At 45.3% G+C, this 72,089-nt stretch overlaps 2 protein-coding genes across 2 annotated transcripts; both read left to right on the top strand.

Annotated features, from left to right (window-relative positions):
- Positions 1-29,970: 29,970 nt before the first annotated feature.
- On the top strand, positions 29,971-42,542 carry TCHHL1 (trichohyalin like 1; the record flags this gene model as incomplete). The annotated part of the gene is given in 6 exon segments (XM_080647823.1): positions 29,971-30,108; positions 30,547-32,597; positions 32,599-32,610; positions 32,612-32,693; positions 32,697-32,811; positions 42,376-42,542. Coding segments are annotated over 6 exon segments (2,565 nt in total).
- A 13,504-nt stretch (positions 42,543-56,046) lies between these two features.
- Positions 56,047-61,750, top strand: S100A11 (S100 calcium binding protein A11). Its single transcript, XM_080648471.1, has 3 exons — positions 56,047-56,138; positions 59,883-60,035; positions 61,011-61,750. Exons 1-3 carry the CDS (start codon positions 56,136-56,138, stop codon positions 61,161-61,163), a joined length of 309 nt encoding a protein of 102 aa, XP_080504597.1. The 5' UTR covers positions 56,047-56,135; the 3' UTR covers positions 61,164-61,750.
- Positions 61,751-72,089: the final 10,339 nt, after the last annotated feature.

Below are 72,089 nucleotides of genomic sequence, written 5' to 3'. Positions count from 1 at the left end.
GAGTCTTGCAAAGGCCCCTGGGCGGTTCCACACACAGGAATCTGTCCAGACCTCGATTCTCTCCTCACGGATCTGTTCCCTGGATTCTGCATTTAGATACTAAGAGAAGAACATGGGGAGCCTTTAAAAAAAAAATCCTCCTCTTGTCCAGCCATTATGGCTCAGTGGTTGAGCATCGACCCACGCACCAAGAGGTCACTGATTCGATTCCTGGTCAGGGCATGTGCCCAGGTGCAGGCTTGATCCCCAGCAGGGGATGTGCAAGAGGCAGCCATCAATGTTGATGTTTCTCTCTCATCTATGTTTCTATCTCTTCCTCTCCCTTCTCTCTCTAAAATCTAAAAAAAAAAAAACAACAAACCCTCTCTTTTCTAAAAATCCTCTTCTTGCTTTTTTTCCTATAAGCTGAAAGCACTTTACAATTTATGATCTCATTTTTCTCCCACCCCCAGGAGGAAGGGAGGAAGCAGGAGTCATTATCCTAATTTCAGAGATAGACACCAGGACTCAGAGATTTTAAGTGACTCACCTAAGGTCAGAGAGAATACCAGTGTCTGAGCTGGGCCCACAGCAGGAACTGTCCTCCTCCCCTCCTCCTCCCCCCCCCCCCCCCGCCCCAGTTCCCAATTTACCACATGGCCAGCCAGATCTATTTAAAAATTAACGATTCCTAAAGAAGACACATTTTTACCCCCTGACACTACTATGTATAAAAAAGATCCCAGTGCACAGTTCTAGGAGAAAAGTTGGTGGGGCTAGCACAAGGCCATTCTAATTATGTTAAAAAATTCTTGGCATAAATGATTTCAAGACATTGTTCATAATATAACCTACTGGATCTGCGCTCCTAAGACCTCTATAGTAATTTATGTCCCAATACATAGCCTGTAATCAAAACTTACCTATTATAGTACAGTTGGCATAATTGAACAGGGGGGAAAAAAGTGCAGGTCAGAAGATATCTGGCTCATTTCCTGGCCTTGGGTACAAGTTCATGCCTAGTAAGTTTGTGCAGTAAAGATATTTCACCCCAAATTTGTTTCCCATAACTCCACAGGGCAAATGAAGCCCATGAGGAGCCACAGGAAGAAGGAAGGGGACTGTGTGCTGCCTGTCTGAATGGGGCATGTTGAGAATCTCTGAGCTCGAATTTCCTCAGGGCTATTCCATGGAATGACACTGTCAGAAGATAGCAATAGAGAAAATAGAGTTGGTGGTCAACAAGTTTCAGACATGATTTACACTTGAGTCCTCCCTTGGGAACTCACAAAACACATGAGGCTTTGAGACATCCCGCTGTGCAAGAAAAATAAAAAATTAATAAATAACATTTCAGTTTGCTTAACCCCGAATTCCCAAAATGAGTTAACATTAGAGCCCGAAGTACCTGAATGCCTAGGAAAACCCCATGAAACTAATGCTTTAACTAGAAACCCTCTGGAGGAGAAGAGGATGTCATAATGCCACCTCCAAACGAAAGAGAGTGATCTTAAGCTTCACACATGCTGTGCAATCAGCATGGTGAGACCCACTCACCACTTGGATCCTTCTCTAAATGCCTGGAACTTGGAATCACTCACTCAAGAACAAGTTCTTCTAGAGAGCAGAGGAAAAGATGGCACATAAAAAAGGGAGAGCCAAAGAAGAACAATGTTGGAGGTATCACATTTCTTGATTTTAAACTATATTATAAAACTATAGTAATCAAAACAGTAGAGTACTGGCACAAAAACAGACACATAGATCAATAGAACAGAATAGAGACCCCAGAAGTAAACCCACACTTATATTATTATATCATATCAATTAATCTATGACAAAGGAGGCAAGAATATACAATGGGCGAAAAGATAGTCTCTTTAATAAATGGTGTTGAGAAAACTGGATAGCTACATGCAAAAAATTGAATATGAATTACTTTCTTTTCCCAAAACTGTATATACACACTTTGAATAATTATAAAAGCAGTATTTATTAAAATACATTTCATTTTCAAAATTGAGCTAACAGCTCTTAAAGTATGTACATATATTTTGGGACACCCTGTAGACTTCAATATAAGACCAGAAACCATAAAACTCCTAAGAGAAAAAAATAGGTAGGAAACTGTTTAACATCCATCTAAGAAATATTTTTTTGGTTACGTCTCCCCAGGCAAGGACAACAAAAGCCAAAATAATGTGATCATTTTAAACTAAAAAGCTTTTGCACAGCGAAGGCAATCATCAACCAAATGAAAAGGCAACCCACTGAATGAGAGAAGATACAAATGATACATCAATAGGGGTTAATATCCAAAATACATAAATAACTATGTTGTACACCTCAAACTCATATAATGTTGTAATGCCAACTGTACTTTAATATTTTTTAATGTTAATTTAAAAGAAAGGGCGAGAACCGCAGAAGGGAAATAGGTCTGACTCGGTTCTTCTACATTTGATTTATCAAATCCCGATGAATCAAAAACAAAATTCTCACTGAATGACAAATTTCAAACAACATGTCCTACTACCTTCCAGGCCCCCAACATACTATTTCATTAGCTCTAAGTTTCCACGGCTCTCACATAAACAGATCAGCCTAAAGGAGAAGACCACATCTGGCCAATCCAGCAAGTCAGAACTCCAGCTCAGCCGCTGGGTGACCTCTGGCAGAAACCTTAAATTCACTGTGGCCCTGTTTCCATATCTTGAAAGCAGAGGTGGCAGCCCTTTCATCAGGCTAGGCAGGATGGGGAAAAGAAGATCATAAAATCCTTTGCAATACATTCATTGTCTTGTAAAAGCTTAATGATTATAATCAAGCTGTGGCTAGAAGTCTGCTAGGTCTGCACATGACCTTCAGCAGTCACTGCACTGGTATCTGATAACAGGATGCTCTCAGCCCCAGTGTTTCCATGAGCTGCACAAACTGGTCTTGGCCAAGTCTGCTTTCTTCAGACAAAATTGTCAGGGGAAAAACATGACTGAAGTCAAGTCATCTTGATCTAATCATCATCGTGTCTCATTGGAGACAAGATCCTCCCAGCCTCCTAACAAAGACCATGAACTTCTGTATACTTGTGGCAGGCTGAGGGGACCACCTTCATGAAATGGACACCTGCTTCAGAGGGCCACCCACTATACAGCATGTCTTTGTTCTAACCACATCAAAGGGGGCAAAGGCATTACTTGAACTATGATGGGGGAGAGGGGTAAGGGAAGATCTTTTAACTTCCCATATCTAAGTATTATAAGTCCACAGAGACAGCAGACTTAAAGGAGTAGTGTTGGATGGATGGACTGGAGTTTGGGTTTTAAAGTCAGATGTATCTGGATTCAGATAGCAGTTCTTCCATTTGCCAACTTCTTTGACCTTAAGTAAATCATTTTGTTACTAGAGAGCCCAAGTTGGAGGGAGCTCTCCCCTCCTTGGCTCTGAGAAAGAATTCACATTAGTGACAGAAAGCAGTGTTGAAGCAAAGCAAGCAAATTTATTAAGGAAGCAAAGCCAGTGGATTTATTAAGAATACACTTGGCATAAAAATAAAGTACAAGTGGGCACCTCATCTAGTCTGAGTGCCCCACCTGGTGGGTGGGGGTTCAAAGGTTTTATCCTTTCTGCCCCTATAGGTTTCAAAGTTCGCCTGCTGAATACCTTAGGCAACAGACTAGATTTCAAGGTGATTTCATCTTGGCAACCCCAAGACTGCTGACGTCTTTGTTCAGTAGGTGAGATAAACCCCCCTTTCCACCTCCTCTTCCCCTCCTCTTGCCCTAGCAGTTATCCATCCTACCTAACAATTTAATATCTCAAAGTCCCAGTTTTCCCATCTACAAAATGGGAATGATCATGCTTACCAAAATTGGTTAAGAATTAAATGAGATGACAGTTACTTGTCATTTCTGGCTTAGGTGATGATGATGATGATGATGATGATGATGATGATGGTGGTGGTGGTAATGATGGTGATGATAATGATGATTACAAAAAAACAATAGATTCCTCACCACATGCCATATAGGCCAAAACTCTCTCTACTAAACTGGACAGAGGTAATCTCTTCTCCATCTTTGCATTCTCAGTACCTGGGCCAGTGCTCAGTAAGCTTGATTAGACTAAATTGATTATATGATGCTGAGTGCAGAGGATTAGGCTGAAAAGTGTCAGATGCTTGGATTAGAAAGATGAGGCCTCCTTCATAAGCCATTGTTTAAATATGGACAAAACTAGACCAGTTAGCCTCATCTAGACTGGTGCCTAAGCAGTTTTCCTCACTGACACAAATTCTGCTTATTCAAGTCCTCATTTGAATAATAATAGCAGAGGAAGCTCAGACTGGTTCAGGTGATACTCTTGGAATTGCTTTTAAGATATAGATATGAATCCAGCCCTTTGGCAAAAATAATTTCTTCTTCCCAACCTTTGTGTTTAATCTCCAAAAGAAAGCACTGACCAGGCCAGTGTAGATAGAACTTGCATACTAGTTTTAATATCATTACTCTTGTCTTTCTCATCCTCACTCCCATCCCTTGCATACTGACCACCATTCTAGCCATCTATTCTACTACCCATTCCATACTCCCAGTAAGATTTTAAAGAAATAAAATTGTTCCCTCTCTTCTGTCTTATGGTTCATTGTGACTTCTCTCACGTGTTCCTTTTCTATCCCTTCTCTTCCTCCTAATCTCCCATCAGAAAGTGGCTTCTTTTTCTGAACTCCAATAGGGCTACTTTCTGACCAGGTCTTGTATATATGACACATAAATGCAATTCATTCATTCTTTCGACCAACAAATGTTTCCTGAATGCCTGCTCTATGATAGACTCTGGAAATTCAGCAGCAAACAAAACAGATATGGAACCTGCTTTCATAGAACCTACATCTTATTGTACTCAATTCCTTCCTAAATGAATAAATGGGTGGTTAAACCCAACATCTCTTCTGTATGGTCAACCTTTGAAAGAACCAAGGAGATACAGTCCTTTATCAAAGAGTGATAGAATCTCCACTATCATCTGACTGGTTAACAACTATCTCTTTCTCAAAATATAGTTTGTCCATTCTACTCTCCAGCTTTCTTCACACTGTCTGCAATGCCTCCCTACTCCACTGGGCCTGCCTATAATCCAACTCATCCTATCCAGAACGAGACCCATATCCTCCCAGAAGCCCTCCCAAACTACTTTGGCCAGCAGTGGTACCTTCCTTCTTCAACCTGTAGAGTGCTTGTGAATTATAATCAAACTCCACAATTATATCAGACCCTTGAATTCCTGAGATGGTATCTTTTCCAATGCTCTAGTCCAGTGGTCGGCAAACTGTGGCTCGCGAACCACATGCAGCTCGCGAGCCACAGTTTGCTGCTCTGTTGACTAATGAGTTTGCCGACCACTGACCTAGACTCTCGATTCCAATAATTACAGGCTGTTGTTGTTCCTTGTGGTTAAGCCCCTATCCCACTGGTCAGCAAACTCATTAGTCAACAGAGCGGCAAACCGCGGCTCACAAGCCGCAGTTTGCCGACCACTGCTCTAGTCCCTTTCACTTAGTGCAGTGCCTTCCATTTAACAGGTTTTTAGCAAAAGTTTTAGCTGAGTAGCAAAGCACTTTGAACATTCATGGGACAGGTGAGGGTACATAAATCACTATTCTAAGGCAAGTATTCAAAGACTTTCAGAAAGTTCTGCACCTTGAAAAGCATAACAGAAAGGACCCCCAAATCTAATCTTGAAATACAGGGCAGGGCAAAATGATGTTGAGGATGCGGAACACGGTTTATTCTTACATTATTATTATTTATTAATGATTGTATTATTTTCTATCTGTGTGCCTACTTTTGCCCGGCCTGTATATGGGCAAATAAAGAAGGGATTACATTAATACCAGAAAAAACTGACTTTTTGCCCCATAAGAAGTTATAATTGCTCCCCATTTGTAGCATCCTATAGAAAATGTGCTTCACTCCCAAGGCCCAATTTGTGCTGCTGAAAGCCCTTGCTCGTGTAACTAGGGAAATGCTTTCCCATGATGTGGTTCTAGATGAGCCTTTAATGGTGTGCCCTCTGCCCAAATCTGACAGCAAGCCAGCAGAGAGCCCAGCGCTTAGGACAGACACCCAGAGAAGCTGGGTTCACAGCACTCTTCACCTGCAGATAAGGAAAAGCCTCAAAAACATGTATCTGAAAAATTCCAATCACACATCTGACAGAACAGCTAAAAGGCTAAGACAAATGTCTATTGTGCAACCTCGTTAGTGAGTTTTAAGGTTTAAAAGTTTTAAGGGTTATTTAACTTCATCACACTTAAGAAGTACCCTGCCAGACACAACATAAAGGAGGTAATATGCATTCTTGTCTTCTAGAAGTATTGATCCCTAGAAATTCTCCTGTTTCTGCTCTTTTACAACCTAGAATGAAAATTTTAATTCCTGATGATACTTTGATAGTTATCTTCTATGTGTTTCATCTCCTTTCTCTTGGAATTAAACTTTTATTTTCAGAGTTTAATGTGTTCAATTTTGAATAGGTAACTCATTCACATGGTTCAAATATCAAAAAGTATAATAAAGTATACAGTAAAAAGGCACTTCCCCATCCCTCTCCCTGCAGGTAACCACTGTTAGTTTTTTTGTGTGTTATTAGAAAAATATCATAGCCCAGGCGCATGGCCCAGTAGTTGAGTGTCAACCTATGAACCAGGAGGTCATGGTTCGATTCCTGGTCAGGGCTTTATTTTTAGAATTAAATCTTTCTTATCACAATATCTTCCACTCCAAATCATCAGTGCCTTCTGGTAAGAGATTCAGAGCTTTGCACCATGCCTGGTGTAGAATGGGGGATTCAATAAATGCTTGTGAACCAGAAGAGAATACTGTGGAAAGAAGAGAGAAATGCACAGCCTGTCTTCTGCTTCTCCACTAATACTATGAACTGGGTCAGATCCTCCTTGAGGCAAAAGGGACAGGGACTTTGACTGGCCTCCCAAAGTCCCTTCAATCCTATCCTATTTCAAGTGGTTTTGAGGATGGGATGGGAAAGGGAAATTTTTTTAAAGTAGAAGAGAATCAGGGGCCTCTTTCCCCCTCCCCATGTGGAAGTTAGTGCTTATTTCTCAATAAATTTCCACTTTTTGCTATAAAAAAAAAAAAAGTAGAAGAGAATCAGAAATGAAGACAGGAAGATGACTGAAAGAACTGTGTAGAAGAGTGGGGGGTGCAGACTCCAGAGAAGCATGCACCTGTCTGGGAGGGAGGGGTCAGAATGAAAGCCACAGAAATTTCTAGACATTGACACTCACACCCTTGTTCCACTCCCATACTTACTTCAGGGTGGGATTCGGGGTGCTGAAACACTCAAGATTAGGATTCAATAACTGTACCATGACGCAGGTGATGATTGAACCTCTGGGCCTGGAGGAAACAACCCCAGCCAGACTGGCACATGCCTGCTTGTGCTGAAAGTGCTCTTTCCACATTTGGGAGGCCGTGACCTTTACCCACACAACCTAAAGCATCTACTGAGTGCAGAGCCTTCGCTTCCAACCTCCTTTATGTTATGCCTTGTTACCAGAAGCAAAACCTCTCTCACAAAGTTTTTGTTGTTGTTGTTCTTTAGATACAAATCCTCATCTCATCCCGAAGAGTGACTTACCATTTGACTAGAACCAGATCTAAATCCAAGAAAAGAGAAAATGTCACACAGCACCTCTACCCTTGAAAAGCTATGGCCCTTCTTCCATATGGCAGCTGTCAACCTTTTTATCTGAGACACCAAAAAGGAAAAAAAAAAATCTCCACAGCCCAATCAAAAATGCCTGCTTCCTTCATTCAGAGTATTCACCAAAATACAAAAAATTAAGGTGTTTTTTTTTTCCCCATTCAGTGTGTCTTTTGACAAATCCCAAAGCTCTGTGAAACTGAGGAGCTGCTGGTTAGGAGAAAGATACAGTTACAGAACAGAGAAAACAGAGCACTTGAAATCTATGGCCACCTCAATGGCAGAGAGCCAGAAGCTCTCTGCACTCTGGGTAACAGCTGGAGTGGGGAGAAGGTGGAAGTGCCCTCCGGTGCTCACCCGTGCTCAGTCACCCTGTATGACATGATGTAAGATGGAAAAGCATCTGCTGACTCTCAGAGGTAATAATTACCTCCAGGGTGGGGGTATAATTAAAGTAAGGGTAATTTACCTTAAAGAAGATAAAAATTAAGAATTATTAATGATCATAATAATTAGCCCTTTTATATCTAAGAGTCACAAAGTGCTTTACAAGCTATAATTATCACAGGTCCCCTCTGAGGAAGGGATTCATATCTTACAGCTCCTCACTTAACAGAGGGGTGAAGTGATGGGCATGGGGGAGGTAGAGAGGGGTGGAGTAATGCTTCCTCTGTCATCTGTCCTGTAAGTAGCAAAACTAGAAAGAGGCCCCAGAAGGGCTGACTCCCATGATGGTGTGTGCCCTCATCCTCAGGCCATCACCCAAATCACAGAACTCCATCCCAGATCAAGCGACTCATCCCATTCAAACTTGGCCATTTAAACTGCTGCAGTGCAATAAAATTACATCAGATCAGCAAGGCTTTTACTAAACACCTGGTAGAAATAAAAGATACAGCATTGCCTCCAAGGAACTTAAAACCTAATCAAGAAGACAAAGCAAGCACCCATTAAATTAGAGGAAAATATGGAAATTACACATTAACTAGTGCTGGGTTGTATGATGCTGACTATGCATGCTGTGGAAAGAAAATTTTTTAATTGGAAGATTGTTATATGGAAAGGTCAAGGAAGGGTTGGGAGGGCAGATGGAATTTGCATGAGACCTCAAAGAAAATACAGTAGATTTTGGACGGGCAGAGGTAGTGTTCCAGGGCACGGGTCAATGAATAAGAAATAATAGGAAAACTTGAAAGGTTTAACACATAATTTTAAAGAAAAGGTCTTCATTGGAGAGGTATTTAGAGAGCTCACCAAAGCATCTTACTTTTTATAAAGCCATCTTAAAGTCATCCCACTTGGACATTTTCCCAGAGTTCCATGTCATGGCCCGTAGTGGGCTCTGGAAAAGCCCATTAGGCTGAGAACAACACTAGCACCCTTCTCTGCTTTATCTAAATTTTTACAATAAGGTCAAGACAGGGTTTGATCCTGGTCAAATACCTCAGAATGTCAAATCCATTATCTACTTTTTCCGGATTCTGACCGGAGAAAATGGGAAAAGAGCCTTTGAATGAGTTGAAGACCAGGAAAACCTAATACTTCGTTAGTTCTATTTGTTAACCCAGCAGAGCTCCACACCCAAAGATTTCAAGCACGGATGAGGCTTCAGAAATGAATGATACAAATTTTATTTTCTCTTTTCAATTCTGCTGTAATAAAGAGCTCACATCTCAACGCCAAGTATCAGTACAATCCTGTAGCTATGCTCTGAATCCCCTGGCACTGATCCTTGGCAAAGAAGGCTATTCTTACGGAGTGGAACAGGAGTACCTAGGTCGTTCCTGGGACAGTCAGGAACATTCTCTGACCTTCCGGTGCCTCAGTCTCCAGTCCTATAAAAGAAAGATAATGAGGCTTTTTGTCTACAAAGGAGATTAAGATGCTCAGATTATACAAACACCATTCTTTTTTGATGAGCCACAATGAGTGGACACTGCCTCATTTCAGGGATTCTCAGTTGGTCTTTCCGAAAAACGGACTGAACCAGTGTCAGTACTTGATTATTTTCTACATTCTCTGGTTTGGGATGGGCAGAGGTGGTGTCCCGGGGCATGACATTTTAAATATCACTTAAAATGATATTTTTAAATAATGATACTGTGTTAAATAAAAGGACATTATGTAGCAACAAGGGCCACTTCATTAGAAGAATATCAAACCTGATTTTAGAATTTTAGCATTTGAATCTACTTACAATCTTTCTGATGATAGACCAAGAGCAGTAAGGAAGACAGGCTAATTCTCTTAGGTTAGTGCAGGTTTTTTAGTATTTTTCCTTGTGGTATCCTGACTTTAAACGAGAGTGGATAAGAGAGCCATCACTGGATTTAAGATCTAGCTTCATTCAGAGTGGGAAAGGAGTTTTTTGTTACGGTGAATGCAATTTCGGCCATTTTCTTAAGGCTGTTTGGAAGCATTCTCCTTTTGGGTTTGCGTCTATATTTGATTTGCTTGCTCAAACATGATTTTGGGATGATTAATATTTTCCCTCTGTTCTCATAGAAGCTAATGAATGTCCGGTCCTCTTTGGACTGCTTTGACTATAGTAAGGTAATGGAATCACACAAATGCATCCCACCACCTGGGCTAAGGTTCCTCACAGACTACACACAGGTGGATAAAAAGAGAACCAGACATAGGCAGGGTTTGTCCAGAGAATTCCTTGAAGGACATTCATAAAAAAGGCTCATATGCACCCTGGCTGGTGGTGTTCAGTGGTTAGAGTGATGGCCCATGCACCAAAGGATGGCAGGTTTGACTCCTAGCCCCAGGGCACAGGTGGGAGGCAACCAGTTGATGTATCTCTCTCACATTGATGTTTCTCTGAGGATTTTTTTTTTAAGGCACATATCCTCTGTGAGAGACAGAGGTTTCATGGTGATTTGTGGTTGTAGTGCTCATGATAGTTCTATCCTAGAATTCAAAGATGAAAAGAATTGAATAAAACCCTAAATAGAAGCGGGGGAGAGAAATCTTTACTCTTCACTAAGGAGCTGCTACATCAAGTTTGCTAACTGATCCCAAGAAAAGTGACAGTTCTAGGAAAAAGCCTAGATCACAGGAGTGAACCAGGCTAACAGTTGCCTTCCCATCACCTATCATTTCTGCTTTCCTCTCCCCCCACCTCTGGGAGGGCAGCAAACAAGGAGTCAAATAGAATTCAATTCCATCATCATTTGGACCAATCTGCACATAAAGGAAGAGTCATCAAGATTTAGGCTCCAAATTACATTCCATTGAAGGACCCTTCATAGTCTCCTCAAAATGTCTATGTCTCTGTTGGACAAAGGAAGAGACCAAAATGCCAAAAGCCACTGAATCGTTTAATAGTCTCCATAAACGTATTTTGAACCAAAGTTCCATATGGTCTGAAATGTAAGGGTGGGAGTCACTGACAACCAGGGATAAAATCCAGTTCCTTACAATAAAACAGCACTGGGGTTTGCAAATGATCTCCAGGGTTGAGAAAGCCCCAGCAGATATAATGGGCTAGAGGGACAGATTACCTTAATGCACTTCCAGGAGAAGCAGAGTCAAGTGTTTCGGTGTCGTCATCATTAGTGACTTGAGCTGAGCAGGATGATTATATCTTTTTTAAAAAACAGATTACACCAGCTCTTTTTCTCCAGGAGCATCGATATGTTAATGAGAAAAGAGCAAACGTCATTTAGATGTAACAGCCCTAAGAAAGAAATTTGACAGATTTCAAATTCTCTTATAAATAATTTAATGAAACATTTTTAAACTAACACCCAAAATTATTTACTAAGGAATCACACAAATGCATCCCACCACCTGGGCTAAGGTTCCTCACAGATTTTAACAAAAAAGACAATCCCCAACCTATAGGAAAATCATTATAAGACCCAAGAATACAAGTGCAATTTTTCCCTATTTGCATTTTAGAGAACAAACTAAAATCAATTCCTTATAACTTTTCATTGTCCTAGAATTGTTTCAGACAGGGCTATACGCAGCTCCCCATGGATTGTCACATCCCAGGGAGAAATTAACTAGTTCTCATTAGTTTATGTCAAAGTTTCTGTTTGACCCCAGCCTATATGTTAGATTTTTTATATAGTAAATGGCTTAGAAGTTACTACCTTGAAATAAAATCATAATTAATTAAGATTCTGAACATCAATTTTTGTTTTATTGTTTTATTTCATTTTAACAATTTAAAAAATTAGAGATTCTGTCAAATATTCTATCCTTTCATGTTAGGTGGGGCCAGTACCCTGTCAGGAGGCAAGGTCTGTGAACCTCATGCCAAATAGGTACTTGAGCAAATAGTGAGATAAACAAACCATTTGTGCAGACAGAGGTGGAGCTGGGCTTGGTTAGGAATGAATCAGCCCATCCCACAGAGTGGGTGTCTCCTTTCCAAGTAGGTCTCCAGGGCACAATTAGAACCCCTATAAAAGACCCAGCTACCAGCTGCCCAGTACACTTGCCAGTGGTGTCAGCGAGCACTCGACTTCTCCCTCTGGTGAAGTGGGTAAGTCCCATTCAACGGGATCATGTTCTTCTGTATGTTCTTCATTGTCCAGGTGTTGTAGATGTTGGTAGGAGGGGGGTCTGTTGTGTCAGAAGACATCAGTATCTTACAGAGATGTCTAACTCCATGCCATCTTCTTATGGTTGGAGCCATTACCCAAATAGAGACATGGTCAAGGCTCTGAACTCTATGTTTGCATGTCAGGGGTTGGATGATAGTTATGTGTGACTCTGATGGGGTTCATCTTTCTAAAAACTGCTATCGCCAAAGTTTACCAACCCTTGGTTCTCTTTTTATATTGGTTCTACCCAAAATGGGCCATGTCCATGTAATTATGGTATCTGCAGTATTTCAAGTTGAGTAGTAACCAAAGAAGCCAGCTAGATGAACCACTATTCTCACCCAGTCAGTGAAACTTCCCGTGTATTCTTTTTAACATGGATCTGCTCTGGCTAAGCTCCATTTTTTATAATGCCAAGATTCAAATGGTTTATTTGGGTTTAACAAAAGCTAACAATAAAACCAATGTTATTCACATTTGTCCAGGTTCAATTTAACTCATTGACCCTGGTAGCCCGTCAGGAAGTACCTCTCAGAAGCTCTCAATAATTGAAAATCTGTGATATATCTTAGTTAAGGCAGATAAAATGTACTCTTTGTTTTCTGCATTGGTTTATCTGAATATTGCAATGCCACCTTTGACTACAGAGAAGTAGTGCTTAATCTTAGAACTGCTGACTTATGAATTATATTCCTAGATCTCTTATGGGCTATAATGTTGGGAAATAATGCACATTCCCTTTTTTATGTTCTAGTTGCCACTAAATGTTTTGCTCCACACCTAGGTGTATGTGGCTTCTGTTCACTTTTAAGATACTTTCAGATCTTCCTTCACCTTTTGGCTTTCACCTCCTCTCTTTGTTCAGTTTTAGAGGCTATGAGTAGCAACATATCAAATTTAAATTTCTACATTATACTCTACACTGTCAGATCTGAAATATATTAGGGAGGAGAAAGAGAGAAGAGGAAAAGAGATGGATAATTCAGCTTGTGTGAACAATCTGAAAGCTGACTACAGGATAGTCTGCAGATCATTCCCAGGCTTGAAGTTTCTCAGGATCTCTCTTCCCTTTTCTATGGGCTGTACAATATTGAAAAATAAAATGCTTTGAAAGTCCAGGTTGAAAATTACTACTATTGTAAAGTCAAATTATTTAAGGATCTGCCCAAAACAGTGGGGATAAAACCTCCCAAAGATCAGAAACAGAGTTTGATTCTGGATCCTATTTTATTGTTTTAGGTTTACTTGAACTTAAGAAAAGAAAAAAAATGTCTCCACTTCTGAGAAGTATCTTCGATATTACTGAAGTTTTCAATCAATATGCCTCACATGATTGTGATGGGGCAGCACTGTGCAAGAAAGACCTGAAGAACCTCCTTGAAAGGGAATTTGGAGCTATTCTTCGGGTAAGACATATGAAGAAAAGGACATTTCTCTATTCATTTGGGTTATGAAATTCCTTCTCAGGAGCAACCAGAGAAAGGAATGGTGACTTTATATTCAGTTTACACCATGATAGCTCTACACTACATTCCCATTCATTTTTGAGCCTGAAGATATTTGTCATTATAGTCTGAGTACTAAAGAAGTTACTAGCCATTGTTTCATGTACTTGATGGCAATGGCGATGTGAATGAACTGGTGGTCATGGGAGGTTATCACCAAAGATGTCAGATCAAACTAGACTTGGGAGGAATTTAAAAATTACTTGCAAATTTCAATGATTAAATTCATATTGTTCACCAATAAAATGGTGTTACCGTAAATGTTTTGTTCTCTTTTCAAACATAGAATAAAAGTCAAGTCAAAGGAACTAGCTATTTCAGACAGAAATGGCTGTTGCACATCTTCATAAAGTCCCATTGTATTTCTCTGTTGAGGATGAGTTCATTCTTATTCACCCAGCTAAAGAGAACTTGTGTTCTTTTAATCAGCATTAAGTTACAAGATGCAAACACTTCCAACAAATGTATGCTATAAAATGAGGTATTCACATTTTACACGAGGACAACAAAACTCCACCATACACACTGGGATTTTTCTAATTGCTCCTATGTCTTTTGAGTGTCTGCATATCGTAAAATGTATATTGTGTGAGAAAGTTTACTAGCTGTAAATGGTACATTTTTTAAAAAACTTCTGTTTTCATCTTTTTTTCACAGCGACCACATGATCCTGAAACGGTAGACTTGATCCTGGAACTTCTGGACCGCGACTGTAACGGGCTGGTAGATTTCAATGAGTACCTCCTGCTCATTTTCAAAGTGGCTCAAGCTTGTTTCTACGCTCTGGCCGAGGCCTCCGGGCTAGAGGAGGAAGCCAAGGGTGAGGGAAAGGAGGCCCCGTTACTAGATCGCAGGCAAGAAGACCAAAGGAGGTTTGATCCCCGCGACAGAGAGTTGGAAGAAGAGCGCAGGCAGAAGAGGCAGGAACAAGAGAGGGAGCTCCCTGAGGAAGAGGAGCAGAGGGAGAAGCTAGAGAGACGCGAGCAGCGGCTGCAAAGGCGAGAGCGGGAAGCGCGCCGCCAGGAGGAAGAGGAGCTGCAGGAGCGCAAGGGGCGGGCACCTGAGGAGTTTCCCGACCAAGAAGAGCAAAGGCGAGAAAGGCGGGAGCAGCGAGAGCAAGAGCGAGAGCGCCGGCGCCTTGAGGAGAAACTGCGCGAGCTCCAGGAAGAGGAGCAGCTACCCCGGCGGGAACGGCAGGAGCTGAGGAGGGAGCGCCTGGAGGAGGACGAAGAGGAGGAGGAGGAGGAAGAGGTGGAAGAGCAGCTGCAGAGGCTTAGGCGCGGGCGCCAGGAGCCCTTGGAGCAGGAGCTGAGGCGGGAGCAAGAAGAGAGGCGAGAGCAGGAGCTGAGGCGCGAGCAGGAGCTGAGACGGGAGCAGGAACCACGCTGGGAACAGAAGCTGAGGCGGGAGCAGGAAGAGAGGCGCCAGCAGGAGCTGAGGCGCGAGCAGGAACCGCGCTTGGAACAGAAGCTGAGGCGGGAGCAGGAAGAGAGCCGAGAGCAGGAGCTGAGGCGGGAGCAGGAGCTGGAGCGGGAGCAGGAACCGCTCTTGGAGCAGCTCAGGCGCGAGCAGGAGCTGAGGCGCGAGCAGGAACCGCGCTGGGAACAGAAGCTGAGACGGGAGCAGGAAGAGAGGCGCGAGCAGGAGCTGAGGCGCGAGCGGGAACCCCGCTTGGAACAGAAGCTGAGGCGGGAGCAGGAAGATAGGCGCGAGCAGGAGCTAAGGCGAGAGCAACTGCTGAGGCGAGAGCGGGAGCAGGAGCTGAGCCGCGAGCAGGAACCGCGCTTGGAAAAGAAGCTGAGGCGGGAGCAGGAAGAGAGGCGCGAGCAGGAGCTGAGGCGCGAGCGGGAACGCCGCTTGGAAAAGAAGCTGAGGCGGGAGCAAGAAGAAGAGAGGCGGGAGCAGGAAGAGAGGCGGGAGCAGCTGCTGAGGCGCGAGCGGGAACCCCGCTTGGAAAAGAAGCTGAGGCGGGAGCAAGAAGAAGAGAGGCGGGAGCAAGAAGAGAGGCGGGAGCAGCTGCTGAGGCGCGAGCGGGAACCGCGCTTGGAACAGAAGCTGAGGCGGGAGCAAGAAGAGAGGCGGGAGCAAGAAGAGAGGCGGGAGCAGCTGCTGAGGCGCGAGCGGGAACCGCGCTTGGAAAAGAAGCTGAGGCAAGAGCAAGAAGAAGAGAGGCGGGAGCAAGAAGAGAGGCGGGAGCAGCTGCTGAGGCGCGAGCGGGAACCGCACTTGGAACAGAAGCTGAGGCAAGAGCAAGAAGAAGAGAGGCGGGAGCAAGAAGAGAGGCGGGAGCAGCTGCTGAGGCGCGAGCGGGAACCGCGCTTGGAAAAGAAGCTGAGGCGGGAGCAAGAAGAAGAGAGGCGGGAGCAAGAAGAGAGGCGGGAGCAGCTGCTGAGGCGCGAGCGGGAACCGCGCTTGGAACAGAAGCTGAGGCGGGAGCAAGAAGAGAGGCGGGAGCAAGAAGAGAGGCGGGAGCAGCTGCTGAGGCGCGAGCGGGAACCGCGCTTGGAACAGAAGCTGAGGCGGGAGCAGGAGCCGCTCTTGGAGCAGCTGAGGCGCGAGCAGGAGGAGCGGCGAGAGCAGCAGCGGAGGCGGGAGCAGGAGCTGGCTGAGGAGGAGGAACTGCAAGAAGAGGCCCGCGAGCTGGGCGAGAGCCGCGCCCTGCGGTGGCAGCGGCAGCTGGAAAGCGAGGCCGAAGCCCGACAGAGCAAGGTCTACTCGAGGCCCCGCAGGCAGGGGCCACTGAGGCGCCGCCAGGAGCAGGAGGAAGAGGAGGAGAGGCGGCTGCAGGAGCGCGAGCAGCGGCTGCGGGAACTGGAGGAGGACTCCCAGCCCCTCCGACAGAAACGTGAGAGGCGGCTACGCCAGGAGGAGGAGGAGGAGCAGCGCCTACAGGGATTGGAGAGGAGGCAGGAGCGGCAATTCCGCGAGCAGGAGGAGCAGCTCCGGGAGGAAGAGCGGCGCCAGGAGGAGCTGCTCCGCGACCAAAAATGGAGGTGGCAACTAGAGGAGGAAGGCCAGAGACGCCGCCACACACTGTACTCCAAACCTGCTCTGCGTGAGCAGCTGCAGCGCGAGGAGGAGCAGTTGCAACGGGAAAAGAGGCGCCAGGAACGGGAGAGACAGTACCAGGAGGAGGAGGAGCTGCAGCGCGAGGAAGAGCAGCTGCAGCGGGAGAAAGAGCAGCTGCTGAGGGAGGAAAGAGAGGAGAAAAGACGCCTTCAGGAAGAAGACAGAAAGCTCCGTGAGGAGGAACAGCAGCTGCGCCGCCAGGAGCGCGACAGAAAGCTCCGTGAGGAGGAACAGCAGCTGCGCCGCCAGGAGCGCGACAGAAAGCTCCGTGAGGAGGAACAGCAGCTGCGCCGCCAGGAGCGCGACAGAAAGCTCCGTGAGGAGGAACAGCTCCTCCAGGAACGGGAAGAACAGCAGCTGCGCCGCCAGGAGCGCGACAGAAAGCTCCGTGAGGAAGAACAGCTCCTCCAGGAACGGGAAGAACAGCAGCTGCGCCGCCAAGAGCTCGAGCAAGAGCTTCGCCAGGAGGAACAGCAGCTGCGCCGCCAGGAGCGCGACAGAAAACTCCGTGAGGAAGAACAGCTCCTCCAGGAACGGGAAGAACAGCAGCTGCGCCGCCAGGAGCGCGACAGAAAGCTCCGTGAGGAAGAACAGCTCCTCCAGGAACGGGAAGAACAGCAGCTGCGCCGCCAAGAGCTCGAGCAAGAGCTTCGCCAGGAGGAACAGCAGCTGCGCCGCCAGGAGCGCGACAGAAAGTTCCGTGAGGAAGAACAACTCCTCCAGGAACGGGAAGAACAGCAGCTGCGCCGCCAAGAGCGCGACAGAAAGCTCCGCGAGGAGGAACAGCAGCTGCGCCGCCAGGAGCGCGACAGAAAACTCCGGGAGGAGGAACAGCTCCTCCAGGAACGGGAAGAACAACAGCTGCGCCGCCAAGAGCTCGAGCAAGAGCTTCGCCAGGAGGAACAGCAGCTGCGCCGCCAGGAGCGCGACAGAAAGTTCCGTGAGGAAGAACAACTCCTCCAGGAACGGGAAGAACAGCAGCTGCGCCGCCAAGAGCGCGACAGAAAGCTCCGCGAGGAGGAACAGCAGCTGCGCCGCCAGGAGCGCGACAGAAAACTCCGGGAGGAGGAACAGCTCCTCCAGGAACGGGAAGAACAACAGCTGCGCCGCCAGGAGCGCGACAGAAAGTTCCGAGCGGAGGAACAGCTCCTCCAGGAACGGGAAGAACAGCAGCGGCGCCGCCAGGAACTCGAACAAGAGCTTCGCCAAGAGCGCGACAGAAAGCTCCGCGAGGAGGAACAGCAGCTGCGCCGCCGAGAAGTCCAGGAACAGCTTCGCCGGGAACGCGACAGAAAGTTCCGTGAAGATCGACAGCTCCTCCAGGAACCGGAAGAACAGCTACTGCGTCGCCAAGAAGAGCAGCAGCTGCGGGAAGAGCAAGAACTGAGGCGCCAGCAGGTACGGGAGAGGAAATTCCGGGAAGAAGAGCAGCTCCGCCAGCTGGAAGAGGCGCAGAGGCGCGGCCGCGGCTGGGAGGAAAAAGATAAGGGCCGTCAGCAGATTCTGGAGTCTGGCAAGCGTCCGTTTGCCAGTGCCCCGGTGCGCTCCAGCCCTCTCTATGAGTACATCCAAGAGCAAAGGTCCCAGTACCGTCCTTAAGAAATGCTGCCACATCCCGACACTTGCCAAAGCTTCAGCAAAGGAAAATGGGAAACACTGGGTACCAGATGACTCAAATGTTTTTGGTTGTGGGAAAACTCTTATGTTAGAATGTCTTTTTTCCAAAATCTTAAACTATACTCATTTCATGTACTTTGTACTTCTTTTAGTCTTCCTCAAGTGGTTCTTTACTGCAGAATGTCTTTGTTCTTTGGTGCAGGTGTGGTGTGCATTTTTAAAAACAAGTCATTTAATTTGTTTAAGGAGTTTTGTTTGGGGAACATGTTAATTTACTGCCCTCAGAAGTAACAAGAATAATCAGATGTGAGAGTCAAAAGAATCGGGTCTGTTTTTTTAAATGGCTGACCTATCTTGTGGAGAATTAAGATATTTTTAGTGTTTAAGTTGATATTTCTTCTTGGGCCTAAATTACATTTATATTTACCTCCAAATAACCTCTCATCTTTTTTGGCATAATTAGCAGAGATTGTGAAAGGGGACTGGATTTTTACTGTAGGGAAACTGACTTCTACAGAAACTGACTTCCACAGAAAAACTCCCTGTGAAAGTAGTCCATAATTGGAAGAAATCTTTATTAAGAATAACATTTAGCTTTAAAACTTAGAATTTGAATTGGATTTTTTTTTACACCTGACTCCACAAACACTTAAAATCTCATAAAGCAAAAGTAAGGTGTTTCTCAACAACTCCAGAACTCAAATTTTAAAACTGTGTTTGCTGCAATCTATAGTGCTCAGTTCTCTTCCCCCAATCTTTGATAAATTTCAGAATATTACTACCTTTATTAATTTTACCTGAGAGGAAACCTGCTTAGGATCCTGTAGACATCTATCTTGCTCTAGGGCCAATAAGAGATCACAGAGAGCATTTTGGGGGAAGGGAAGGGAAAAATTTGTAAACAGAGGGGCAAGTTCCTACAGGTCCTTAAGAAGACCCATCAGCCCACAATCCTTTGAAGCCTACTGACACTGCCTTGGAGACATTCTTGTTGAAATAATTGGACTGTATTAAAAATTATTAATAAATGTTTAGCAAACAATTATTTTTGTCTGTTTTAATTATGCATCAAATCATAGCTCAGTATCTAGTGGTCTAGGAACTGAAAAAAAAGTTGCCATTCACTTAAGGGTATTTGGTTATGATTATGTCTAAATTTTTTTTAAAAAGAGAAAAAAAACACACAATCTTTGTTTTCCCCAACCATTTTTCCCTGTTAGGGTGAACCCTGTATTATCTGCCCCCTCCGCCCCCGCCCCCACCCCCAAAGCTAGGATTCTCTGCCCAAGTGTTTTTATTCTTGACCTCACAGCTTTCTGTGCTTGTTTTTTGTTTTGTTTGTTTTTTGCAGTGATTCACTGTTCATGGTAAATAATGGTGCTCCCAATGTTTGTTAATATTTCCATTCAAGAATACAGCAGCTTCTTTGTCTTTGATGTCTAACGAGCTGATAGTAGGAAATGGCCTGAACGTTTAGCTCAGCATTATGGAAATTGTAGATGAGCTGTTGGTTTAAGCAACACAAACTATTAAGTGACAGTCAGAATGTGTTTAATAGTAATGCCAAAGATATCAGATTATTATCTAATGATCCTGTGCCATCTGCTGGAGTCTATATTTAGTATTCAAGCCTTGGTACTAGGAATAAGTCCAAAGAAGGCCCTGATCCAGGATAGTTTTTCTAATTGTGAGGGTCATGGGTGAGAAGACGTCCTATATTATAGATACTCATCATGTTTGTCAGTTGTGGAGACAAGAAAGCGCTGCTGCTGAGTATCATTCTGATGGAGTAAGATGGCATTTTCTGCAAGGAGCACCAGCCTCTCCCTCACTGGAACACAAATAGCAGGTGCCCACCAAAGACAGAACCTGGAAATCCCCTGACACACTACCATGGAACATCACCTATTTCAAATGATTTCTAACTACAAAACTATTTTTCCCCTAAGATCAGTGTATGTTCCTTACTTAAGGATCTTCCTAGAAGCCATAGAAGAGCCTCACTGGCTTTCTCCAAGATCCATTCAATAGGCATTTATTTCAGAGCCCCAGGATACTCCTGAAATATACACTCATCATCTAAGCTACAGTTCAACAATAATAACTATGGTAAAAACAATCAAAGCCCTTCCGATGTTTTACAGAATTTTACAAGATGAGGAAAGAGCCATTTTCAAAGAAGAAAGTATTGTTTCGTCAGTTATAATAACCTCATTTAAAAAAAAAAATGGGCCAGCCAACCCATGCCCTATGGCTCTTCTTTTAGCAATCTGGCAGGCTATCCCTCCTGCTTCACATAGTTAATATACATACATGGGCAGAAGCTTGAGGCTGTTGGGCAATTGACTGCTTAAATATAAACTGGGAGCTCTATTAACATTACCTTGGCTGCTGCTAAAGAATGGGGTTGATGGCTCTAGCTGGTTTGGCTCAGTGGATAGAGCGTTGGCCTGCGGACTGAAGGGCCCCAGGTTCGATTCCGGTCAAGGGCATGTACCTTGGTTGTGGGCACATCCCCAGTGGGGAGTGTGCAGGAGGCAGTTGATCGATGTTTCTAACTCTCTATCCCTTTCCCTTCCTCTCTGTAAAAAATCAATAAAATATATTTAAAAAAAAGAATGGGGTTGATGGTTTAAAATGCTCTGTGATAGCAAAGCTGGTCTCTATGTGTTCTGGGCTGAATTATGTCCCTCCCCTAAAAGTTTATATGTTGAAGTTTTAACCCCCAGTACTTTAGAAAATATGAGATGCAGTATTTAAATAAATATTTTCTTTAAATGAGATCATTAGGTGGGCCCTAATCCAAAATGAATGGAAATTTGGACACACATGATAGAGGGGAGATGATGTGAAGACACAGGAAGAAGATGGCCATCTACAAGCCAAGGACAGAGGCCTGTAATAGATCCTTCCCTCATAACCTTCAGCATAAAAAAAAACAACCTTACCAACCCCTTGATCTTAGATTTATGGCCTCTAGAATTGTGAGAAAACAAGTTTCTATGGGCTAAGCAACCTATTCAATGGCTGTTATGATAGCCCTAGCAAACTAATACATCATGTAAGGGGAAGTTCTTTTGCTAGGGAAATCTATCTGTATTGTAATGACCTTTATCCTCTGACACTGTGCAGGCCTGTCCCAGTTGCTCAAAGACCCTCTTTTTCTTTTCCTTTTTGTTTATTTATTTATTATTAAATCTGTCGTAGTTTCTCTATGGTGCAGTGGAAATAATACTACAAGTAGTAAGAAGACTGGGGATTATTAATTCATTTAATAAATATTTATTGAGCTCCTGCTATGTGTCAGACATTCTAGGCAATATGCATACAGTGGTGAAGTAGACATTCTGGCCTATTCCTTCACTTTACTATCTGTGTGTCCTTGTGCAAGCCATTTAAGCTCTCTGGGCCTCCATTGTTTCATATTTCCAACTGTGAGTCTAGAATAGCTATCACCAAGGTTATTCCCAGGACTGAAAAATAATTACTTTAGTTCTAACATTCAGCTTGTCCGACTGAAACTCTCAAAGCAACTCAAAATAATCCCTCAGCCCAGCTCTACAGAAAACGGGGGAAAGTTAACTACTGAAGGTGATCATCGGAGTCTAGTTCCAGTTTCAAAGGTCTTTCTTTTCTAGCCAGTTAGACCTGAACTTCTCTCAATTTGTCTCCCAAATTCCTCTCCAGAGTGCCTATCATCCCAGGTATATTCATTGAAGGATAAGACCCCTACCTACTCCATTTTCTGTGACCCTAGTACTTTCAAAGATCATTGCCCAGATCTGTGAACTTCACATATGCACTTAATTACTCTCATTTCTTTTCTGAAGAGAAAGCGAAGTCCTGGAACTTAGTTCCACTTGAACTGAAAGTCTGTGGCCATTAGTTAAGTATGAACCCATCTCTACATTAATTACACATTGCTAATATTTTCATTCAGTCATAGTAATTACACTTGTTTAGCAAGTGTACTGGACTGTAATCTTCTGAAGATTATAATCTATGTAATAAGTAATAAGCACGTGTTTCCCTTGTTAGTAAAAGCTGACAGTCATGTGCAATAATCTGAAACAAAACAAAAGTAGATTTCTGAATAGGTATTATTTTCTGAACCCTCCAGACATCCATGGCAGGCACTCAAATTACAAAATTTTTTTAAAAATCTGATTTCTATTTGACATTACTCCCCCTTTAAAAAAAAAAAAAAATCTGTTGTATTTTCTGCAAGATAAAGTCTAAAGTCTTCAGTTTGGAATTTAAGGCCCTCCACTTTCTAGAGGCAACCCACCTTTTAAACTTGGTCCCTACCACAAGGAATTCTTGTCATTTTAAACAGGGGAGTAATTAACCGAATTGATAATTTATAAGGATCACTCTGGCTGCAATGTGGACGGTGGGCTGGAGAGGGTCAAAAGGAAAGCATTAGCAGGGTCCCTGCGAGGCCCGGCTGGCGTGGCACAGTGGTTGAGCATCGACCTATGAACCTGGAGCTCATGGTTTGATTCCCAGTCAGGGTACATCCCCAGGTTGCAGGCTCAATTCTTAATGTGGGGCATGCAGGAGGCAGCCGTTCAATGATTCTCTCTCATCGCTGATGTTTCTCTCTCCCTCTCCCTTCCTCTCTGGAATCAATAAAAATATACTTTAAAAACAACAACAATAATCCCTGTGAGAGACCATGATAACCTGAGATAGTATAATAGATGTGGGATAAAGGAAAGTGGGTATATTTGAGACCTACTTGAGAATTAGAGTCAGTAGGAGTTGGTGATACATTGAAGAGATGATAGAGAGGAGGAGAGAAAAGGCGATATTAGAGATATAGCTGAAGAAGCCTGGTGGGTAGCCGTGTCATTATTGAGACGGAAGCACAAGGGAACCTCATGTTTGTAGTGAGGGGAAATGACAAGTTTAGTTTAGTTACATTGAGTTGGATAGTTTATAAGGATCACTCTGGCTGCAACGTGGACGATGGGCTGGAGAGGGTCAAAATGAAAGCAAGTTTAGTTGAGTTACATTGAGTTACATTTGAGGCTTCCCATTATTTGGTAGCTGGTTATATGAGTCTGAAGCACAGGTGAGAGGTTTGGATTTGATATATAAAAGGGGGATATCAGCCTGTCAGTAGTGATAGAAGCTATAAGAGTAGATAAGAAAGCTGGGCTAAGACAGAACCCTAAGAAACAGCAACATTTAAGGGAAAGACAAAATTAAAAAAAAAAAACTAAAAAGGGGAATTAAAAGGAGCAGTCAGAGAGGGAGGAAGAAAATCAGTAATGAATTAAAACTTCCCGCAGATGCTCTCTTTTTTTTGGCATGAAATTCAACATTTTTAGGCTATTTTGTTGTATTTACAACAAGCTTCCAAACTTCATATGTCAAATTTTCTGAAGGTGTTAACATCATCGATATTTTTACACTTAAAAACGTCGAATTTCGTGCCAAAAAAAGAGCATTTGCAGGAAGCTTTAATTCATTACTTTATTTTGAAGAAAAGTGCTACTGAAAGTTACCATATACTTCGGGAAGCTTATGGTGAACATGCTCCATCTCAAGATACTTGTGGACGCTGGTTTAAATGCTTTAAAAGCAATTATTTCTATGTGAAAGACAAAGAACATCCAGGTCAACCGAAAAACTTTGAAGCATTGTTGGATAAAGATGCGTGGCAAACTCAAAAACAACTTGCAAAAGATTAAACGTTGCTCAGCAAACAATTTCCCGTCGTTTACAAGCAATGGGAAAGATTTTAAAGGAAGGAAAATGGGTGCCACATCAACTGAACAAAAGACAAATGGAAAACTGAAAAGTCATCAGTAAAATGTTGCTTCAACGGCACGAAAGAAAGTCTTTTTTGCATTGAATAGTGACTGGCGATGAAAAGTGGATTTATTTTGAGATTCCCAAATGCGCAAAATCATAGGTTGATCCAAGTCAACCATCAACATCGACTGCAAGGCCAAATCGCTTCGGAAAGAAGACAATGCTCTGCGTTTGGTGGGATCAGGAAGGTGTGGTATTATGAGCTTCTAAAACCAGGTAAAACTGTTAATACTGATCGCTACTGACAACAAATTATCAATTTGAACCATGCATTGATCATAAAATGACCAGAATGGGCCATGATGACGCACCATCACACACTTCAAAACCAGTTAAAGACAATTTAAAAGGTCTTGCCTGGGAAGTATTAACCCACCCACCATATTCACCAGACCTTGCTCCTTCACATTACCACTTGTTCTGGGCAGCACTTCAAAACGTACAAAGAAGTGGAAAATTGGGTCTCTGAATGGTTTGCCTCAAAACAAGAAAAATTCTATTGGGACGGTATCCACAAATTACCTGAAAGATGGGGGAAATGTGTAGCTAGCGATGTACATTACTTTGAATAAAGCACTTTTGATGTTTCTCTTGAAATTATCGTGTTTTCTTTTATTACAAAATCCGCATTAGTAACCGGTGTACCTAGTACAAGGGCCTCAAGTGAGCATAAATACACTGCATATGTTTATTATACAAGGGGCCTCAATATATGGATGTACAACTTCTCTAAGTCTTTCTTTTCTTTTCTTTAAATATATTTTTATTGATTTCAGAGAGGAAGGGAGAGGGATAGAGAGATAGAAATATCAATGATGAGAGAGAATCATTGATCACCTGCCTCCTGCACTCGCCACACTGGAGATGGAGCCCAAAACCCGGGCATGTGCCTTGACCGGGAACCGAACCCTGACCTCCTGGTTCATACATCAACACTCAACCACTGAGTCTTTCTTTTCAAGTCATCCTAGAACATACTTAGTTTCCTTCAGTCATTTCTCAAGAGATTGGCCTGTGAGTGCCAGGGCAGGGAGACATAACTTACTCAACTTTAAACATCCCAATACTTGGTACAGTGACTGAGAAATAGTTGGTTCTCAGGGGATGTTGACTGATAAGAATTAAAATGACTTTTAGGGGAAAAACCAAGATGGCGGCATAGGTAAACACCTAAACTGCTGCCTCGCACAACAATTTCAAAACTACAACTAAAAGACAGAACGGACACCATCCAGAACCACAGGAAAGCAGGCTGAGTGAAAATTCTACAACTAGAAGGAAGGAGAAAAGCTCACAGAGAATTGGAGGTACGGCAAAGGGGCTTTGTGCGCGCAGAGAGGAAGGGCGGCTGAGAGCTTGGCTGACTTCCTCTGGCGGAAGGGGGAAGGAAGCCTCGGACCGCGAGCTGGGAAAGGCAGAAGTCTGAAGGCGCACACGGGCCAGTGCGCACAAAGGCTGCGGAGGTAGCCATAGGCTTTCCCTAGTGAAAGGGAGTCAGAGGATCCTGACTGAGCCCCAGTTCTGACTGCAGTGAACCCTGGTTCCAGGCGAGCCCCTGGGGACCCACGCTCTTGTAGGGGGAGTCTGGACTCTCGGGCGGAGACTCAGGAGCCGGGGAAGGCGGAGGACTGAAAGTGCGCACACGCGCCGCGCCGGTGCGCACAAAGGCTGCGGGGGTTGCCACAGGCTTTCCCTAGTGGAGGGGAGTCAGAGGATTCTGACTGCACCGAGCCCCAGTTCTGACTGCAGTGAACCCCAGTTCCAGGCGAGCCCCTGGGGACCCACGCTCTTGTGGGGGGAGTCTGGACTCTCAGGCGGAGACTCGAGCTGGGGAAGGCGGAGGACTGAAAGCGCACATGCGCGCAGGGGCGGGGCTGACAGGAAGCCAAGACTGAGACTCCACCCCATCCAAGCTGAGCACAGAGGCTACTGCAATTTGGCAAGTCTAATCCTATAAGGCTGTCTCCAGCACCGGGCTTCTCCCAGCATAGACACAGCTGATCCTTACAGCCAACTGGCCCGGAGGTCAATTCTTCCCAGTGATACCAACAACAATAAAGACTTAATTACAACAAGGCTGTACACACAGTCCACAAAGGGGTGCACCAAGAGTGTCCACCTCAGGTTAACTGGGGAAGCAGACCCACTGGGCCATATTGGAAACCTAGCACAAATATCTACCTTACCAACTCAGGGATTCAGTGAAAATGCGGGGTCAAAGAATCAGATCACAAACGAAAGAAATGGAGGAAAACAAACAACTGGATATAGAATTCAAAACCACCGTTATAAGACTTTTTAAGAATATCCTAGAAAAGGCCGATAAATATAACGAGACCCTCGAAGATATGAAAAAGGACCAACTAGAAATTAAACATACACTGACTGAAATAAAAAATATTATACAGAGACCCAGAAACAGAATAGAGGAACACAAAAATCAAGTCAAAGAATTGAAATACAAAGAAGCAAAAAACACTCAACCGAAAAAGCAAAAAGCAAAAAAAAAAATCCAAAAAGTTGAAGATAATGTAAGAAGACTCTGGGACAACTTCAAGCGTACCAACATCAGAATTATGGGGGTGCCAGAAGAAGAGAGAGAGCAAGACACTGAAAACCTATTTGAAGAAATAATGACCGAAAACTTCCCCCACCTGGTGAAAGAAATAGACTTACAAGTCCAGGAAGCCCACAGAACCCCAAACAAAAGGAATCCAAAGAGGACCACACCAAGACACATCATCATTAAAATGCCAAGAGCAAAAGACAAAGAGAGAATATTAAAAGCAGCAAGAGAAAAACAGTTAATTACCTACAAGGGAGCACCCATACGACTGTCAGCTGACTTCTCAACAGAAACTATGCAGGCCAGACGGGAGTGGCAAGAAATTTTCAATGTGATGAATAACAAGAACCTACAACCAAGATTACTCTACCCAGCAAAGCTATCATTCAGAATTGAAGGGCAGATAAAGAGCTTCACAGATAAGAAAAAGCTGAAGGAGTTCATCACCACCAAACCAGTACTATATGAAATGCTGAAAGGTATTCTTAAAGAAGAGGAAGAAGAAAAAAGTAAAGAGAAAAAATTATGAACAACAAATACATATCTATCAACAAGCCAACCTAAAAATCAAGTGAATTAAAAACCTGAGGAGCAGAATAATCTGGTGAATATAATAGAATCAGGGGCATAGAAAGGGAGTGGGCTGATAATTCTCAGGGGGAAAGGGGTATGGGGGGGTTCATGAAGAGAATGGACAAAAATCATACACCTATGGATGAGGACAGTGGGGGGGAGGTAAGGGCAGAAGGTGGGGTGGGAACTGGGTGGAGGGGAGCTATGGGGGGAAAAAGGAGAAATAATTGTAATAATCTGAATAAAGATTTATTTAAAAAAAAATAATAAAAAAAATAAAATGACTTTTATATGCCAATCTCAATTCTCAGGAGAAGTCCTCCTTTTAGGGCAGGGGTGGGAAACATCTGGCCCTCGGGCCATATTAGACCCCACACAAAATCATTTGGTCTGGCCCTGCAAAGGCACCACTGGCGGGACTTGAAATTCAATAAACATAGGAGCTTTTTTCGTAGCAACATAAATTTATATTAAGTGAACTATATTAAGCCAATGATGTTCTAAATATCCAATGGCCCTTGGCAGGAAAAAGGTTCCCCACCCCTGTTTTAGGGGCATGCTAAGAAATTTTTATTTCTAGACAGAAAAGGTCAGTGTAGATCCCCCTCCCCCAACATTCAGTTTCCTTATATACTTGCCTTGATTATCAGCAAGATAAAATGATTCTGATCAATATCAATGCTTTCCTTAGTCTCAGTCTTCTCATATAATAAATTATCTCCAACCCCACCCTTCCATTATCTTGGTCTATCTTTTACACTTTTTTTCATGGATCTATTTCTTACAAGCTGGCACGAATGTTTTAAAACATACTCTATTCTCTTCTTAAATATCTAAAACAGAAACCGATTCTAACTCTCTTGTTAGTTATATATTCTCTTCTAAGAGGAACCCAGTTCTAGGAAGAAATAAAAACACTTGCCAATTCAGCATCTGGGGTTTACTCCTACCTGTCCTCAGCTTGAAAGTTTCTGTCTCCCTTTCCCCTTTACAGAGAGAACACAGTTAAATAGATGCTCCTTGGATTATAAAAATGCCTTTAAAGAGCAGATATCAATCACATTTTTTAAGTAGCACATCTAAGGTAAGCCAAGTGCTGCACAACCCAGCCAAGATTTTTCCCCCCTAACTCTGCCTCTAAGCAAGGAGAGCAGAGCATTGAAACACCTAAATCAACTGGTATCTCCACTTCTGTCACATGGCTAAAAGGGGCCTCTATTTTTAAACACATGATTGTCACCCATCTGTCTGGGCTGGGTCAAATTCAGTCCATCCTGAGGAGAAAGACCAATCAGATGACTTCTGAGGCTCCTGCCAGCCTATGATTTGTCAAACAGAAATGTAATTGTGTCCTTAGGTTTAAAAAAAAAAAAAGCCATCACCACCCCAAAGATCCCTCAAAAAGTCAGTAAGTGAACCAAGATACCTTTTCCCCTTCCTTTGGATGAGTCTGAAACCAAGATTGAACTGAATCTGACTAAAGAAGGAAATAAAAGTAAGACAAGCTGGCAGCAGAGAAAGAGGGGAGTCGGTGGTGATGAATCAGGGCATTAGACCCAGAGGGTGTCTCCTTCCAAACTGTGCAATTAGAGACTCAATAAAAGGTTTCAGTGCCTGCTGTCAGCTCACAACCAGCTGACCCGCATCCCACTTGTTCTCACTCCTGAACAAGGTAAGTCTCAATGAGTATCTCTTGAGCTACTGCTTTGCTTCTATGTGAGATTATATAAGGATTTCAGAAGAAACACTATTGATGATACTAAACTGGAGGGGGCGGGGAGGCAGCCACTCAAATGCATCACTTGCTTACAGAACTTCTTTGATAATTTTCTGTTTTAAAAAATATATAAATTGTTTGTATGACATAGGCATGAATATTATTTAACAGGACATAGAACTCAGACTTATATTAAAATAAAAATGCAGAGTTATTTAAATGATGGTTATTGATGGGGGGAGAGGGTAAAGTCAGGACTTTATTTTACCAGTAAGTTCCCTGAGCCCCTGAGCCATGTCTTCTTGGTTAAAAAATAATAATAAAAGTTGCTTTGGCCTGCATTCATAGATTTACTTCTCTTTCCTCTACAAGCTTTCCTAACTTCAAAAGTTACACTTCCGTAAGCAGAGGAGTTAGACTGAGTCAAGGTGGGAGGAAAACAGGTGGGCACTGTTAGATGAGGCTGGAAGGATTGGTCTCACTCTGTTGGTTTTATTTGTGTATTTTAGCACTTACATTTGAGTTCTTTTTCTGCCCTCCTTTTGCAATAAACCTTCTCTGAACATATGAGTGTTGCTGTTTTCCGAAGGATAGGGTGAAGTGTCTCTTCTAATATTTACCTGTGCTAGATCTGATTTTGCCACATTACCTGGTACAAAACTAAATCACCCCTGAAGCTCAAATACAATATTTTAAGATGCAGAATAGAGCAGATAATGCCAGTGAAGCTGGGACAGAGTCAGAAAGAACGACGATCTTGTTATCTCCTTCCTGTAGGACCCATCCTAGAAGATCAAGTTTGTTTGTCCTTTCTCAGAGTCTCCTGAGTTTGTCAAGATGCCTTGGCTCCTGAGAGATGTCCTCTGTGTAATTGAGACATTTCACAAGTATGCCAGGGAAGACGGTGATGAGGCGACGTTGACCTGCAGAGAGCTAAAAAGGCTCATCCAGGGAGAGTTTGCGGACACTCTTCAGGTATGGTGCTCACAGAGCTGTACAAATCCTTCTCCACTTGTCTTTCTCCATAATCCACGCAGGACGGGCATAAGTGATCCCTGCCTGTTTTACACCTGGCTACTAGCTCTCAGCACTCACTGCCTTTGAACAACTTTTTTCATTCTCAGCTCCTACTCTGTGCAATTGCTTAGCCAATATTGCTTAGCTCAAAACTAAGCTTTTGAGAGGAATCATGAACTGGTACATATCTAAATGCAACTCATAAGTGATGTAAATGCTCCTTTGCTCTCTCATGAAAAATGGCATCCAGAATCAAAAAAATGCTTACTATTTTGGGAAGTCTCACAAGTGCCTGAAGAATAGGGCTAAAAAATGAGTATTCTTGGGAAACATGTAGACACTCAACACACTTGACTTCTTGTAAATAGGCTGATTTCTCACTGTGTTTTCATGCAGCCACGTGTCATTCATGCTGTAGAAAGAAACTTGAATCTTCTGACTATTGACAGTGATGGCACCATCAGTTTTGATGAATTTGTTCTTACAATCTTCAACTTGTTGAACCTCCATTATCTTGACATACAATCATTACTAAATTTAGAACCAAGACAAGGGTCTAAACCAGAAGAGAAGCCAGATGATATGAATCTCCAGGCAACCAGCAGAACTGGCCAGCCCACAGAGAGAACTCCACCAACTCAAGATAAATTAGTGCTTCCTTTGGGAATAGTGTCATCAGCTCAGCTCAGCCCTGAGGAAAGAGGATACAACAGGGTGGAACCACAGAGAGACACCAAGACTCACAAACTGCCAGGAGAAGCATCTGGGCACAATGACCCTAAGAACCAACACCTGGAAGGAGATGGACAGAGTCAGGAAGTGACCCAAGGTATAGCATCAACAGGAGACAAAGGGGCTGAAAATGAGACAAATAAGCCAACAGCAAGATCAGAACAGAAGGGCAGTCCCACAAAGGGGGAGGAGGGACAGGATAAGGAGATTCCCAAGGAAGAAGATCAACCAGCCAGGGAGCAAAGTGACACCAAGACAAGAGATCAGATTGGAGAACAGGAAGGGAACTTGGGAACCCAAAGTTCTCCACCAGAAGAAACAACACAGAGACCACCTGAAGATCAGAGAGTTGCAGCAGAAAAGGTTGTTAAGGAACACTCTAATGCACAAGAACAGCCACTACAAGGAAAAGATAAACTGAGTTCAGAGGGCACAGACCTCCCAGAACAAACTGATTCCAAGGATGATAGTAGAACAGCTGAGACTCAAGAACCAGGAAACAATGCTGACAGGACACCACCGGAGACAAAGAACGCAGCTGAACCAGAGGGTGATGGCAGAATACCTGAGACCCAAGAACCCCCAGCACAAGAAAAAGAACATGAAACAAACAACTTGTCAGTCCACGATGATAGCAGACGTGTTTCAGGAACACCTGATGTTAGAACTGAAAGGAAAGAGGGGAGAGGCCCTGAGGCCCATGAAATAGTAGGGAGGGAAGAAAGCGAAAGAAAGTCTCAGCCAACAGCCCTGGAAGAGGAAGCACAGGATGGCAAGTATCCAGGATGGGAACTCCAGGAATCAGCAAAAGAAAGGGATGCTGGAGAAGGTTCTAAGACACAAGAGTTAACAGAAGGAGGAGATCAGAATCATCCTGAAATTGAAGAAGAAGTCACCCCAGGAGAAGAGGCAAGACACGCAGAAGAAGGGACAGCAGAAGCACTTGTGAGCAACAAAAATGCCCCTACAGCAGAAGGGATACCAGGAGCAAGAGAAAGAATATGGGAGTTGTCACCACTTGAGAACAAGTCTGGAGGAGAAAATAAGAGGGTCACCAAGACTCAAGACAAGCTTGTCAAGGAGGAGGTTGGCTCCCAGGGGGAAGATCAGGAGCCAATAGTCACACAGAAGGATAAAGGGTCTTCTGAAACCCCCAACAGCCTGGCTCCGGAGGATGGTGACAGCAGCTCAGAGACAAGTGACCCGCCTATGCAAGGGAATTCCCAGAGTCAAGTAGACTCACACGAAGAGTCTGTGCAAGGAAGTCACAATAATAACCCAGACACCCAGAAACAGGTAGCACTGGGTGAGAAAAACAGAATTCAGGCGGCAGTTGGAGGAGAGGATGAGCAGCTCACCAAGGAACAGGAACCGCCTGAAGGCAAAGAGCACAAGATTCAGGGCTTGTGGACTAAAGGCCCAGGTCCAGCTGTGGAGCCCAGTGAACCCCCAGAGGCACAGGCACACCTTGAAACCGAGAAACTTCTCACATTAGAGGAAGAGGATAAAAGCCCCCAAGAGCTGGCAGGAGAACAAAATCCAGCGAAGAAGGGACACAATTCTTCAGTCCCTGAGGCAGGCCTTGAAGAGAGGACTCAGAGGAACAAGGAGTCCTATTCAGCAGAGAGCAGTGCAGTCTATTCCAGTCCACTGTACAAGTACCTGCAGGAGATTCTGCAGCAAACAGACATAACCAAAGAGGAGCATCAAAATCAAGCTTAGACAGCTAGGGTGTAAGCCTCTGCAATCACCAGCTCAGCAATGAGATCTCAGATTTTCCTTTCTTTTCCAATGACAGCGAAGCATTACAATAGTACACCAGGGAGCTTCTGCCTGGTAAGGATTCTGCTGACGCACAACAAACATCAGCTGCCCAGGCCTTGGAAGATAAACAAGGCCACCCTCAGAGAGAGAAACAAGACCACAAAGGTGAACACCACAAAGCAATGAATCCTCATCATTATTCCAGGAGAACTTCGTACATCTCAACATGTCCCAAACTTCTTTCCTCTTGATCACCCTCAACACGCACATGTACACATTCAGATGCAGATTAATAATCCTTTAAATTTCCTTCCTAAGTTTTTACAAGAGCAAATAATAAAGTATTCAGCAGTGAGAGCTACTACCAAAGAAATGTCACACTGAACAAACATCCTATCATATGATGCTATTGCCAAGTGCTAAAATGGACTTTGTCAAGAGATAATTTATCACAATTTACCTGACACTAAAAATGGAAAAATCCCCTTCATATTTTTAACAGGTGCCAATTTCTTTAATTGATTAATTGGCTTTTTATAATGTGGCAATAGGACATATGTGACTCTACAATACTATCTTATCATCATAAAATATCATTAACTCATAGTTGTAGATGATTCTGTTTCATGATATTTTTCACATAGATTTTAAGTTTATTCTAAAATGTTAAAGTAGATTTATGACTTTCTTTACTAATGTCCAGTTGCAACTAAATCTATGCTACATATTCATTCATTCATTTATTCTTTCAACAAAATTTTATTAAATCCCACTCCTTACTCAGCCTTTTTATAGTTTCTGGCTCAAATAAGCAATCAGAATAATTATAAAGAGGAAAGAGAATACAAATCTAAAGTATGCTTGATTCCACAAGAAGATCTTATAATCAACCATCCACTAAGTCTACAAAACGTTTATCCATATGGTTTGCTAAGGGCACTGTATTAAAATTAACAATTAAATAATCTGATGATCAATACCTTTTCTTGGTTCATTTTTCCCCCTTTATTTTCCATCAAGCCTTAAAGACATTGATCAGAAACAAAAACAATGTTAGCAATTTCTGTTTTCTTAAAAGAACTATAATTACAGGATGATGCTCTCAGAACTTAATTATGACACAGAAAAGGAATAAAGTAATTATCACAGGTTTCCTGAAGCCAAAATATCCCATTTCCCATTGTATTCTTCTTTTGAGGCTCAATTTTCTTCCACTTCAACTCACACCTCTTCCAGAATCTAAAATTCTCCATTTCCTCCCCCTCAACATTTTCAGGTCTTTTCATTCTACCTACAAACATGAATGAACATAATGAATATTCATACCTAAAAAAGTATTCTTTAAATGAGCAAGAGACATGAGACAATTCACACAAAAAGAAAAAAACATATATTTGAGCATAAACTAAACATCCCTTTTGGTGAGCAATTTGGTAATATATATCAGAGACCATAAAAATAACAAAGGTCATGAATAACAAATTCACTATAGGATCTTGTTTAAACCCATTTTCTATATCCAGCTTTCATTCTCCCTATATGACTTCAAGGGAGAAAAGTACTGTCTCTCCCTTCTTTCTACAGATTTATTTCCAAATCCTGCTTATCCTCTGGGATCCAACTCTAATGCCATTTCATTCATTCATTCTAAGATTTTATTGAAAAATCCGTATTAGTTTCATATGCTGGATAAAGAGCATTAGAAGTACAACAATGACAAAACAAATAAGTACTCTTTAGCCAATGAAGGGGGGGAGACACAAATTTCAAGTGCAACAATAAATACATAAGATTATCCCAGTATGATAGTGAGGGCCAAGGGAGCATGGAGGCAGAGGCAGGTAGAAATGCTGCTATAGAATACTACCTTAACCTTTCCTGATGGCCCCAGCAAAACAGATGTTGTCCTCCTCTCTTAACTCCATAGTTTCTACTTACACCTTTTTCCTTCCTTGAATTACAGTTATTTGTGTCTTTGTCTTAGCTCTCCACTCAGACCATAAGCTCCTTGATGACAAGGTTCACCACTTACGTGTCTTGCTATTCTGCATTAGTATGGAGCATAGCATCAGATATATACTATCATTGCCATAAATGTTTAGTGAATAAGTACCAATATCATGGTAATAGCCTCTTAGCTGGTCCCCCTGCTTCCAGTCAATTCCTCATCTAATCACTCGAGAATTTTGCAAGTCATTGTTTCATCTCTCGGTTCAAGACCTCTCGGTGACAGACTCCACTTTCCTACACACCACATTGAGTCTAACGTGATCAAACTCTCTATACTATCCCTTTAATTACAATTTAGAAATGTAGAACTCTTACTAAGAGCATCGGGTTGGTCATCTAATTGTCTTTAACCCTGACCTTGATCATTTAAATCCTATCTTACAATGTTGGCAGGAACATTGTTGGGACCAATTTCATTCAATCATTTCATTTAAACATATTCATTAAGCACTTGCTATGTGCCAGGCACTGGTGGGCACTGGACATGCCTTGGTGAATGGAAAAGGCATGCCCCTGCCCTCATGAAGAATGCAACTCTAAAGTACTGCAAAGAACTATTCAAAGCCAAGGGGTTCATTGTATTATTGTTTCCAACTTCATGCTTCTGCACTTGTGATTCACCTTCCCTGAAAAGTGTTTCAAAATCCTCTCTACTTCCTCAATCATACCTGTCCTTAAAGTCCTAGACTAAGTCCTACCTCTTCCCACAAGTCACTGATCTTTTAACGACTACATCACATTCATAGCCTGCACCACCCAGATAAATACATTAATGCTTACCGTATACACTAATTGTTCTTTAAGTATTATTTCCCCAACTTAAGCTCTCTGACCTCAACATCTGCCTGTGTAAAATGTCATTATAACAAACCACAGGGTTATTATGTAGAATAAAAAACTAAAAATAAAACTAGTACCCAGAATATACAAAGAATGCCGATAAGTCAATGAGGGGGAAAAAACAAAACACTAATTTCTAAAAAAATGTTTTTAAGTAAAAGACATGAATAGGCACTTCAGAAAAGAGGACATCAAAAAAGCTGATGAAATGGCACTCAATCTCGTTAGATACTAGGTAAATGCAAAATAAATCACAGTGATGCCGTGACCGGTTTGGCTCAGTGGATAGAGCGTCGGCCTGCGGACTGAAGGGTCCCAGGTTCGATTCCGGTCAAGGGCATGTACCTTGGTTGCAGGTGTGCAGGAGGCAGCTGATCGATGTTTCTCTCTCATTGATGTTTCTAACTCTCTATCCCTCTCTCTTCCTCTCTGTAAAAAATCAATAAAATATATTTTAAAAATAAGTAAATAAATAAAAATAAATCACAGTGAGGACATACCAAGTGCCTGAAATTAAAAAGTGAGAATATCAAGTGTGCAAAGAGGAAGAGCAAGTAGAACTCTCACACTGATTGCAGGAGCATAAATTGATATATTAATTATTTTGGACAACGATAGGGCAATATCTACTAAAGCTGAGAGCATATGCAAACCCTATGACCAAGTAATTCCACCTCAGATATAGAACCCAACAGAAAGGTACCAAAAGGCATGGTCAAAAATATACACAGGAACATACAAAGATAAATAACCCACAGGCCCATCAACTGGGAATGGACTGATAATTTGTATTATAGTCACATAATGGACTATCATATAGCAATGAGAACTACAGCCACACACAGCAACATCGAAGAACTAGATAAGCATGATGTTGAGCAAAATAAAGCCACACACAACAGAATTTATACAGAGTGATTGCACTTACGTAAAATTCAAACAGAAAAAAGAAAATTGTCTGTGTTACTGGAAGTCAGGATAATGGTACCACTAGAGAGGAGGGAGAGCATGGGCAAGAAAGGGACTTCTGGGGCACTGGTTAATGTACTATTTTTTTTATTGAGGTGGTGGTTTTATGGGAGTGTCTATTTTGTGATCATTCATCAAACGTACACTTAAGATTTGGAGGTTAAACCTCAATTTAAAAAAAGTTTGATTAAAAGGAATAAATGGAATAATATACATAAAAGTGCCCAGCAAACCACCTAGCATTAGTAAGTACTCAATACAAGTGTGTTTACTATTTTGGGCCTAGAGTCGTATCAAATCCATGGGAGACACTTTGTTTATCTATTAATTCAACATTTTCCCAGCTACTGAACTATGCATACAGGGTATATAATGATGAACAAAACAGATATAATTCTTCACCTCATAGAGAATACAGTCGGAGGAAAGAAGATAGTCATTTAGAAAAATTTTTAATACATAATTACAAACTATGATAAGTGCTATGAGAAAAAACCAACAGGGAGATCTAATTTAAATTGAGGGGCCTGAGAAAGTGTTGTTGTCTTCATGATTGATTTTGAATAGGACAGGAGGGTTGGGAGGATCAACCCTTGGAAATCAATGCCCCACAAAGCACTCGAACGTGTGTCTATATCATTCCAGAAGCATTACTTGTACTAGTTATTATGACAATGGTGAACAAAAATTCATGCTTGGTCCTTAAAATGCCAGGAGCGAAGTATTTAAGAAGTGAGGAAATGAGGAATAAAGGCAGAACAGAGTAATATTAAAAACATGGATCCAGGAGTCAGACTGTGCCCAGGTTATAATCAATCCTAGGTCTGCCGCTCACTTACAGTGCATCCTTGGGCAAGTTACTTAACCTCTCTGTGCTTTAGTTTGTGTATCTGCTAAAAATGTTGCATAAAAATCTCAGGAAATTTACCAACTAGTCCTGGACATAGTTTGGAACCACTTCAGAAGAGGGGGTCAACTCATAGTCTGCAGAAAGGATGAGTAAGACCCAGAAAAGGGAAGGGCTTGCCCAGCATCACTTAGCCCTTGCTGGGAAAGGCAAGCTCCTGCATACAGTCTTTGACATGTACTCGGCTGCACAGAATGGACCTTGGGCCTAGAAACTTCCTCTTACTAAGATGGAAGAGCTCACACAGCCTGTGGCAATCTCACCTTGTATGAAAATGTTTTTCTCTGTTTCAGACTCACTGTGGACTCCATTGTTCTGCTTAAGCATATACATCATAGGGCACATGGTCCACTGCTATTCTGTCCCATGAGGGGCAGGGACAGGGTCCTCCATTTTGTGGCACAAGAGGGGTACATGTAGGCCAATGGCCTGGTGTCAGCTGCCAGAGCCAGGGCTAGGTCACTGGCCTCATGAGTCCACAATCTTGGCTCCTTCCAGATCTCTGATGTTGGCCCTCCGGACAAAGGATACATCCCCTTACTTTGTTGTTAGATCCCTGAGAGAACATTCAGGTTCTGGGTCCATAAATGTAAACAGGATACACACGAGAAGATGGAGCAGCCTGAAGAAAACAGCTGCACGAAGGCCCCCTTTTCCTTCCAGCCCAGCTTTCCCACCCCCAGCAGACACCATGCTGAGTCAGTGATCGCCACTGGGTGCTGCAGGGATTGTGACACATCCACTGAAGATGCCGATGCACTGAATAGTGGCCTCAGATCAAAGCCTCCAAATCGGGCAGGTAGAGGCCAGTTTCCCAAAGTCAATCAGAACCACCTCCTACTTACACCTAATGCCCATGATCCACATGAGAGTGCACACCGCCGTTCAGTCATTCCTGACACATTACACCGAGTGGGGTAAGTCAGGGATTCTCATTAAGAGAAAGATTGCCATCGTGGCCCATCTCCATGCAGAGATGTGCGGTCTTCGATCCAGGCGAGAAGGCCGTCAGTGCCTCCGTTTTCATAACGTCCCTCTGCCTGACACCCGCTCCTCTGGTTTGTAGAGTCTGAAGACCCACCTCCTTGGCAGAGCTGAGGGAGCACCAGCACGCTGTGCTCATCAGGGAGGACAACCTCACACTCCCGCTGGGGAGCGCTGTTCACAGGTGGGGTAGGAGGCATAGACCTCCACTCCTCAAGTAGCCTAAATTCTCTCCCTGGCCTGCACAAAATCACAAGACGGCCACATAAAGGGACTACACTTATCTCTGCTGCAGAATCGCCTTCACTGAGCTATGTTTTAAAGTCACCTACCCAATTTTTAGAATAACAATTCCCCATGCACATCTTCAGTTTTCGTTACACAAAAGAGACATGTAAAATTCACCACTGGTCTGGTTGCCAAGACGCTGTTGAGAATTGTGTTCATTTCACCAGGAGGTGCGCACCCTTAGAAAGCCCCACGGGAGGCATTCCTTTTAAAGTTTAATTCTAAGAAATGCTATCTTTCTTCATAAAACAATGTAAACATGACATCTTGCTTTCCTATCAGAAGGACCAGATAACTGATGTTTTCTTTTGGGAACTGCAGCCAGAAAGTTTGAGGTGTAATAACAGCGGTTGTGTTGATCCTTATAGTTGGTGCATTTGAGTTTTCCTTTTTCCTATTTTTTTATTTTATTAGTTTATTGTCTATGCGTTTTATTGTCAGAAGCTTCAACTCTACCTGAAGAGGCTTTAACTAACGAGATTAAGAGGGGGAAATTTAAGCCTTCTCTTCCTCTCAAAGATTATAAACAGCGAAGAAAGACATACTTTGGTTTATATACAGTGATATGTATTTTCAATTTTACTCTTAACGGCAGGAATATGTTTTTCAGAATCTAGATTAGGATGAAGGAAAGAAGGTCCACAAATGTTGAGATAATCAGTCAGAGATGCCTCACTCTTACAAGCAGGACCCCGAGTTTCACATAAAGGACCAAATCCATTCTGTCCTTAAGGTCAATGTGACTCGGCCAGGAGTTGCCATCATTGATGACCCAGTCAATAATCAATTACTGAGGTTTCCAGAACAGCCTTAAAGCCTTTGTGACACTAATTGCCCCTTCAGGCAGCATGTGCCCCAAGACACCTATGGAAGAATTCTATCTTTTCAGTGATGAGGCCTTCATCCCGCATCTGCATATTCTCCAATTGTTTTGTAAGATGACTGGTTTCCTCATTTATATTGTAAGCTACTTGGGCATGGAGATCAAATTCTATTCTTCTTAAGGACTTAACATTTAAAGTGGTAAATCATTAGTTATTTGTTTTTTATCCATACCCTATCCTGTTGCCTAAAAGGATTAAAGGTTGCTAGTGGTGGAAGAAGCCATAGGGGGAAATATGTAAAGACCTATATACCTACATATCCTTCTTGGTTTTCTCTTCCTATAAAAATGAAAAGGCAGAGAAAAGATCTGAAAGAAAAATACCAAAGTTATAGTGGTCATTACCTCTGCAAAGAGTGAAAAGGGGCGAGGAGTGATGGCATTAGTCAAAGAAATCTTAGATTTTATCTGTAATGTTTTAAAAAATTCAAAAATCAGGAAGTTATACATTATTGTGTATAAATCAAAATTGTTTTGAGATCTACACTTACAACCATGAAAAAGAAAATACCCCATACTGACTTGGGTCTTACTTAAAATTCTTAACCATTAGCGCTAGCTGGTTTGGCTCAGTGGACAGAGCGTAGGACTGAGGACTGAAGGGTCCTGGGTTCAATTCTGGTCAAGGTCACATGCCCAGGTTGCGGGCTCGATCCCCAGTAGGGGGCATGCAGGAGGCAGTCGATCAATGATTCTCATCATTGATATTTCTATCTCTCTCTCCCTCTCCCTTCATCTCTGAAATCAATAAAAATATATTTTAAAAATTTTAAATAAAATCCTTAACCATCATAGTTTCAGAAATAGGTCTTGATACATAAGGAAAATTGGTTAAATGTAATTATTCTTTAGTCACTGGGTTTATTATCTTCCTACAAGACACAAAGAACAAGAGTTTTCTGGGTGTGTGTTTTTCTATTTTCTGATCAACAAAAGCTTGACTGAGCTGAGCAAGAATGCCTTAGGGATCTTGGAGTCCACCCTGTGTCCCAGTTCACCAGTAATTGTGAATGTGTTTGGGGGAAGTCTTAAATTTCTGTAATTACTGGCCTAAGTGTATTTAAAGACGCCTTATCAGATGGAAAAATGTCTCATGGTTAATCACACTGAACTCCATAATAAATGTAATAGCTGGGATTTGTACAGGGCTTTTCCTCAGCTGATCTTAAAAGACACCACAACACAGAGTGTCCTTGAGCCGCACGGTATCCCAAGGACGCACCCAGGAGGTGATGACCACCTGATCTTGCTGCTGAGGCTCAGAGAGATTGTGTAAGTTGTCTGAGGTTGCACAGCAGGCAGAGTCAGAATGGGCATGGGGTAGCTACCCGCAGCAGTGACTTCTCTGATCACCAGACTTCTCCCACAGGGGACTTGACACCATGAAATGACCTGTGGTCTCCTGCCATCTGTACCACGACTATGGACACTGCAGGGAGCTTTCCCTTTTCACTGACCACACTAGTTACGCTAACTCCACTAGACCACAAACTCTGTCTTATTCTCCACCCATATTTCCTACATCCAGCCAATTGTAAGCACTCACTCAATAGGTGTTGTTACCCTAATGAATGAATCCTAACTTCTCTCCATATGTGGGATCACACCCTCCTTCAGATGTTCCATGGAGTCTGTGTCTTTACCCACATTTACAGCAGGTCATTAAGGGGCCATCCAGAAAGGACGGAATCCGGAGGTGTGTGGGCCTCAGAACCTCATGCCTGGGGCTTGTTCGCCACCTTGTGGTGACTGACTGCAAAGTCCCGAGTAGATCCATCTTTAGGCAACAGGGACTGGGGAAAGGCCCCCACTTCACTGGCCTGGCCCAGGGGCTGACAGTGAGGTTACACCCTGTTTTCCCTCATGGAGCTTCAAATGGATGAAAGATTCTACCCTCTCATGTTCATCTGTAATTGAGGTTGTAGGGCAGAAAGTGCTGACAGGGCTTCTTTTCCATTTGCATGAAACATCTTTTTCTATCTCTTTACTTTTCGTCTGTGTGCATCCCTTTATTTTTAGGCTGCATTTCTTTCTGAGGTAGGTCTCTTCTAGGCAGTGTATCTGTGGGTCTTTCTTTCTTATTCATTCAGCTACCCTATATCATTTGACTGGAGCATTTAAGCAATTTATATTTAAAGCAATCATTGATTGGTACATATTGATTGCCATTTATTCATTTAACTCTGTTCCCCGTGACTGTTTTGTAACTACCAATTTGTACTTAATCCCTTCACCTTTTCACCCAGCCCCCTCATCCCTTCCCTCTGGCAACCATCAGTCTGTTCTCTGTGTCTATGTGTCTGTTTCTGTTTTGTTCATTTCTTTTGTTCTTTGATTCCACATGTAAGTGAAATCAAATCTATTTGTCTTTCTCTGACTGATCTATTTCACCTGGCCTAATACCCTCTGGGTCAGCCTTGGGCAAACTACGGCCCTCCGGCCGGATCCGGCTGTTCTATCCAGTTCTCTTGCTCTCCCCTCCGCTCCTTTACTTTGAATTTATATTAGTTCACACAAACACTCCATCCATGCTTTTGTTCCGGCCCTCCGGTCCAGTTTAAGAACCCATTGTGGCCCTCGAGTCAAAAAGTTTGCCCACCCCTGCTCTAGGTCCATCCATACTATTGTAAATGGTAAGATTTCTAGTCTTTACTTTCATAAATTATAAAACGATTCAAAGATAGATAGATAGATGATAGATAGATAGATAGATAGATAGATAGATAGATAGATAGATAGATGAAGGATGTATTGGGTCCAGATGGTAAATGCTGATGATTAGTTTCCCTGGTATACTGAAGGCTTAAGGCCTCATAAAATTCCTGCAATTCCATACGTTCTTCCTTAGTTGAGAAACCTGAAATGAATGAGGAGTGTCTGCCCCACCCTCCCACTACCAGCTTGCACCCGCAGCAACACCAGCCCCTGCTGTCCTCCCCACAGTTGAAGTCCCAGGGGCTGCTGCCTTCTGAGATTGTGGGCAATGAAGGTGGGGGTGGGAATGAGGTACCATGACAGCACTTCCCTCTGGCAGTTTCTGGGGCAAGGCCTCCTGGCATTTTAATAGCCCCCAAACATCTGTGCCAACAGGTGGTATTCTACCTCTAAATCAGAGTTCTGGCTACTGAGGTGTCCTAGGTCAGAAATCAAGTGAAACCTAGCCTATCAGAGATAGGCACAACCCCACCCCACCACTCCATCACCTCCCCACCACCTCCCCACCCCACTCCACCCACTCCCTACCACCCCTCCACCCCACCCTACCCACACCCCACCCCCATCCCCAAACTCCCCCAACCACCACCCCACCCCCATCACCTCCAGCACCACCCACACCCACACCCACACCCACACCCACACCCCTGGGTCCTGTGAGCCCTTAGCAGCTCCACTCAGGGACCCACCCTCGGACCTCCCCACAAGCTCTCCTTGAAGATAGGAAAGCAGAACTCAGACATTGTTTGTCCCTGAGTCACTTCCTGGGTAGTGGCTCTGAGCTTCTACCTTGCTCCAGGCCCCAAATCCTACAGGAGCAAACGTCATTTTTTCCACTGAGGCCATCAAAACCACTATGGTTTTCTGTCTGCAACTAGATCTATTACTGACTAGCCTGACCTAGAGGGGAGGGACAGGGCCATTCTCCGTAAGAAATAAAATCCAGAGACACAAGTACAGAGAGGTCCCTCTCTACTCCTGGCACATCGGACCATAACAGGAGGCCCAGGCAGGCACCTGGCCCTACTCATGTCCAACACACCACAGGCATGCACGGGGTGCCTTGGTGCATTGAACTGACACAGAGTAGGAGCTGGGAGCTCCATAAATATTTACAGACTAAATAATCTTCCCATCCCCACACTGTGAGACTCTTTTTTTTTTAATATATTTTATTGATTTTTTTACAGAGAGAGGAAGGAAGAGGGATAGAGAGTTAGAAATATCAATGAGAGAGAAACATCCATCAGCTGCCTCCTGCACACCCCCTACTGGGGATGTGCCCCCAACCAAGGTACATGCCCTTGACCAGAATCGAACCTGGGACTGTTGAGTCCGCAGGCTGACGCTCTCCAGCCTTGGGCAAACTACGGCCCCGAGGGCGGGATCTGGCTGTTCTATCCGGTTCTCTTGCTCTCCCCTCCGCTCCTTTACTTTGAATTTATATTAGTTCACACAAACACTCCATCCATGCTTTTGTTCCGGCCCTCCGGTCCAGTTTAAGAACCCATTGTGGCCCTCGAGTCAAAAAGTTTGCCCACCCCTGCTCCACTGAGCCAAACGGGTCAGGGCCAGTGTGAGCCTCTTAAGCCTGCTTTCTTTCGTGTTTTGAATTTGCCCTCTTCAACTTCACACCGTCTTGCTCTAGAAAGAAGAGCATTTGCTTTTCTCTCTTCCCCTAAACAATGCCCACCAAACCACAAGGGGAGGCCGCTCAGGCACTTTGGGTAATAACTGGGAAATCGCAGCGGGTTTCAGTAGCGGGAGGTACTGAGAAACAGGTAATTCCTGCTCCTGGGCGTGGCTGGTTTGTTTGTAAGGGGTGACTAAGCAACGGAGGGAAATTTTACCAGGGGGGGAGCGACTCAGTGTGGAGGGAGGGGAGCTGTGGGCTGGGCTGGGAAGTGAGGAGAGGGCGGCTGAAGGAGGCAGCCAGAAACCAAAGCAACATTCGAGGTAACAGGCTTCAGAGATGCTGCCAATTTAGGCTGAAACACAAGAATGAACCACAGCATTTAACTCCTTTGTGTCCGTTCGACGTTTTGTGTCTCAGCAGACTTGCTGATTCACAGACCTAAGAAGTGACTTGTTTTCTATCAAAAACTATTAACTCTTAGGAAATATAGTCAATAATGTTGTAATAACTAGATGTGGTGTCAGGTAGGTGCAAGGCTTATGGGGGGATCACTTTGCAAGAGATATTGTCTAACCTAAAACTAATATAATATTGAATGCCAATTGTAATTGAACAAAAGTGTAATTAAAAAAACTATTAACTCTTGAGGGACAATTTTGCAATATCTATCAAAATTGTAAATGCTCATATTCTGAAAACCACTGATTCTACTTCTAATTGTTTCTCCTCAGATATGCCGTGCATGTGCAGGATTTCTGGAACTTTTTTTTTTTTTTTAGAGAGAGAGGAAGGGAGAGGGATAAAGAGATAGAAACATCGATGAGAGAGAAACATCATCAGTTGGCTACCTCCGCCACCCCCCACACTGGGCTTAAGCCTACCACTGGAGCATGTGCCCTGACTGGGAATTGAACTGTGACCACTTGGTTCCTGGGCCGATGCTCAACCACTGAGCCACACTGGCTGGGCTCTAGACTATTTCTTAGGGGGGAAAAATGAAACTATCTAGTTGTCTTTCAATAAAAAGCCCACTGTTAGTGTTTCCAGAAATATATATCTGTAACATAGATACAATATGTGACTTTGTATCTGTGTTACAGGATGCTATGTAGTCATTCAGAAGAAGGAGGTAGAAATATAGGCACTGATATATGAAAAAAAATGCCCCAAAAAGATCATTACGTGAAAACAAAGCAAGTGGCGAATGAGTGTATGCAGTGTGACTCCACGTATGTAAATCGAAACAACCACTGAAAACACCCCAAGAAATAAATGACAAAGCCCAGTGGGTCTAAGGGGGATAAGAAGCTTTTGCTTTTCACTTCAGCATATTTGAAATTTTTAAATAATAAGTCTATATTGCTTTTTAGGTAATAACAATTATCTTAAAGAAAGAAAATTAAAATGTGCATATTATAGACATATCTACAATGTCTAAGGCAAACACTTCACTATAAAGTGTTGAAGCACTTGATTTGATAGGTATGATCATAGAAAGTGAAAGAATGCACTCCCAGAGCAGGCGCCACGGAGACTGCTCTGGGAGGAGGGAATAGATCAGAGTAAGCAAACAAAGCCCCGTTCCCAGGGAAGAGCACGCTGACCTCCCTCCTCTGCGCTTATCAGTAAACAACCTCCTAACTTCTGGTTTTTGTTAAAGTTATAGCCCCTGTCAAGGTTTCTGTGACTATCTTGTGTAAATAACCTATCTTGCCTCCCACCTGCGTGTGGTTTTTGCCTTTAAAAGTCTGTAGCCCACCCTAGCTCGGGGCTCCAGTCAGCAGTTTGAACTGTTGCCTGTGAGTCCCTGCGCCGCGCTTGAATAAAGAAACCTCTTGCTTTTGCATCGAGACTCGTGTTCTGCGTTTGATTTGGGGTCGTCGCTCTGCCAAAGGACCTCCCGGGGGTCTTCACGGCCTTACATTTGGTGCGTTGGCCGGGAAGGAGCGACCCCCCCTCAAGCGTCAGAACCGACCTTGGAGGTAAGGGGGGCCCCCGAAAAGATTTCGTCTTGTTGTCTGTTGTCTGGTTCGTCTGTTAACTGTTTCAGGATTTCTGGTTCTGGTTTCTGGTTCTGGTAAAGACAGGTTGTTCTCTCCGTGAGGAGAGGGCTCCTCTGGCCGATTAGGGTTCGGTCAGAAAAACTGTCAAACTGGGGGACGCCCCAGATTCAGGAGATGACCAAGTAAAATTGGTCGTCGTCGGGTGTCAGGCGACGGGCGAGTCAAAGTCCGGCCGGGCAATCTGTAGGACGGGTGTCCGTCCGTCTGGTTATATCAGGTTATTGTTTCAGTCTCGTTGGGCCCTTTGTCTAAGTGTCTTGTTCATTGTTGTCTCTTTTTGTTTGCTTCTCTCTTTCCATCCTGACACGGACGGAATGGGACAGGGAAGTGTTGTTTGTCGGCTTCTTGTTTTGTTTTGCTTCTTTGTCTCGTGTCTGGGCCCTGTGTGTAATAATTGTTGAGTTTTGATTTGTAAAGGTTTTGTCAGGTTGTTGAAATCCTCTTGGAGGACATTGAGTGGTTCTTCCCTTCCTGTTTAACCTTTGACTGTGTGACTGGATTACTGATCTTTTTATCAAGGTTCCTTGCAGGATTTTACCTCTCCTGAAATGACCCTCTATGTGTACCCTGTCCCTCCCGACTAAGCACTCTTTTTTTTCCAGGTCAACGCCGGAGTGCAGGATGACTTTCCCCTCACAGTCCCTGGCAGACTCTGGGAGTGGTTTTAACCTTTTTTTCCTCCACACACACTGGTCACGCCCACTGGCCTGAGGCGGTGGCAGCGGAGCCAGAAAAAGCGGCAGCGGCATTTGCACACCCTCCCCCCCTTCAGGGTGTTCGCTTCCTGAGCCCTCAGTCTTCCTGTGCCGCCCCTCCCTCCTGGTCCCACCCTCATTATGTGAGACAGAAAGAGCTCCTGAGAAACTCCCTAGGTTGCAGGATGGGGCATTTATCTGCTTGTTGCGTCTGTTAGTCTTGTTTCCTTTGTCCAACATGAGTGCCATTTCTGTTTTGCTGAAACATGGGTGGAGAATCCTGTCCTGGGATGTGGGAAAGGGAGGCCCCCACGTCTGTTCTTGTTAGGCCCCCATCAGGGGACTTGGGCAGTGTTCCTGTTATCTGCTCAGACCCCAAGACTGTAAGAGTACTTGTTCACTGAAAGGGTGTAAGTACAGATGTTTGTTTGATATTTTGTTTGTCTGCCTGGGTATAATTATTTGTTCATGTAAGTGTGGAAGTCTGTGAGAAAAAAAAAAAAAAAAAAAGAAAGAACATTTAATTTATTTAAGGCTGAGTGCTCTGACACATAGCAAACCGCCCGGAGTGGCCACTGGGATTCCTTTTTCCCAGGGGTGCTTGCTCTCTGTCAGAGGGGGAATCGGCCCACCTAACTAATAACATTTCTGTCTATGTTTATTAATCTGAAGGTATGAAGTTGTAACAGTTGTGGTCCGAAGAGGTTTAAAGCAGGGACCAAATTCTAAAGTTAACTATTTATAAGAAGGAAGCCGGAGCTGGCAAAGTCACCAAGTCTGCCCAGAAAGCTCAAAAACTAAATGAATCTTATTTCAGACACCTGCCGCCACCCGGTCTTAATCAGTGGTGGAGGAACGGTCTCAGAACTGTTTGTCGCAATTGGCCATTTGAGTTTAATATAGTTAATGATTACACTACATTGTAAAACCTTTAGAAGAAAAGGAAAATATTTTGTGGGCCACTTGGTCCTTTTGTGTGTGGCAACTCTCAAGTTATTGGCTCTAAAATCAGTACTTTTTAATGGAAACACACTCAAGCAGAGGGGCTTTTCAGAGAGGTCAGAAAGTCTGATTGCAGTGTAAGGGTCACCGGTTCCTCACACGCCGCCTTCGCGGGCAGGAGGCAAGCGCTTTTCCCAGTGGGAACAGAGAGAGGTCTGCCAGATGAAAACGCCTCGGTGGGAGCACCTCCATTCGCCACCTGGGACCCGAGCCGCGCTCCCTGCCTCCGCCCACCCGGCGCCCGTCCCCTGCAGGGGTTGTTTTGAGTAGCTGGAGGCGGTGGCGAAGAGGGAAATTCCCTTGTGACCCCCTGCGCCCCAATGAGACCCAAGAACCCCCGGAGACTCCTTGGACACTTTTCACCGTGTTCTGTTAGGGGGCTTAAAGAGGGCAGCTAGAAATTCCCCCATTCCCCTTTTCAGGCTTATCAGAAACTGAGATCTTTTATCTTTAGGAAGAATGTGGCCATTTGAATTTCAAGCGGCTGGAGGCCTGGGAACCGCATGCTGGGCCTGTTCCCTCCTCCCTCTACCTTTTCTAAATATTTTAAAAGAATAGAAGGTTTGAGGCATGGTTATACATTTTTGAAGGACATAGAAAGAAGATTTAAAGGCTAATTTGAGATTGTGAGATCTGTGAAGGTTTGTGTATGTAGTGAGAAGGAAAAATATATATATATATATATATATATATATATATATATATATATATATATATATATATATATAAAAGAGGCCAGTAGCAAATAGGAAGGCATTAGTATGCCTATTGCAGGAAGCAGGGGCACTGAAAGAGAGAATGTCCTGGCAGGTTAGCCAGGGAAGCAAAAGGGGAGACTCAGACTCCAAGGATCTTTAACTTAGAGGAAGAGGACTGTCGGGGCCAGGGCTCCTTTCCATTAAGCCCCCAGGAGCCCAGGGTAACCTTACAAGTGGGGGGCAAAACTGTTAGTTTCCTGGTGGACACTGGGGCAGTCTATTCAGTCTTGACAGAGCCGATGGGACCCGTTACCTCTAAGAAGACATCAGTCCAGGGAGCCTGCCTGTTTTCCTTGGACATCAAAAAGGACTGTGGACCTCAGAAGGAACACGGTAATGCATTCATTTCTGGTCATGCCAGAATGCCCATACCCCCTGCTTGGACGTGACAAGCCACCATATCCTTTGAGGGGGACAGAGCACACCTCACCGTGGATCCAAGGAACCCAGGTCCGGTTACATCCTCCCCCGCCTGTATTCTTTTAACCTGTCCTCTGTCAGAGGAATATATCTTGCAGGATACGGAAAAAGCGACACCAGGGGAAAAGCATAAGCCCACTACCTACCTGGAGGAGTTACAACGTCTCTATCCCATGGTCTGGGCAGAAAACAACCCCCCCGGGGTTGGCAAGTCATCAAGCTCCTGTAATAGTCCAATTGCAAGCCACCGCCACTCCAGCCCGGGTACTGGGGAACACAGCCGCTAAACTGGACCGAAGTAGAACAACGGGCCTTTGAGGAACTAAAGAAGGCTCTCGTCTAAGCACCTGCCCTAGCCTTGCCAGACGTCACGAAGCCCTTCCACCTCTACGTGAGTGAGGTAAGGGGCATTGCCAAAGGGGTTCTCACTCAGACTCTAGGTCCCTGGAAGAGACCTGTGGCCTATCTAAGAGACTAGACCCCGTGGCAGCAGGGTGGCCAGCGTGCCTCTGGGCAGTGGCCGCCACAGCATTGCTGGTAAAGGAGGCAGATAAGCTGACTCTGGGCCAGGAACTAGCCCTGGCAACACTCCATGCTGTGGAGGCCCTCCTTCGAGCTGCTCCGGAGAGATGGATGTCAAACACCAGGATCACCCAGTGCCAAGCTCTTCTCCTGGACCAGCCCTGTATCCAGTTCCAAAAGACACTGGCCATCAACCCTGCCAGCCTGCTTCCAGATTATGATCCGGAGGAAACAATTCATGACTGCATAGAGGTAACAGACGCAGTACAAACAGCTCGCCCAGACCTGACAGATGTCCCTCTATCATCACCAGACGAGGTACTGTTCACGGATGGGAGCAGTTATGTTCAGATGGGATCTGATATGCAGGGGCAGCAGTAGTCACCCTGGACCGCACCATTTGGGTGCAGTCCCTGAATAGGGGACATCAGTACAAAAAGCTAAACTTTTGGCCTTAATCCAGGCCCTTTGATGGAGACACAGTGCCATCCACCGGGAAAGAGGGTTACCAACTTCAGCCGGAAAGGACATTAAAAATAGGGAAGAGATTTTAGCCTTATTAAAGGCCATCTGGCTCCCAAGGGCAGTTGCAATAGTGCACTGCACAGGACATCAGAAAGGGGAGGCAATTGAAGCCAGAGGAAATAGAGCCGCAGACCTAACTGCCAAGGAAGCCGCCCTAAAACCAGTGGGGCCTTTACAAGTCTTAGTAACCCTGCCAGACCTTGACCTACGGCAGACCCATCCTACACCAAACAAGAGGAGGAATTGGCAAAACAGAAGCAAGCCATCAAAGGACCACATGGTTGGTGGACCTTACCAGATGACAGACTATTGGTCCCAGAGGCTCTAGGTCAGACATTAGTTGCCCAGTTACACCAGGCTACCCACCTAGGCGACACCAAGACTTCTGGACTTCTGCGAGGCAGGTACTATATACCAAGCTTAGATAAGATAATTAAAAGCATAATCACTAGAAGTACTGTCTGTGCACAGGTAAATACTAAGCAAGGTAAGAGGGTCCCCCTGGGAATTCAGGCCTGGGGGAAATTCCCTAGGAGAGCATTGGGAGGTGGATTTCACAGAAATTAAGCCACCAGCGTCAGGGTACAAGTACCTGGTAGTTCTTATAGACACCTTCTCGGGTTGGGTTGAAGCATACCCCACTAAGCAAGCCATAGGAATTAAATTTGTCCTAGGAACCGGTGAAAACTGGACCAACCTCCTGCCCTTCGCCCTCTTATGGGCCAGGTGTACCCCCTACTGGGAAGGGTTTCCTCCCCCTTTTTGAGATCATGTATAGTAGACCTCCCCGCATCCTTCCCAGGGTCAGGGAGAAACTAAAAACTAGAATTCATAACCATTCCTTGCTCAAGTCCTTACAGGCTCTGCAGTATACCCAGAGAGCCACCCATAAGCTTGTTTGAAACGCACTGCCAGTGCTCACCGCGGACCCTGTACATCCCTTCCAGCCCGGGGACTCGGTGTAGGTAAAGAAGTTCACTGCCCAAGGACTCACCCCAACCTGAAAGGGATGCTACACTGTTATCCTGAGCATGCCCACGGCTGTTACAGTAGACGGCATCCAGACCTGGCTACACCACTCCCAGCTCCTACAGCAGGAAACAGCCTGGATCCTGGCAACCAGCAGCCTCACCCATAAGATCCCTAGCCTGGGCTCCACACAGGCCAGGAGAAGACTCGACGCCTGCAGGAGGGGGGACTCTGTGCCGCTTTGAGGGAACAGTGTTGTTTCTATGCAGACCATTCTGGGATTGTAAAAGACTCAATGTCCAAACTTAGAGAGAGACTTGAGACCCGGCGACAAGAACTGGAAACTAACCAGGGATGGTTCGAAGGCTGGTATAATCGTTCCCCCTGGTTCATCACCCTGATATCTACCTTGATGGGGCCCCTAATAATCCTTTTGATGCTCCTGACTTTTGGCCCCTACATCCTTAACAGGTTAGTGGCTTTTATCCGGGATAGAATAAGTGCAGTCCAGGTTATGGTGCTCCAACAGAGATACCAACCACTTTCTCAAAATGAGAATCCGTAGTCCCAGGATTGGAACTCCCCAAAGACAAAAAGGGGGGAATGAAAGAATGCACTCCCAGAGCAGGCGCCACGGAGACTGCTCTGGGAGGAGGGAATAGATCAGAGTAAGCAAACAAAGCCCCGTTCCCAGGGAAGAGCACGCTGACCTCCCTCCTCTGCGCTTATCAGTAAACAACCTCCTAACTTCTGGTTTTTGTTAAAGTTATAGCCCCTGTCAAGGTTTCTGTGACTATCTTGTGTAAATAACCTATCTTGCCTCCCACCTGCGTGTGGTTTTTGCCTTTAAAAGTCTGTAGCCCACCCTAGCTCGGGGCTCCAGTCAGCAGTTTGAACTGTTGCCTGTGAGTCCCTGCGCCGCGCTTGAATAAAGAAACCTCTTGCTTTTGCATCGAGACTCGTGTTCTGCGTTTGATTTGGGGTCGTCGCTCTGCCAAAGGACCTCCCGGGGGTCTTCACGGCCTTACAAAAGGAAGAACAGAAAGGTTGAAATTTACGGTCATAGGAGATTTACAGATTGGAAGCCAAAACTGTGCTATGGGTTACAGATTTTTAAAAAGTCAGATATGGCCTCTGTCTTCAGGGAGCTGGCAGCCTCTGCAAAAAGAGATACACGTGTAGAGAAATAGCTGCCCGACACAGTCGAGGACATCTGTGCACAGTACTGTGGAGACAGTGGTCAGCTCCCCTGGATGGTGTGAGGGCAGGAGGGACCGGCAGGAAAGCTCCCGGGAAGAAAGGGCTGCCCTGCTGAATTTTAAGATGAGCATTTGCAGTAAAACCAAGAAACCAAGTTCTCACCTTGCCCCTGCTCCTCTCCAGGTCCTGCAGCCCCTCCGGGCTTCAGCTTCTTTATCTCAAGTGGAATCAGCTCCAAGATTCCGCTGCATAAAAATCATCCATTCACCCAACAAACACTTAACTGAGTGTCTCAGTGGCCTGAGTAACATAAGCCTTGAAATAATAATAAAAACCCAGAGGGATCAAAGCCCCAGGAATGTCTGTTCTTATAAATCAGAAAACAACCGGAGTCGCCTCCACATTTGATCAATGGAGGAGAGAGAGGAGACATTCTCTCTTGTGGAATCTAGACATTGTTCTCTTCCTGCCAAAGGCTCGGATGGTCCACATAAGCCCAACTGTTGCCGGGCTGCAGGGCAAAGGATGTGCAGGGACATGAAAGCCAGTTCCAGGAACAGGCCACCTCGGCAGGCACTTTGCAAAATGCTGTCAACAGAGAGGAAACCGCCCACATTTCAGCAATATTTAAATCTGCAACTACAAATGAGCTGGTGAAGACAGTGCTTCAGGTCTGAACTTTGAGAAACATACTACGCCTCTGGAGGGTGTCAGGCTCAGAGGATTTCTGACCTGGAAGGAACCATTAAAATATCTCTTCCTTGCCCCAGTCGGTTTGGCTCAGTGGGTAGAACGTTGGCCTATTCACTGAGCCAAGAGCTCCGGGTTCGATTCCAGTCAAAGGCACATGCCCTGGTTGTGGGCTCGATCCCCAGGAGGGGGTGTGCAGAAGGCAGCCGACCAATGATTCTCCCTCATCATTGATGTTTCTATCTCTCTCTCCCTCTCCCTTCCTCTCTGAAATCAATAAAAATATATATATTTTTAAAATAGATCTCTTTCCTTCACAAAGTTGATTACATAATACAAGTCGCTATTTTACTAACAGCAGGAGTTACTGCTACAATAATGTTTTGTTTGATGGGGGAGGGGGGTAATGGAAGTTCCTACCGAGAGCACTGTTGACTGTTGTGTAAACACTGTGTAAGAGTCCATCCCACAGTCTGTGGTTCAAGCGGGGAAACGTGGCCAATGTTCACCACAGGTCCATTTGACCCCTTTTGGCTGTGGGACAGGAGATTACATACATTTGGGGCTGCAACTGTGGGCCTAAAAGCCAACTTCTGGCTAAATAGGAAAAAGAATGAAGAGTAATTCATTCATGGCATTTTGGTAAATATATGGTACACCAGGTGCGTGTGAGCAAACACCTGGTCTTTAAGCTGATTTTGTGCAAAGAGGCCTATTTGGTGAAACAAATGTGACTTTCCCACTCGTTAAAAACAAATCCAACTAGCTCTTTCTCACATGCAAAACTGTAATGACTCCCTGGCTCCGAGGGCCTGGTGTGGTACAGTTATACCATGGAACACTATGCAGCTGTAACAAAGAACAATCTCTTACTCTTTGAGACAGCATGGCACGACTGAGTATTATGCTAAGCGAAATAAGCCAGTCGAAGAAAGACAAGCATCACGTGATCTCACTCATATGTAGAATCTCATGAACAAAATAAACTGAGGAACAAAATAGATCCAGAGACACAGAAGCATGGAACAGACAGTGGAATCTCAGAGGGAAGGCGGGGGAGGGAGGGTAGGTAGGGAGTGAGCAACCAAAAAATTTGTATGCATATATGCATAACCCATAGACACAGACCATAGGATGATGAAGGTCTGGGGAGCAGCGGGGAGGGGGGCGGGGAGGCAGTAGCGGGGCTAGAAGGGGGTCAACGGCGGGGGGGTCATATGTAATACATATGTAATACTTTCAACAACAAAGATTTAGTTTAAAAAAAAAACCTACCCTCGGGTGAGGACTATAAAAAACAATAGGTGGGAAATTGTGGGGCTCTTAAAGGCTGGAAGATATTCAAAACATGACCTAGCACTGACCAATCAGAATAGGGGCCTGGCTGCTCGGCTGCAGCAAGTCCAAGAGACCCTCACCACACCATGCATTAACCGTCGTTGCTTGGCTGTGGGAATTCGTTGCTCAGAAGAGGGACAGGGCTGGCTAAGGCTTCCTACGGATGGCACTCGGGATTCAGGCAAGAAGAGATGCCACTCAGCAACTGGCAGAGAAGAATTTCAATATTTTCACAACTACTGTGGCCTTTCCATTGAGAACTGGCTAAAGGGTCCACCCTGCTGACAGGCAACAGTGAAAAGTTCCACTTAACCCGAGTTAACAGCGAATGAAGGGAGATAATGAAAAAAAAAAACCAGCTGGGATTACCCCACAAGGAACCTTGAATTCCAAGATGAAGAATTTAGACAAAGATTAAGCAATACAGAGCCACTCAGAATATTTTGTCGACACAGTCGGGTCACAACAGATTGGACATGGATCTGATGGTGTGTGGCCGTTTGGGAGTAGAAATTTAACGCGCCTGTGATAATTTCCTGCGGCTCATTAGGAAAGAGGAAATTTCTCAACTTTGAAACAACAGTTGAGGACCGAAAAACAACTCTGAGGAGGACTTTACTGGTTTCCAGCCATCGGCATGAAAGATATCCGGAAGAACATAAAGAAAACTAAACGTGGCCCTGGCTGGTTGCATCAGTGGTTAGAGCAGGCGTCCTCAAACTACGGCCCGCGGGCCACATGCAGCCCGCCGAGGACATTTATCTGGCCCGCCGGGTGCCTCTGCCTGTCCTGCTTAGCAGCCGACTCTTCCCCGGGCCCGCAGTGCGCATAGGAATTTGTTCATTGGTTTTTTTTAAAACTATAGTCCTGCCCTCCAACGGTCTGAGGGACAGTGAACTGGCCCCCTGCTTAAAAAGTTTGAGGACCCCTGGGTTAGAGCATCGTCCAGATCCACGTAGGTTGCGGGTTTGATCCCCAGTTGGGACACATACAAGAAGCAACCAATGAATGCATAAGTAAGTGGAGCAACAAGTCGGCGCGTCTCTCTCTCCCCCCACTTCCTTTCTCTCTTTCAAGTCAATAAATACACATTTCCAAAATAAATAAATAAATAAATTGGGCAGACAGCGGAGGACAGCCAGCAGGTAAAACAGTGGCCCCCACCCGCTGGCCCAGGGACTCTGGCTGCTCTGAAGATGCCGTCTCAAAGGTGAGGGGGTGAATGAGGGCGGCTAGGAGGACAGAGGCCATGGGCAGTGAGAGGAGGGAAGCGCTTCGAGGGGTCATGACACCCAACATCCGCAGAGCACAGTTTACAAAGCACCGCAATACGGCAGGTAGTAATTCACGTTCTGTAACACTCACCATTTAAAGGGCCCTTTTGTGTTTATTATCTCCTTAATTATTATCCCCAATTTGCCCTTGAGAAAACTACAGCTCCGAATTAGGAAGCAGTTTCTCTAATAGGAGAGGGCTGGAATTCAAACCCAGGCCTTGAGGCTGGGTCCGTTTTTAACTGCAGCAGTTTGGGGTTTGGAGTTTTGGGGTGGCTGAAGGGTTACCGGTTTAGAGAGAAGTTTAATTAAAGGCGAGGTGCTCCCCTCGGCACACATCCCCGCTCCGGTAACTGTCCTCGGCGGCCCCGCTTGCAGGGAGCTTCTGCTCTGCAATGTGGGCCGCACCCCACGCTGCCCGATTCCAAACGGGATCTTTCTGGGTATCCAGCCTGAAGGAGCAGAAGGAGTTCCTCCAAGGAAAACACCCACCCACGGATATGGCCGGTACAGCTTCTAATTCAAAAAAGTAAAAAAAGCTCCAAGGGTCCCAGGGCGAGGAGAGAGAGAGACTGCTGAAGGCTCCGATGGGTTTCCTGTGAGTTGGAAGGCAGCTGTGAGTGGGGCGGACAAGTCCGGATCTGCACGGCGGGGAGCGGGGGCGGGGGCGGGCGGAGTGAGTCAGGCCGCGCTGCGGGGCGGGGACAGGCGGGGGACTGGGCTGGGACCGGCGGGGGCCCCTGCCCAGAGCTCGCCGCGCCGCTCCCCGCTCACAGCCTCTGCGCCTCGCTCCACTCCGACATGGTAAGCCCGACTTTTTAGTTGTTTTTCTCTGAAAAAAAAAAAAAAAAGCCACAGCATCCTTTCCACCACCAGGCTTGATCTGTGGTTTCTATGTGGACGTGGCAGGAAAACGCAATCCGTGGGAAGGAACTGAGAAGAGTGGACGGAAGGGGAAAAGCCCTAATGTTCTACCTGGAGTAACAGCCCAGGGGTGGCCCCCGGAGATTCTTTGTTTTCCGGGGGGAAGACAGGGCTCGGGCTGAGGGGTGGGAATTGCATGGCCAGCCGGGCGGCGGCTGCTCCAGGTCCCTCGGGCGGGGAGGGGCGGGGGTCCTGCTGGTGCTGCGGCCCGCGCCCCCCGGGATCCCGGAGCCGGGAGACACATTACAGACTGGGGTGGAGTTCTGTGAGCGGCTGTTCCTGTGGACCAGGAAGGGCCCATTTCAGAACAGTCGTCTGAGCCCTGGGAAAATGCAAGTTTCAGTAACTACAGGCAAAGGGCCAGGACAGAGACGGAAGCAAGCCCGTCCCCGGAGCAGAACCTCAGCCAAGAATGTGGAAGGAGCCCTGCCCAGCTAAGCCCCTCCCTTCCTTTTCCTCCCCTCCCCCCCCCCCCCCCCCCGCCACCTTCTTTTAGGCACTCACTGCGCCACCTGTGTTCCCCCTTAGCTCCTGCCATCCCCACCTTGAATCCTTGAATTCTCTACCTTTGCAATGAAGCCACCTCCAAAATCTGCCTCCTCTTTGGTGCAGGGAGACAGCAAACTTCCACCCAGGCACCAAAATGGGGTTTCTGTTCCCGCCGCAAGCTACCAGTAGACTTTGCATTTTTAAATGGTTGAAAGAAAATCAAAGGAAGAATAATACTTTGGGATACGTGAAAAGTATATGAAAATCAAACTCCAGCATCCACAAATCAAGTTTTATTGGCGCGTGGCCACACCCATTCATTATGAGTTGTCTCTGTGGTTGCTGGTCCGTTACAAAAGCGGAGTGAGGAGCCATTATGGACCACACTGGCCTAAAATACTTACCATCTGGCCGTTTACAAAGCACATTGGCCAGCCCCTGCTCCAGTGTGTCAATCTGTATCCCCACCTACTCTTTCCTCTTCTCCTTTCCATGCAACAACCGGACAAAGTCACATGGGAACTTGGAGAGGCAGAGCCAGCACCAACAGGTGGTGAAACCTGGCATGATGCCCTGGAGGAGGAAGGGGGATGCCACTGGGGTCCTTGGAAGGAAAAGGGGGTGTTGGTTAAGAATGAGAACTTCAGTACCTGAGACTTCTTTCAAGTGTTACTTCTTCACATTCCTTTTTATTTTTTTTCCCTCAAATGCTGAGTGTTCAGTTTGCATTGTTAAAATTCTGTCACTATCATAGTTCCCACCAAATACTACTCTGAGGACGCAGCGAGCTGTGTGGAGTGCTGGCCTCCGGCAGGAGACCTGTTCTCCTCCCTTTTAACATCTGCCCCACCCTGGGCACTGTCTCCCAGCACCCCTCCAGCTTTACAAATTTCACAATTCCATTTCAGTAATGTGATCATGGTGTTTCCTGTGTTTGCTCTGGAAAATTACCTCTGGGGAGAAACAAGGTTTCTCCCTGTGGCTGAAAGCAAGTTTTCAAGAGGACAAAAATAGTCTAAATTGCTGCAGACAAGAACAATGTTAAGCCGGGGAAAAAGTTAAAGCAGAAGCCACTTTGAAACTGGAAAAGCAGAGCAATCAGAATTCCACAAGGAAACGGGGCAGAGGAAGCCTCTGTGGGCCTATAAAAAGGTCACCAGTCCCTTGCCCCTTGGTCTGGAACCTTCTACCCCATCTGGCACACCCTCCTAGCCAATCTTGTTCCTAGCCAATCTTGTTCTGGTCATCTGACACATTAGTAAGACAGCCTATTTTGTTTCTCCCCCAAACCCTGAACCTTCTAACACTTTTCTCTCCTTAAGAAAAAGTTCCGCCCTGACTGGTTTGGCTCAGTGGATAGAGCGTCAGCCTGGGGACTGAAGGGTCCCAGGTTCGATTCCAGTCAAGGGCATGTACCTTGGTTGCAGGCACATCCCCAGTGGGGGGTGTGCAGGAGGCAGCTGATCGATGTTTCTCTCTCATCGATGTTTCTAACTCTCTATCCCTCTCCCTTCCTCTCTGTAAAATATCAATAAAATATATTTAAAAAAGAAAAAGTTCCAACAATGTGACTGTTGGGAAAGAGTCCGCCTCTGGAAGGGCTTTAGAACTTGCCTCTGGAAGAGCTTCATAGATTCTCCCAGACGCAGTGGGCAGCGGGCACCTGGCTGAGCTGGTAAAGCACCTACTAATGGAGAGATGGGAAGGGAAAAGCCTACAGGAAAAGCTCTCAGCCACCACAGCCTCGGGGCTCTGATCAATCTTTAGCTCATTAATTATGGGGCCTGAAAGCCTCCACCTCTGGGTTCCAGGAAGTACAACTCAAGAAAAGTCACCATCCACACATAGACCATTGTTAATGCCCCAGATAAAGCCTCAGAGGAAGGGTGTGGCCCCGCAAGTGTTCCAGGAAGTCTGCAGTTGCTGCTCTTATCCACTAGGGGGAGCCCAGCAGTTCCTCACTTCTGGGGCCCCAAGGTGCTCACTAGAATGATGGGCACACTCAGCAGGACAGAATTTACTTGAAGATTTCTCTTCAAGGGAAAGCAGAGCCCAGCACAGGCTTTGAATCTGCTCCTGGTGCAACCTCAGCCGTGGTTCAGCTCTATAGAAGGCATGGGGACTGTGTGAGCAGCCATCTGAGAGCCCCCATATCAACCTTCCTGGTTTGAAGTAACCAGAGAAGTTCTACCAGTCATTCCTGTGGGAATTCATGACATCTGGAAGTAGAAGGAGCAAAGGCTGAGAGCTGCAGAAAGGGATCTGCAGGGCAAGATTCCAGGGATGACTCTGCTCTGCCCTTCTCATGCCTCCATTTCCTCACATGTAAAATACACGGTTCCTGCCCAGCCGGAGTGGCTCAGTTGGTTGAGCATCATCTGTGCACCAAAGGATGCCAGTTGGGTTCTCAGTCAGGGCACATGTCTGGGTTGCGGTTCAGTCCCCAGTCGGGGCACATATAGAAGGCAACCAATCGATGTTTCTTCTTCTCTCTCCCTCCCCCACCCCCAACCTTCCTCTCTCTAAGCATGTCCTCAGGTAAGGATTAAAAATAATAATAATAAATAAAATAAAATATGAAAGATGCTTTTGAACATCCAAAAAATTCTCAGATCTCTCACCCCATACACAATAATAGCTTTTAGTTTTCATCTAGAAATGCATGAGTCCCAGGAATTCAGTATTGCTTTACAAAGAACTGCCATTTCGTTCATCCCAGTAGACTCTCTATACCCTGGAAAACAGGACATGTTTAAATCTGTACACAATGCTTGAGATGCACATGAATTTGTGGATATATACATATATGTACCCACGTGTTCCAAAAATACCAGTAGACCCTGTCACCCTTCCTCTCATCTTGGCAGCCTACTGCTTTCAAACTTACCCACATGCTTCATACTTCCTCTCACTGTATTTCACCTGGAATAACCATGATGCGATGTGGGGGGGAAGCTCACAGGATGTGACTTTCTGTGCTTGTCTTAGTCCCCTCAGCCCCCCAAAATCGACCCAGTCCTTTAGGAACTGCTTTGGCCCAAAATGAAGAGATGAGATTCTTTGGAGTGTTCTCCAGCTTCCGGTCCTTGATGCATTGCCCTTGTCTGAGCCCTGAATTTTTTTTTTTCTCCCAAGGCAAAAATGTCCAGCCCTACAGAGACTGAGCGGTGCATCGAGTCTCTGATTGCTGTTTTCCAGAGGTACGCTGGAAAGGACAGTAACAGCTTCACACTCTCCAAGACGGAGTTCCTCACCTTCATGAACACGGAACTGTCTGCCTTCACAAAGGTACAGGTCCCAGCCCTCACCCCCCAAGCTACCCAGAGCAGGAAACAAGACTGCAGACTGGCCAGGAAGGACTGTCCAGCAGCTAACCCCCACCCCACACTCCTGCCTCCTTTTCATTCACTCCAAGCTGGGGGTCCACATGGCAGCCTAGGCTGAGCTCCTAGGCCTCAGAGGGAGCTCTGAATGACTAATAAAGGATCTCCTCCCTCTTCTTCTTTGAATAAGATGTGTTTTTAAGATCAAAGTTATCAAATTACCTGACATAGGGAAAACTTCCCTACCATTTAGGGAAAAGAGCTTACAAAATGGTAAATGGCCTAATAGAAAAGATTTCTAATTTTGTTCCTCTACCCCAAAGCCTCTAGAGCAGTCCTGCCCAATGGACCCTTCTCCAATGATTTTTTTTTTTTAAAGTTATGTAACTGCACTATCTGACATGATAGCCACTGGCCACATGTGCCTGTTGACTTTCTAATGTAGTTCATTTAAGTAGCCATATAGAACCAGTGGCTGTAATTGTGTGCATGTGTTGGGTGTATGGATGAGTGGGAGATAGGCTGATAAACAGGGCATCCCATTTTCACTTCAAATCACTCTACTTTTATAGAGTTTGTATATTGGAGTTGCATGGAACACTTGAAAAAAAAAAGTGTTCCACTGTTTTTATAAAATTGAATAACCCCTAATTGTCACATAAAGTACCTTGGACTAGGAGCCAGGAAACCTGGGTTCAAGTCTCAGGTCTTCCCCTGAGCCAGGTCACATTACCTCTGATTCTGTGTCTGGGTAGTGGGGATACTAGAGCCCCTACTCTTGCAAGAATAAAATGTTGGCAACACATTTGAAAGCATTTTAGATACTTAGGGAACCCCCATATATATGTACATAATAAATTTAAAGCAGTTAAGGCTTATATGCTATCTTGAGCTATTCATAAAGATACTATGAATATTATTGTTATTATTGTCTCTGCAGAACCAGAAGGACCCCGGTGTCCTTGACCGCATGATGAAGAAACTGGACCTCAACTCTGATGGGCAGCTAGATTTCCAAGAATTTCTTAATCTTGTCGGTGGCTTGGCGTTAGCTTGCCATGATACCTTTAAGCGTTCCCAGAAGTTTGTCTGAAGAACCCTTGGAGCTGGCCTCCAGCCCCAGCCCCTTTCCTTCAAGCTTCCCAGTCATCATTTTCTCACAGACCACACACACCCTGAGCCCAGCGTACCTGCCACCCCATGCAGGCCGCTCCTGCTGGTAGTAATAAAACATATTTTTTAAAACACACACTGGAGTGTAAGTTTGTATAAGGGTGGGAGGAACGTAAATTGAATTGATTAGAGCAGTTACTGGAAACAGCACAGTAAATAGTAAAAATGCATCTTGGGGATATTCATAATATGACTAATGATACCAATTAGAACCATCTCCAAATTACTCAGACTGATGGAGAGATGTCACTTGTCATCATCATTCACTCATTAAATATCTACCCCTACTTCAGGCATTGACATAGGCTCTGGAAATACAGTCAGCGAGACAGACAAGGTCCCACCTTCACTGAGCTTACTCTCTCATGGGGGGAGGGAGGACTGAATGGACACAGACAATAGTGTGGCAAAGGCTTACGAGGGGTGGGGGCGGGGAAGAGGCGGTCAATGGGGAAGGAAAAAACAAAGCGGACATCTGTAATACTTTCAACAATAAAAATGAATTTTAAAATAAAATGGGCTCACAGACAAACATTACACTGCACATGAGGGACCATCAGTATATGCAACAGATGAGAGACTTTGCACCCAGGTAACAAGAGGGAGCAATCTGCAATGGACTTGAATGTATCTTTAAAATGTTCAGGTAAATAAAACAAGAAATAGGATATATAAAACAAGAACAGGAGTAGATGAAGAGAAAAAAGCAAATAGAGAATTTATAAATAAAATATATAGTCATGCAAATATATAAAGGATCATGAAGCTGGGCATTGCCAAGCTCCGGTGATGGCTGAGAGGATCTCCCGCCCACCTCACCTCAGGAAGACCTGGTGACTCACCCGCCCACCTCACAATGACCCTATTGTACTGGCCATGAACCTGGTGAGAGGTGTGTTGGGAATTGGAACAGAGAGATGGAGAGGACCACACCCACGCAGCTGCTGCGAAAAATCATGCTTTGTTTCTCTGCTCTCCCTAATCTCCTAAATCTCCCCAGTCATCACCAAGCGCATTCTTGGATGACCACAGTCAAGAAAGAAAACTCTGGGAGGGAAAAGCAGGTCTGCACTGGCTGGGAACTGGGTTCCGATGAATTTGAGCACCTGTATGAACAGGTAATCCCAGCCCTCGCCCCACTTCTCTCTACTGAGACCGCAACTGAAGCAGAGAGAAGTGTTCCTGTCACCAGATTCATATTTTATCCTCACAGCAACTTGGTTGTAACATTATCATTAAACATGACCTGTGGTTCAGTGGTTGAGGGTGGACCTATGAACCAGGAGGTCGTGGTTCTATTCCCAGTCAGGGTACATGCCCGGGTTGCATCTCAGTCCCCAGTAGGGGGTGTGCAGGAGGCAGCCAATTAATATCTCACTCTTACATCGATGTTTCTTTCTCTTCCTCTCCCTTCTTCTCTCTCTCTACAAATGAATAAAAATATTTTTAAAAAATAAAATAAGCCCTAGCTGGTTTGGCTCAGTGGATAGAGCGCCAGCCTGCAGACTGAAGGGTCCCAGGTTGGATTCTGGCCAAGGGCTTAATCCCCAGCAGGGGGTGTGCAGGAGGCAGCCAATCAATGATTCTCATCATTGTTTCTATCTCTCTCTCCCTCTCCCTTCCTCTCTAAAATCAATAAAATGTATTTTTTTTAAATAAAATAAGAAACATGACCTGTGGAGTCACTGGTAAGAATGCAAAACAGCCCTGGTCGGTTTGGTTCAGTGGATAGAGCGTTGGCCTGTGGACTGAAGGGTCCCGGGTTCAGTTCCGGCCAGGGGCATATGCCTGGGTTGCGGGCTCGGTGCCCAGTGGGGGGCGTGCAGGAGGCAGCTGATCAATGATTCTCTCTCATTGATGTTTCTATCTATCTCTCCCTCTCCCTTCCTCTCTAAAATCAATAAAAAAAATATTAAAGAATGCAAAACAAAGACAAGGATCCAGGAACGTTATAAAGCTAGCCCATAAAGAGATGAACCGGCAGAGGAAGAAACCCAACTGTGGAAGATGGGGAAGGTATAAATTAATACCAACTGGGCAGCAGAGGTTGCTTCAGAAGTGCTAGCTCACCCTGTCCTCCTTTCCTCACTATAAACCTCCTCAATTCCTTGCAGTTGGGCTGCTTTCTCCTCCCCATGGCAAAGATTGCTTTCCCAGCGTCACACAAGTCCTTACCATATTAGCAAATCCAATAACCTGGTCGCCACCCTCAAAGTCCTCAGGGCACAGCACTGCCAACAGTGGACTGCACCCATGCATGCCTCTTGAAGTCATCTCTTTCCTGGATTCTCACCACGCCACAGAGTCTTCTTCCCCTGGTCTTAGCAAGCCTGGATTCTGGTCCTCAACCTACCACATGCCAGTGTGTGATCTCGGCATGAGACAGATTAACAGGAGAAAATGACCAAATTTATTATGTACGTACATACGAGGGTTCCCTAAGAATATGAGACAGATGGAGCAGTTAAGGCTTATCTGCCATCTTGAGCTAAGGAGAAGGGGGGAGGTTGTGGTTTAAAACTTCAAAGGGCAGAAAGGCAATACACACGGAGATGGAAAAGTAAAAGTAAATGTTTGGTAAACAAATGTTTGCTGGGCCATCTTTAACAATGAACACAGAGAAGACTTGTCTATTACACTCTAGTCCATATTAAACTATAGTTATCTATGATGCTAGCCCCCTTAACCTTTCTTAAAAATAACCAGCTTAGCCAGGCCAGCATGGCTCAGTGGTTGAGCGTTGACCTATGAGTGTCAGGATTCAATTTCTGGTCAGGGCACATGCCCGGGTTGCAAGCTCAATCCCCAGTGTGGGAGGTGCAGGAGGCAGCCCATCAATGATTCTCTCTCATCATTGATGTTTCTATCTCTCTCTCTCACTCCCTCCCTCTCTGAAATATATATATATCCTATCTAATAAAAGAGTAATATGCAAATTGACCATACCTCCACTACACCCACAAGCCATGCCCACCAGCCAATCAGGAGCAAATATGCAAATAAACCCAACCAAGATGGCTGCGGCCACAGAGAGCAGGAGGGAGGCTTGGGTTTCCCTGGCAATGGAGGAAGCCAAGCTTTCCACCTGCCCTTGCAGGCCCAGGCCTCCACTCCAGGCTACAAAGTTTCATTTATAGAAGATAGATAAGTCCCAACAAAAATGGCGGCAGCCACGGAGCTGAAGAGAGCAGGAGGCTAGGGTTGCCCCCGGCGATGGAGGAAGCCAAGCTCCGCCTGCCCTGGCCTGCTTTGGCCTCCGCTTAAAGCTACAAAGTTTCAAATATAGAAGATAAGTAAATCCCAACAGAAATGGCTGCCTCCACAGAGCAAGCAGAAGGCTTGGCTCTGCTCCAGGCTACGAAGTTTCAATTGTAGAAGATAAATAAATCCCAGATACCAGGGCCTCCGCTTGGGTCGCCGGGGGGAGTGGCTGACCTGCAAACCAACATAGGCCCCTCGCCCAGGCCACCCCATGCCCCAAGGGAACCCCCACCCTGAGCTGGGACACCCTTCAGGGCAAACCAGCTGCCCCCCACCCATGTACCAGGCCTCTATCCTATCTAATAAAAGAGTAATATGCAGATTGACCATCACTCCAACACACAAGATGGCTGCCCCCATGTGGTCAAAGATCCTGCCCCCATGTGGACACAACATGGCCACCACAAGATGGCCAGCAGGGGAGGGCAGTTGGGAGGGACCAGGCCTGCAAGGGAGGGCAGTTGTGGGCGATCAGGCCAGCAGGGGAGGGCAGTTGGGAGGGACCAGGCCTACAAGGGAGGGCAGTTGGGGGTGATCAAGCCTGCAGGGGAGGGCAGTTAGAGGTGACCAAGCCGGCAGAGGAGGGAAGTTGGGGGTGACCAGGCCTGCAGGGAAGGGCAGTTGTGGGGGACCCAGGCCTGCAAGGGAAAACAGTTGGGGGGTACCAGGCCTGCAGGGGAGGGCAGTTAGGGGTGACCAGGCCTGCAGGGGAGGGTAGTTAGGGGTGACCAGGCCTGCAGGGGAGGGCAGTTAGGGGCAAACAGGCTAGCAGGGGAGCAGTTAGGCATAAATCAGGCTGGCAGGGGAGTGGTTAGGGGGTGATCAGGCTGGCAGGCAGAAGCGGTTAGGGGCAATCAGGAAGGCAGGCAGGCGAGCAGTTGGGAGCCAGCAGTCCTGGATTGTGAGAGGGATGTCCGACTGCCCAGTGGGATCAGGCCTAAACGGGCAGTGGGACATCCCTCGAGGGGTCCCAGATTGGAGAGGGTGCAGGCTGGGCTGAGGGACACCCCCGCCCCCGCCCCTGTGCATGAATTTCATGCACCAGGCCTCTAGTATACACACACACACACACACACACACACACACACACACACACACACACTGAGTGGCCAGATTATTATGACCACCTGATGTTTGTAGGCAAATTAGCTGTACACTGCATCATACGGGATATGGAAGCCAAAGGCCTGTTCGAACACCTTTGCTGTCTGCAGTTACCAAGATAAAACGTCTCCAATTCGCACAGGAACACAAAGATTGGACAGTCAAGCATTGGAAAAAAGTCATGTGGTCTGATGAATCATGTTTCCAGTTGCATCATGCAGATGGCTGAGTGAGAATTTCGCAGAAACAGCATGAAAGCATGCACCCCACATGCATGAGCACAACCTTTCAAGCTGGTGGGGGCAGTGTTATGGTTTGGGGCATGTTTTCCTGGCATGATTTGGGCCCTTTAATTCGTGTGGAACAACGTCTGAATAGCACAACATACCTAAGTATCGTTGCTGATCAAGTTCATCCTATCATATTGATGGCGTATCCCAATGGAGATGGCTTCTTCCAACAAGACAATGCGCCATGCCACAGTGCTCGTATTGTGCAGGAGTGGTTTCAAGAACATGAGGGAGACTTTACCTTGCTTAGGTGGCCCCCACAATCACCAGATCTCAATCCAATTGAGCATTTGTGGGACGAAGTTAAAAAAGTCATCAGGCAGCTAGTTCCACAACCATCAAATCTCACAGAACTGGACAGTGCTATTCATCAGGCATGGTGTCAGATTCCTCACATCACCTTTCAACATCGTGTGGAGTCAGTGCCAAGAAGAATCGCCGCAGTATTGAAGGCAAAAGGTGGCCCAACGAAGTACTGATGGGGTGGTCATAATAATCTGGCCATTCAGTATATATACTGGAGATTATATATATATATATATATATATATATATATATATATATATATATATATATATATCCAGCTTAAAATAATCAATGCCCCAAAAGGCATATTTGGGGTAAAACTCTGCTTTCCCCTCAATGCCAAACAAATCTCTGGCTCCAAGGAACTACAAGCACTGAGGGAGACAAATAAGAGGCTGCCCAATCTGGGAGAGGAGAGGTCCCGGCCTCCCTTCACTGCCTTCTATTACAGTCTGACTCCTCACCTGGAAAGGGAATTCCTCCAGCACAAGGAGTGAAGTGAGTCCTGAAGGTCGCCTTCATCTGTGAGTTCCCCCAGACAGCCAGCCCCGCAGCTGCACGCAGCTTCCAAAATCCCATTCTGATGCTCTCCTCACCAGATGGTTGAGCCTGGCTGGGAAATGCTGCTGGAGCCAGGCCTCCTGCCAGGACCCCAGCCTGACCACAAAGCATGTGCTGGGAGCCACTCAGGGAAGCAGTGACCACTGGGCAAGCCTGCACACTCTCCCCTGCAGCTCACCCTGCCAGGGGTGGGACCAGCCAAGACTAATCACAAAGCAGGTCATTTCCACCTAGAAATGCCCCGCAGCTTGCTCGGCATCCTCCTTCCCAGACCAGTGTCTCCCCTCCCTGCATTTGGCAGGCACCACCATGCTCCAGGTGCCCCGGCTGCTAATTCCAGGTGGTTGTGCCCCTTCCTCGCCCTCGCCCTCGGGCCCCGCCGCTCAGTATTGGAGCCCTGGGGATTCTTCCTGCAGATTTCTCTCAGATCTGTACCATCCTGCCCACTCTGATCAGCATCTTCCCAGTCCAGGCCTATATCATCGCCAGCCTCGCCTCCTTCACCTCCTGGCCCACATTTTCTCCCACCTCCAGTCGGTGGTTCTCAGTCATGCTTACATTTAAATCGTTAGCCTGGAATTCAAAAGCATCGATCCCCTAGCCTTTATCACTCACCCAAACCCCTTTTCTAGCTGCATCTGCGGTTCCCCCAATGTCCTACACACCCACCCCCTCTGTGTTTTCATTTGTGTTGCTACTCCCCTGGGTTGCCCTCTTCTCAGCACCTGTCCACTCGCCCCACCAATTCTTATCAAATCTGACCCAACCTTCAGGACTCACTTCATATCTCCCATGAAGTTATACTTAAGGGTCCTGGCCAGAAAGGAGCCTGCTGTTCTGACTTCCTGCTGGTCTTCCTGGCTACACACACCACCTCCCATCAGAGCTAATGGTGAACATTCCTCGTGGTCCTGCCTAGATTTGGTTATTTATCTAAGCAGCTGTCCTGCTCTACCCAAAGAAAGGCAGAGTGAGATGGTGGCAAGAGAGAGGCTTGGAGACTAGACTAATAGGGCTGTGCTTATGGCCTTAGGTATAACAGACTTAGAATCTAACAGGTCTTTTGTGGGACTTAGAGATGATATAGGCAAACCACAATAAATTATTACTATAGTCATAACATTAATCAATCTAAAATACTTCTTGGGGTGACTACAGAGAACAATTAAGATTAACATATGAGACAGGACTTTGTAGACTATAAAACTATGGCGTTAATTTTTAATAAGTAATACCTGGGGTACCTTTCCATTCTTATATATGACCAATAGAGACCTCAAAGAGAACACCATTGGTTCCCAGCAAGTACCTCTCCAATAAACAGGCATTTCGGCTTTCAGAAGATCTGTGCTCAAAACTGTTGGGATGAATTCCAACCAATAAAACTGGTTCAACTCTCATCCTTAATTGAGGTTTTTGATCCATGTAGCACCAAACACTACTTCAGCCTAACATCTCTATGTCACCTTTATTATTTTTTTTTTTGGTCATCTTATACACAAAGCATTATTTTTCCCACTGCTTACGTCCTGAGAAATGCCACCTAAGGCATGAGCAAAGAGGGCATACCTTAGGTGGCATTTCTCAAGACGTAAGCGGTGGGGAAAATAATGCTTTGTGTATAAGATGACAAAAGAAATAACTTAAATCACAGCCTCTGTCTCACGCCAGCTGGGTACACTTCCCAGCCCCCAATTCAATCCTTGAGTTTCTAGACAAGACTTCCTGCTTCTAATTCTGCTAGGGCCACTCAGGAGAAAGCAAACCCCACTGCAAAGCTACTCGCTCTGCAGCCAGCAGAGGGCCCCACAGCACTGGCTAGGAAGTGAGGACACACCCTCTCCCCGGACAGGGCGCCTCACTGCAGCTTCCAGCCAGGAAACAGGACTCCAGGGAAACCCCAGAGCCACTGCTGGCTAACATTGTTGAGGAAATCCGTTAAACTAAGCAGCCGGCCTTTCACAAGGGGGCTGAGTCATAGGCTCCAGGGAGTCACATTTCTGTGGCTCCAGCCCTCCCCAGCCACATTCTAACATCAAAGAACATAGAGTATCTGTGGCTTAAATAACTCTCCCTTTCATGCAGCCCACAGAATTTCTGCCTGGAACGCCACTTGTTCTCAGGTTGTAATAAGGAAGAGGGAACTGCATGTTGGACTGGCCGACCACAGCCCATGGTGGGCAGGTTTTGTCTTGCAGAGTTCTCCCCCAACACCAAGCATTCCTGGGGTTCAGACAACCTGGTGTTCTGTTCTGGCCTAATTACTTACCTCAAAGGACAGGATCTTGTTTTCTTCCTTCTAGGAAGAGACCTGGGAAATGAGGGTTCCTTGTGACTAGAGAGGGCTAAAGAGGAGGGCTAAAATTCCCAGGTTTTTGCTTTGTCGGCCACCCCAACCCATAACATAGGCAGACTCAGTAACTTATGACTGGTTTTCATTAAGGTTTTGCTTGTCTCTTTTTTGAGTGTTTATTAAGAGGCTGGATATATTCGGGGAAATATTTTAAAATAATTAAAAGGCCTTGAGGGGTTGGTTCCTATCTTCAGGATAGCCCCACATAAACCACTTCATGTGACCCCCATAATAACCTGCCTGCAGCATAGGAATTTGAAACCCCCTCTACAGACAAAGACACAGAAGGAGCAGAGACTTACTTGCCCCTGACACAAAGCAATCATGTAGCGGAGCCGGCATTCAACACAGCCTGTCCGGCTCCAACCACCCCCCACTTATTAATAATTATCATAGTTAACATGAGTGGGGCACTTACTCTGTGCCGGGCCCTCTGCTGAGTATTTACATGCATTTTCTCATTTTATATTCACAGTGTCCTTATGAGGCAGGAACTACTATCAAGTCCATTTTCCAGATGAGAAAACTGAGGTTTGGAAAGGTTAGATGACACGTCCAAGATAGCTTTCAAGTGCCAGAGAACACAGGACTCACTCCCAAGCCTGTGCTCTTAACCACTGTTAGGCCGCGTACTGCCTCTCCCACCTCCTCTCATGTCACCTCCCCTGTGCTCGCCATGCTGCAGGCACACTGGTAGCTTTTCAATTCCCCTGTCGGATCAGGCCACTCCCAACCTCCCAGCCTCTGCAGGTGCTTTCCCTCCACCAGAAAAGCTCCCTCCTCACTCCTCGCCTTGAAACCCTGGTTCCTCTTCTTCCTCTAAGTCTGGGCTTAAATGCCCCCTCCTCCGTGGAGTCTTCCCTGACTTTCTCCTCTCTTTCCCTTCGATTCTTCTCTCATTCAGGCCCCTGTTTTCCCCATCGTGGGTTTTGTTTTCCCCTTTACTTGTACTTTACTTGTCTTTCCCACTAGAACGTAAGGCTTCTGGGGGCAGAAGGGTGTCTGTCTTGGTCATTAGCATACCTCAGCACCCAGAACATGCTGGGTGTTAGTAGCACTCAGTAAGTATTTGATAGATTATAATCATTGGAATTTGCAGCTCACCTATAGAAGAAAGCAGGTGATCCCCGACCCCAAGCTAAGAGTTCTCGTGCCTTAAAAATAAAAATAAATTTTAAAAGGCTGCAGTCCTGCCCGGCTGACGTAGCTCAGTGGTTAAGCATCAACCTATGAACCAGGAGGTCACGGTTTGATTCCCAGTCAGGGCACATGCCCGGGTTGTGGGTTCGATCCCCAGTGTGGGGCGTGCAGGAGGCAGCCCATCAATGATTCTCTCATCATTGATGTTTCTATCTCTCTCTCCCTCTCCTTTCCTCTCTGAAATCAATATATATATATATATATATATATATATATATATATATATATATATATATTGAAGGCTGCAGTCCTTCAGCTTCCAATTCCAAGAGATAAGTTAGCGGGGCCAGCACAGCTTTGGTGGAGCCCTAAGGTGCGTAGGGCGCAGGGGTGGGCAAACTTTTTTTTTTAAATGTATTTTATTGATATTTTACAGAGAGGAAGGGAGAGGGATAGAGAGTTAGAAACATCGATGAGAGAGAAACATCGATCAGCTGCCTCCTGCACACCTCTTACTGGGGATGTGTGCCCACAACCAAGGTACGTGCCCTTGACCGGAATCGAACCTGGGACCTTTCAGTCCGCAGGCTGACGCTCTATCCACTGAGCCAAACCGGTTTTGGCTGGGCAAACTTTTTGACTCGAGGGCCACAATGGGTTCTTAAACTGGACCGGAGGGCCGGAACAAAAGCATGGATGGAGTGTTTGTGTGAACTAATATAAACTCAAAGTAAAGGAGCGGAGGGGAGAGCAAGAGAACCGGATAGAACAGCTGGATCCGGCCCGCGGGCCGTAGTTTGCCCACGGCTGGCTTAGAGGGAAGTCGGCTCAAAAGTGTTTGCCCACAAATCACAGCCAGAGACCTTGCTCGCCTCCTTAAAGTTTCTGCTGGGCAACATGAGGGACCCCACAGCTGAATCCTCTCTCCCTATCCTGCTGCCTGCTGGGGCCCAGCAGGATGCCTTGATGGTCATTAGCTGGTTCCTTCTCTTTCCGGGCCCCAGCAGATAGGTGACTGTCTTTATTTTCTCCATAAAGAGCCTCAGCCACACAGCTGGTGAGGGGAGGAGTCACACACTCCCTCTCTAACACTTCAGTGGCTCCTAGTTACCTTCAGAAACGAGCTCCAAGCTCCTTAGCAGAGTAATCCAGGGGCCACAGGAAATGCACCTCCTCTGAGGCTGAGCCTCATCCAAAGCCCTGAGGGACTCTGCTCTCTCCCCCTGTAGAACTGGGGCAGTCCCCAGAATAGACACCATCCCTCCCAATTCCATGCTCCGGCACGTGCTCTCCTTCCTGTCTGCCCCCATAGGAAGGCTAATCCCTACTCATCCTTTAAGATCCATATAAACAAGCAAACAAACAAAAAGATGGCCCCCAATAGGGATTTACCCTAAGAAAATAAACATGTGGGCAAAGGTATTTATTCAGAAGCAATCTTTTTGTATCTAATTGCTATCTGTGACAGTAATAATGGTAATAACCTAAATGTTAAACAATGGGAAATGTTTAATAAATTATATTTCCTTATTTAGGGTGTACAAGTATAGCCACACTTGGGGGTCTGTTGCTTTGTGTTTTTGTTTTGCCAGCCAAAGCCTCATGCAGGCTACTGTAAATCATGGGTTCTCAAATGAAGTGCCATGGAGGACCGCGGTGACTCCCTCTAGAGCTCCTGAATTGTTGGAGAACTCTCCCCTTTGCTACAGCTGTGATTCACACGTGAACATAATGTCTGGGCAGACAGACTGCTGAGCTAGATTGCATGGCACAACGTGATACACACGAAGAAACTAAGAAACCGTATGCATTTGCCAGGACCTGTGAGCAT

Source organism: Plecotus auritus (assembly GCF_963455305.1).
Source record: "Plecotus auritus genome assembly, chromosome: 12".
Classification (NCBI taxonomy): Eukaryota; Metazoa; Chordata; class Mammalia; order Chiroptera; family Vespertilionidae; genus Plecotus; species Plecotus auritus.
Note: the sequence above shows the minus strand (reverse complement) of the source record. Positions and strands in the feature narration are given on the sequence as shown.

Coding starts and splice junctions, on each gene's coding strand:
- S100A11 (XM_080648471.1), top strand. Junction 60,036..61,010: donor AACTGTCTGCCTTCACAAAG/GTACAGGTCCCA, acceptor TTGTCTCTGCAG/AACCAGAAGGACCCCGGTGT.